The sequence below is a fragment of the Lepus europaeus genome, chromosome 20, assembly GCF_033115175.1.
Source record: "Lepus europaeus isolate LE1 chromosome 20, mLepTim1.pri, whole genome shotgun sequence".
NCBI lineage: Eukaryota > Metazoa > Chordata > Mammalia > Lagomorpha > Leporidae > Lepus > Lepus europaeus.
This window is the reverse complement of record NC_084846.1, coordinates 47395289-47467377: the sequence shown is the minus strand read 5'-3', so window position 1 is coordinate 47467377 and position 72089 is coordinate 47395289.

The window sequence follows — 72089 nt, the reverse complement described above, 5'->3', positions numbered from 1 at the left end:
GGGTTTTTTTTACTGTGCTGTTCTGGTGCAGTTTTGAAGTCTTGACTAGAGATCAGGCAGTTCCCTTTCATGACTAGTTAAATCTACACCCCAGCCACTACCCTTAGCAGGTCCTCACACTTGAGGGCCACTAAGCATGACTTTAACTGCTCCAGGACCAGGCAGCAGACATCTAGGAACAGGATCATTGCTCCAGAGCCCACCAGAATGGCTGAAATTACTCAGTCTTTAAGAAACACCTAAATCTAGCTAACATCATGCTACGTGCCACATAAAAACTGTCTCCAATGGATATAGCTTGTTATACGCTGTCTCTGCATGCAGAGTGTGGCCCTGCATGGCAGCTTTCTCTCCTTTCTGCCTCTCATCTGTCCTAGTCACTGCTTTTTCATCCACTGTCAAACAATCTTGAAATCACATAGAATATCATTTCCCTTATTTCCAACTTATACACACACACACACACAAGTATATATCACGCATTTGTTATATATGTCAGTTTTCCCATATTATATGTGTATATATAAATAATACATTGTTAAAGTTTTTTTAAAATATTATTATCTTTCAATTAGTGGAATAGTTTGAAGGAAAAAGGCAGAAAGACTAGGACAAGGGATTCAAGATAATTACTCTATATCTACTAGTGTGTATTGAGATTTGCATGTGAATCAGCTTATTAATGCTGCAATCCAGTCATAAATATTGGAACTTGAACTATTAGTGATCATGGGATTTAATAATCAGAGTGTGAACCCATTGCTGCTTACATCTTCAGTGGAAGAAGACAGGAGTTACAGTCATAGTAATTTGCTACATTTGAAAGTTATTTAGAAAATACTTCAGAGCCATTATTTTATGATTTGGTCAAAATTTACCTTTATATCTTTTTATTTGTTTTTGTCAGAAATTAACAAAGCTATTCTTTTAGTTTCTATAAATCTTCTGGATTTGGATGAATCATAACCTCTTTAAGTCTGTCTTATAATCTCTAGATTAATAGACATGACATCCAAAGTACTGCTAAGCAATACACTCTTTTATTAAGTTTGATAAAAGCCAAACCTATTAAATCACAGCAACCAACACTATGCTCTGTCACGTTAGTATATAAAAATGCCCTAGATACATGAGCTGATTCCAGGCTAGTAATTTTTAAATTATGCTTTCTCAGATTCTGGTGGTTCCTTTAAGGTCCAATGGGGCTAGTGAAGGAATAGAAGGAATGAATATACAGCACTTGAAGCTCCTGTGTCAGTTATTTATTTCTACAGCACCACTGTGTGACAATCATCCACAAGAGTCAGCGGTATAAAATACTAAGTATTTGCAGCTCATACGTTTGGAGTCAGTTGTAGTCAGGTAGATCTACTCATCAAGGCTGTGCCTGACCTTCTATTTGCAAGTTTACTGCCAACTTGTGTGGACTGGCCTTCAAAGCCTCTGTTGCTTGTATTCCTGTTCTATCTCCAGCTTCTAACAGATAATTTCAGCTATATCTTATTGAATATGATAGTGTACATGTAGGCTGAACACCCAGCCTCAGTACACAAGCTCATTTCAAGCTCCTACTATCAAGTTTCTGCTCCTGTCCCCAACAGTCATCATACTCAAAACAGAAGAACATTGCAGCATTATATGGAAAAAAGTGTGGATAAAGGGAAGATAAACATTCGAGGTCATCATTCCTAGACCACCATTTTTCCTTAATACAAAAGTTTTTCTTTCTTTATTGTGTAAATTGGGCTGCACAACAAAATGGTAATTGAAGTAAGTCATTTTCTTATTGAGAAAGAAAAAAATAAAAAGATTGTAGGCATTTTTACTCCTTGACTAGAAGATTCTCTCTCTCTCTCTCTCTCTCTCTCTCTCTCTCTCTCTCTCTCCCCCTCTCTCCTTCTCCCTCTCCCTCTGTGTCTATGTGTGTGTGTTTGTGTGTGTATGACTCTGACTTGCAAATACATTAATAAATAATACTTTTTAAATGTTTTTGTTTATTTTATTTTTTTCTCACTTGTCTTCTTCAGTCTCCAAATGGCTGCACTTTGATAGACTTTTTAAACCTAAATTTAAAAGACAAACATCCTTTATTTGCACTGGACTAGCCTCAATTCTCTCACAGTAGAGTAAGCAGAAGTGATTATGATACTATGTTCCATTAATTCTGTTCTTGTATTTGTGAACTGATATTTGATTGTGCTAGTTATACCCTTTGCCTTTAAATACTTTGCATCTATTTTACATTCATGGGATAAAGACCTTCTTATAGGGTTTCAATGGTACAACATATTACAAACAACCAGCCACAAAACCCTGTTCTTGAAAAATCACATTTTTTATAACCCACCACTGTGCAAGCATTATTGCTACTCCTTTATAATTTCTTTGATTCATAATTGATCCAGATGTATTCAATAATGATTAATTGAACTAGAGTGAGAAATTCTATCTTGAAGAGATTTTTGAGTACCCCACTTGAATGATATAGAGAACAACAGCAGTTATATTGATTACCTAAAATATGCAACCTTTCAACATCATTTCTCAAGGTGGGTATTTGGCCTAGTGACTCAGTTATTGGTCAAGATGACTACTATTCAGCTAGGTTTGATCATCAGCTCAGGCTCCTGACCAGTGCAGGCCATGGGAGACTGCAGTGATGACTCAAGAAATTGGGTTCCTGCCACCCATGTGAGAGACCTGCCTTTGGCCCAGCCCAGCCATGGAACCATGGACATTTCCAGCTTTGGGGGAATGAAATTGTGGATGGGAACTCTCTCTGTGTGTCTCAAAAATAAAGAAATACGTTAAACAATTTAAAAAGTTAAATGTCATTTCTCTACTCTTATAATATTCTTTCTGCTGTGACAGATGTTACAATGGTGATTTTTAGGGATGAAATAACTGGACCAATGCCACGACAGTTATAAATTTCTGAGACAGAAACAAACATCATCTTGTCTATTTCATCTTTAGTTTTATGACTCAGATTTACAACAAAGTCCTCAAAAATTATCAGTTTCTCCTTGTGTGTCCAAGGACAGATACACAAATAAAGTCAGAAAGATATATCTTTGCTCCAAAAAGCACTACATTTTCTGGATGCTAATTGTGTGCCAGGTATAGGGAGAGATGGAGGAGATGGGAGGGTACTGTGATCCTGTCACCCACAGCGTACGGTACCATATTCACAACAAAGAAGAAAATTTGCAGTTTTACTTTCTAATTTTCAGTATTTACTCATTCCTCCAGCTTGAGATTAGTTTTGTTCTGCTTTACAAAGTGCTCCATGCAAGTCTGATCCTTTCTTCAAATACACAGAGATCTCCCATCTGAAGAGCTGATTCAAAAAGGATGAAACTATTGTTTTAAACAGTTTTCAGGGAGTCTCTGTCCCTGATAATCATATATGTAGTAAACAATTTATATTTGAAAAAATGATTTTCCCCATGATTACACATTATTGATTTTTCTATGATAAACAGCATTTGATTCATTCAAACTAGGATGAATTTGCTTGGTTTTACATAATGATACATAAGTCAATATGTAATAAGATCTCACACCCCTATCTGACCCTACTTGTACACCCACCAGCCAATCAGACTACCTTGACCACTTTCCTTTTGAAGTGAATAAAAGGCTTAGTCCCCCACCTCCAGGCGCATTGCCTTCTGACCACTCACTCTCTGCTTTCCTGCCCACACTATGCTATCTGAGGCTGCTCCTACCTGCACACTTTGCTCCACATGGCTCCCTGCCTGCTCTTTGCCTGGAATGGATCCAATTTATGTTTCTAGACTTCTTTCTCTCCTACATAAAGCCCTCACTTTGCTGTGCATTTCTCTCACTGAACAAATGCTAATAACCTTACCATGTTGCCTGCTTCATTTATAAGCAGCTGATATTTAGAATTCTTATCTAAATATTTGGCAAGAACCCTCAAAAATATTAATCTTAAAATAATTAATAAAATTTTGAATAAAGGCCCCTGATTTCAAGTCTTTTGGGAGGAAATCACACAATAAGAAGAGGAAGGAAAAAAGCAAGTTGCTTTCTATTATAGACTTTAAGCAGCTGATGCCTCCGTTGTCACAACCTAGTCATTTCTTGAGCTGCAGGTGAAATATCCTTATGTAATTCAGGCAATGGCAAATTCTTTTATTACTATTGATGCTACTTTGTAACCTCAAACTCAAACTGATTTTTTACAGTAAGACATTATTTAAATGATTACAGGGTTTTTTTGGAGATAAAGTTCAGAAACAGAGATCCAGACCTTCAGAAGTTGTTTAACAAAAGAAGAGAGGCAGAGTTCCAGAGCACACCCTCTTTAAATTGCACTCCCAGGTACTTCAAAGAAAAGTAAAAGGAGGAAAAACACAAAACATCAAGAGTGAAAGGGGAAGGTCTGTACCCACATCAAATTATGTTCCACTTAAAGTAACTATAGCTACTAACATCTTGACAAGGTACACAATTGTGATGCTAATGAGTGTCTAATTTCGTTTAAAACTGTCCTCAGAAATGTAAAACGTTTTCTTTCAAAGACAGAGGCTTGTAAATTTTAGGAAAGCATTGAAATCAACCCAAAAAGAGTTAAGGAAAACTGATCCATTCCCTATTCTTAGTTTCATTCAGTCATTGTGCAAACACCATTTACTTTGGAAGAAGTCTGGCACTTGTTCCTTATTGAAATAATACATTAATGAGAAGTAAATGATTCAGTGATACATCTCTATAGGTCATTTCCAAAATTCATGGATACCATAAGATTTCATTAATAAAAATTATTCAATTAAACAAATCCCATATATGAAAATTCCAATTTTCATAAGAATAAATTAATGGTGATAATTTGTATTAGAAAAGAACTATTCATTGTACAAAACAAATCCCTACCGAAATCACTTAAATGGAGACTTTTAATAGGTTTTAAAATAAGAATTTAAATAAAATTTTTAAAAAATCATCTTATACTCACTATGACAGAGTATCTTCATCCTATCTGGTGTGGGCAACAAAACTTACCTGCTCATGCCAGCCGGTTTGAATAACTGCATTAAAAGGGACCATTTTCTGAGGTCTTCCTTTGAAGCTTTCTGAAAGAGAGAATCAGATTATTAAAATAGGGGGAGTAGAGAAGCTTTGGGAGGTAATACACAGGATGAGACAGACAGACACTGGAAAGGAAGTGACAGAGAAACAAGTACCTACCAGACAGACTTATTGCAATGAATTGTGTGGTATGTCATGACTTCTGGGTTTTTTTGGTAGAAGATTGGAAATTCTGGCAGCTACAACTAATCTGATTCTACTCTCAACATGGATCCAGGTGAGTCTCCATTATACCCAAGAAGACTCAATGTCCTTAAAACTTAGTACTCTGATCTTTTCTTTTTTTTTTTTTTTTTTTTTTTTGGACAGGCAGAGTGGACAGTGAGAGAGAGAGAGACAGAGAGGAAGGTCTTCCTTTTGCCGTTGGTTCACCCTCCAATGGCCGCCACGGCCGGCGCGGTGCGGCCGGTGCACCTCACTGATCCGAAGCCAGGAGCCAGGTGCTTCTCCTGGTCTCCCATGGGGTGCAGGGCCCAAGCACTTGGGCCATCCTCCACTGCACTCCCGGGCCATAGCAGAGAGCTGGCCTGGAAGAGGGGCAACCGGGACAGAATTCTGCGCCGCAACCGGGACTAGAACCCGGTGTGCTGGCGCCACAGGCGGAGGATTAGCCTGTTGAGCCAAGGCGCCGGCCACCCTGATCAGTTTATAACATACTTGTAAACACCTCCTAATGGCAGCAATACCGAAGTTTCCCCATCCCATGGGCAAATGAAACAGAGTCCCTGCGATTGCAGGAACGATCCTGAGCACAACTGATGGGAGCCAGGCCACACTACCCCACAACACTGTGAGCTAAAGGAATTTGGAAATGCTAAACTAGATGAGGATCTCTCTGCCCTTCACTTGCCCTGTTCCTCTGAATCAGGTCAGAAAAACTAGGAAAAACTGTCTCGGCTTCTGAAACATGTTTTGAAACCCTCATGTAAGGGATGCCCACCATACATCCATGGAAAGGACCATCCTATCTCTGAAGACACAGGGACATGCAGAAAAATCTGAACAAACACACCTTGTTAAGGGTCCTTAATTCATTACCATTAGATCATGTTACCGGAGAAGCAAAGGGTCCTTGTCTTCGCGCAAGGAAGAACTCAGGGGTGAGACAGTGTAGTGGAAAGCAAAATAGCAAGGTTTATTAGGGTAGGGACATCCATAAGAACGGATGGGCACCTCTCCAGACAGAACCTGAGAGAGTGTGTTGTTTACATTTAGGCTGGGGCTTTTAAGGGGATGGATCTTGCCTTCTCACCTTTTCTCTCCCCCTCTCCTTCTTCTCCTCACCAACAAAGGGCTTGTTGGGTGTAAATACAAAAATTCCTTTCTGAGTTTTTCCCCGGAAGTTATCAGACAGGGGAAGCTTGGCTGGCATGGCCAGCCTTAAAGGAGGGATGTTTATCAGGCCAGGTAGAAGGGGCAGGACCCCCTGGAAGGTCAGCAGGATCCGGGCAGAATGAAGTGCAAGATGCTGGGCTTCTGGAGCTTGCGCTGTGGGTGCTGGTCTTCAGGCCTGTTTCACACACACATAGGCTCAATTTCTGACTTCCTACCTAACAATCATACTCCTTATCTTATTGCATTTCTTCATGACTGTCATTCTACATCAACCCAACAGAAAGATGTTTGTTAGTTCTTCCTTTCCTTCTAAAGGCTCCCATAGCACATGAAAATTACATTCATCAAATTGCATGTTTTGGGGTCGGCGCCGTGGCTCACTTGGTTAATCCTCTGCCTACAGCACCAGCATCCCATATGGGCGCCGGGTTCTAGTCCCAGTTGTTCCTCTTCCAGTCCAGCTCTCTGCTGCGGCCTGGGAGGGCAGTGGAGGATGGTTCAAGTGTTTGGGCCCCAGCACCTGCATGGAAGAGCAGGAAGAAGCACCTGGCTCCTGGCTTCGGATCATTGCAGCACGCCGGCTGTAGTGGCCATTTGGGGAGTGAACCAATGGAAGGAAGACCTTTCTCTCTGTCTCTCTCTCTCTCTCACTGTCTATAACTCTACCTGTCAAATAAAAATAAATAAATAAATAAATAAATAAATAAATTGCATGTTTCTTTTCTCAACTGTCTTTTGTTATAGAGATCTCAGCCATAAACCCTGGATGAATAGAAAGAAAACTATTTATCCTCCCCTACCCAGTCACGATCTGACCTAGTTTTGAAGATGGACAAATATATCATACAAATCTCTGGAAAGGTAAAAATCAAGCAACTCAGACTTTCTCAAATGAACAGGAAAACATCACAGGACAAGTTGTAGGAAAGGATCAACTTTTTCTCTAGTACAAGGACCAGGGGAAGTGAGGTTATGAATTAAACTTATGATAAACTGATCAGCAATAGAAAAAACTTTCAAATTTATTAAGCTTGCAGAGGGGCACCACAAGAAATGAATACCAAGGGATGTGGGAACTTGTATATCATTTTAATAGGGGAAAGGAAAGGGATACACAAGGAGTATCTATTTTTAGGCATACAAAGGGAGTTCAGAGAAAGCACCTTCAACATTTCCTGATTGTCAAGTGACTTCAGCTCAGAACAATCCTCAGAACACTGGCACATTCTGTACCCCTTCAAGGTGACATTAATTTTGGCTTTAGGTAGAAAACTGTAAGCAGGGAAAATTAAGGAAATAAAGAGACATATAGGGTCCATGTAGGAGAATTCCAAGGAACGGAATAGATTTAAGTAAGAATAGTGGTGTGAAAAACTAACAATCGGACAATGACAAGTAGTGTGAAAACCTAAAGTACAAAATACAAGCATCAAAATGTCAAGAGATGAAATTAAGTCAAACAGGAATAGAGACACGAAGCTTTTATGCAGTGAGCTACAGTCTGAACTTCATATATAATAATGAAATAAAACGAGTTCTGGGCCATGGGCTAAATCTGTGACCACAAACAGAGGAAGGAATTGAGGAATGCCCATCTGTCAATTCATGGAGAAGAAAGGAGTGGTTCAATGAAGTTTGGAACATGCTATACCAAAGTATCGCATGCAGCCATACTGAATATCTTTAAGTGAAGGAATTTGAGAAAGCAAAATGAGTAGTAAGGTAGCTCTGACCCCAAACTCTCCCCTAAAGCAAGTCATAAAAACCAGGGAGCATTTTCTGATAGTCTCCTAAATCAGGTCATAAGACTTCATATGGTGGGTGCCCATCCTGCTCCTGGTGGAAAAGGACTTCCTTATGTGTGAACACCCAGGGGTACACAACAGAACCTGAACAAAGGGCCCTTGATCAGTTTCCTCAGTTTTACTGCCATTTGGTCATACTCTTTTTCACATATTTCACCATGATTTCCAATCTTCATCGAACCTAGCCTAAAAATACTCAGGTGTAACTGTTTTTACATCTCTTCATTTCGTTATGAAGGCTCTTATAGCATAAAATTTGTATTAAATAAATGTGTATGCATTTCCCTTTTAACCTGTCTTTTCTTTTGGGAGCATCAGATAAGAATCTAAGATGAAGTAGAGGAAACTATTTTTTTCTTCCCTACAGTTTTCTCACATTCACAACTCAGTGGTGTCCTGAAATTAGAAGAGTTGCCTATCATTCATCAAAATCCACATTAAAATAGCTGTGCAGGTGTGTGACTACATACATGTTCACAGTGTAATGAGTCCCATTAGGAAAAGGACAGGCCGTGGCAGTTCAGTGTCAGAGAAGGAGTACTGTTAACTGGGAAGTTACTCCAAGATACCTCAACATCTCCACCATTTCTTCTGGATACTTATTTTTTATCTTCAAAGACCCAGATTAGGATGTTTATTTTTAAGTTATTCCTATTATTATCTTGAGACAGAACTCCTGTAATATAAAGGCAGGACCCAGTCTCTCATCTGTTTCCCTTAGCTCAAGGTGTCCTTGCCAGTTCTTTAGCAAAAGAAATTCATGAAAATGAGGGAATGATACAGCTGGCCTGACAAGGTTCTAATGACCAGACTGGGAAGCCACAACAATACAAAAGTTGCACTTTGTAAATACACATTTATGAAATAAAAAATAAAAAATAAAAAAAAGTTATAAAAGAAAAATAAAGTCATTTGCTTCTCATAGATGAAACACTGTTGTCCAGTATTGTCTGGAAAGGTTTGTTAGAATTCCAATGCCAGGGGGCCTGCGCTGTGGCACAGTGGTTAAAACCCCGGCCTGAAGCACTGGCATCCCATACGGGCGCCGGTTCTAGTCCCAGCTGCTCCACTTCCGATCCAGCTCTCTGCTATAGCCTGGGAAAGCAGTAGAAGATGGCCCAAGTTCTTGGGCCCTGCACCCACAAGGGAGACCCAGAAGAGACTTCTGACTCCTGGATTCGGATCAATGCCGTTCAGGCCATTGCAGCCATTTGGGGCGTGAACCAGTGGATAGAAGACCTTTCTCTCTGTCTCTCCCTCTCACTGTCTGTGACTCTACCTCTCAAATGAATAAATAAAATCTTAAAAAAAAAAAAAAAAGAATTCCAATGCCAGTTAGGGAAATTCTAGGTCTGGAGCAGAAGGTAACAATCACTTACATGTGTCATCCTTGGACCAACTGAAGCCCCAGGCCATCATAAATTCCCTGAAGAGCATCACCGGCTGGTGCCACTGCTCATGAGGCTAATCCTCCTGCGGCACCAGCACAATGGGTTCTAGTCCCAGTCGGGCGCTGGATTCTGTCCTGGTCGCTCCTCTTCCAGGCCAGCTCTCTGCTGTGACCCAGGAGTGCAGTGGAGGATGGCCCAAGTGCTTGGGCCCTGCACCTGCTTGGGAGACCAGGAGAAGCACCTGGCTCCTGCCTTCGGATCAGCGCGGTACGCCGGCTGCAGCGCGCCAACTGCATCGGCCATTGGGGAGTGATCCAACGGAAAAAGGAAGACCTTCCTCTCTGTCTTTCTCTCTCTCACTGTCTATTCTGCCTGTCAAAAAAAATAATAAAAAAAAAATTAAATAAAGAGCATCACCAGCCAATCAAAGGCAGGTCATGAGCACTACCGACGAACCAGGAACTTGGACATGAGCTGAGAACGCACCTCTCGATCCCATTCTCAATCTGTAAGAAGCTTTACTCCTAACTTTTTAGGGAACCCAGGAATTAAGCACTAGCTGCCCAGGTCCTTGTTCTAAACTTGCTTTCACTACCCTGATGTCAGTGATTGGCTTTCTGCTTGCTGGTATGGGTTTTCCACAGAAACACCTCCAAATAGTTTGTGGTGTTTTCTGGCAACAATTTTAATGATAAGGCATTGCTAAAGAAAAATTATTCTGATCTTTGTCAACCTAGTATTGATGACTCTATTCAAGACTATTGAAGTAGAGATATGGCAGCAAGGTAGAGAGATCTGGCTCAACCCTGAATACAGCAAGAACAAGGAGCCAAATGAGGTCAGTAGATGGGAAATTACTATGAAGGGTAGGGGAACTCTTGCTAAAGTGAGCAGGATTTGTTCTGATGACAAAGTACTCATACACCAAAGGTGAGGATGAAGAGCTTGTGCAGATATCAAAGGGAAGGCTAAGGGTGAGGGATTCTCTCTAAATGGATGCAGCAGGATTCTTGCTAAAACCGAACCATGTGAGTCTGGCAAGGAGAGGATGGACAGAAACAACCAAGATCAAAGCTTAGAGAGAGAGATCAGAAATGCCTAACTAAATTTTGGTCCAAGAGACAAACATTTTTAGCACTCTAAAAACAAAAACAAAACCCAAAATAATGGGTTAGGGTGAACTACATCTAGCTTTGCTCTGCCTGTCTGTAGACCTGGAACAGACAACAGATAATGTGAGAAGGAATTCATAAATATGCCAAAGTGCATGTGGCCACTCTGGTGATCTGTGCTTCTCTGGAACTGGCTGTCTGTTTCTACCATGTGGACCAGCAGTTTGCCCTGTGAATTCACCTCTAAGATGGTTATAAGAGTTGCTGATTGTTTCAGTTGGTAAATTTTTTTATTTATTTGGACAGAGTGGTGACTTCTAAGCACCTTACATATAAATCAGACTAGAAAACAGAATTCATACTTATTCTCTAAGAGTTTTAGAAATGAAGAATTTAATACTTATTTTATAAAGATAATTTAGAATTAAATATGATCCATCTAAACACAGTGGCAAGTACATACCCTTTTATACATTTATATTTCAATCAACTTTGCTTTATCATTCTATCACAAAAGAATGTAGAAAAATTAAGCCACATCAAATTTTTATTTCAAGTATTAAAAAAATAAACAACATATGGGCCGCACTGTAGCACAGTAAGTTAATCCTCCGCCTGAGGAGCCAGCATCCCATATGGGTGCTGGTTCTAGTCCCAGCTGCTCCTATTCCAATCCAGCTCTCTGCTATGGCCTGGGAAAGCAGTAGAAGATGGCCCAAGTCCTTGGGCCCCTGCACCCACGTGGGAGACCTGGATGAAGCTCCTGGCTCCTGGCTTCAGATCAGTGTAGCTTCAGCCGTTGTGGCCATCTGGGGAGTGAACCAGCAGATGGAAGACCTCTCTGTCTGTCTCTACCTCTCTCTGTAACTCTTTCAAATAAATAAAATAAATCTTAAAAAAAACCACAAAAACAGGAAAATGAAGTATATATATAGATATATAATACATATTTCATATCTTTAAATAATAAAGTGTTACTTTCACTAAAAAATAAAGCTGCTTATACCAGATAAATTGGTAAAAACATAAACTGAACACTAGTAAAAAGGAAAGAAATCTTAAAGATATTCAAGCTAAAAAGCATAAACTTTAAAAGTTACATAACAACTTTTATCTATGCTATGATTAAGTTTCAGAAAAAGAAAACCAGAAATCCCTCTACAGTTGAACATATGATGAAGGGGATACTATAATGCACAACTATTATTTGGAAAGCCATTTATTTGTATCAAAATTCTTAAAATATATACTACCTTTCATTCAACAATTCTAATTTTGGTAATATCTCCTGATTGATCTTATATGAGGTTCTTCAAAAAATTCATGGAAAATTGATTTAAAAGAAAATTTTATTTTGATGCACAAAGTTTTTGAGTCCATGCATATGAGGGAATTTCATGGAAAATATATATTATGAAAAAGTTGGCCGGCGCCGTGGCTCAACAGGCTAATCCTCAGCCTAGTGGCACCAGCACACCGGGTTCTAGTCCCGGTTGGGGCACCGGATTGTGTCCCGGTTGCCCCTCTTCCAGGCCAGCTCTCTGCTATGGCCTGGGAGTGCAGTGGAGGATGGCCCAAGTGCTTGGGCCCTGCACCCCATGGGAGACCAGGAGAGGCACCTGGTTCCTGCCTTCGGATCAGCGCGGTGCGCCAGCTGCAGAGCGCCGGCCGCGGCGGCCATTGGAGGGTGAACCAACGGCAAAGGAAGACCTTTCTCTCTGTCTCTCTCTCTCTCACTTGTCCACTCTGCCTGTCAAAAATTTGAAAAAAAAAAAAAAAAAGCTATGCATGGGTTTAATTTTTTTTTGTCACCAAGATAATCTCATTTTTATATTCCATTTTTCCACAAACTTTACCTCATTGAATCTGCATGTAGCAATAAGAGAGAGATACTATTATAATCTTCACCCTATCAATGATAATATTTAGCCACAGACAATAAGTAACTTATACATGGTCTCAAACTGACTCTTGTCAAGCTATCTATGAAATGCTGGAGGTGTTCAGCTTTCATAGCTTGCAATTCTGCAAGCCTTTTAGACTGCATTTCCTCATAAATGATGTACTAATGATTATCAACATCCTCTTTTGACAGATGAATATTCTTGGACTCATTCCTGCAACGAATGCCAAAAGTAGGACTGGCAACATATTTCCTGACCCTGGTTCTGTACTTCACACCCGAGGCTCTGAGGAAATGCAGTCATTCTCTAGCAGACTAAATTCTGCCACACTGCACAGCTGCTACTTGAAAATGTCACTGTTGATTAGATATTTTTAGTCATTTAATTTTTGCTCTGAAATCGAGATTTCAGCTCTTCATGAATGGGATATATTGTTCCTATTTTTTCTTCTGTCCATACTTTTATTTAGGATATGCATTGTAAGAAATATGATATGCTGCTTGAAATGCTATATCACCTACACAAGGAAAGCAATGAGAATAAAGGTACTCTTTCCTATGAAAAGTACTGCTTGAGCTAACATATACTGAGTTTGTAAAAATATTTCCTACAACTAAGCCGGCGCCGCGGCTCACTAGGCTAATCCTCCGCCTTGCGGCGCCGGCACATCAGGTTCTAGTCCCGGTCGGGGCACCGATCCTGTCCCGGTTGCCCCTCTTCCAGGCCAGCTCTCTGCTGTGGCCAGGGAGTACAGTGGAGGATGGCCCAAGTGCTTGGGCCCTGCACCCCATGGGAGACCAGGAGAAGCACCTGGCTCCTGCCATCGGATCAGCGCGGTGCGCCGGCCGCAGCGCGCCTACTGCGGCAGCCATTGGAGGGTGAACCAACAGCCAAGGAAGACAAAAGAAGACCTTTCTCTCTGTCTCTCTCTGTCTCACTTGTCCACTCTGCCTGTCAAAAAAAAAAAAATTCCTACAACTAAAACAAAAAAAAATTAAATGTGAATTATAAATAACAATGTCCAATGAAAAACTGAAAGCTTAATAATGTAGGAAAGTTTGAAGAAAACCCAGAACAAAGCATACCAGAAAATATTCCATTTTTCAAGAAATATCTAGTACTCTGTGTTAGAGATACCACTGTGAATATCACTTGTGGAGATAAATTTGGCATAAGAGAGCACAATTTGGACTCTTACATATATTTTATTAAAAAGGGAAAATCAGTCATTTTAATTCTATAATTTCAAATTCAATATAAATCAGATTTTGAAGTAGGCATGTAGGCATGACTAAAATAAACTAAATAAGTTTTGTTCTCTTGATTTGAATCCCATTTTGTATTAAACTGAACATTTAAAATGCATTATTTGGTAGAAAATAATGCACGATAATCAGAAGATATTTATGATTGTCTGAAATACCTCCTACTCTAAGTTAATCATTTTAATTCTTTTTTTTTTTTTTTTGACAGGCAGAGTTAGACAGTGAGGGAGAGAGAGAGAGAGAGAGGCAGAGAGAAAAGTCTTCCTTTTTCCATTGGTTCACTCCCCAAGTGGTCAATAAGGCTGGTGCCTTGCGGCTGGCGCACTGCGCCGATCCGAAGCTAGGAGCCAGGTGCTTCCTCCTGGTCTCCCATGCGGGTGCAGGGCCCAAGCACTTGGGCCATCCTCCACTGCCATCCGATGCCACAGCAGAGAGCTGGACAGGAAGAGGAGCAACCAGGACAGAATCCAGCACCCCAACTGGGACTAGAACCCTGGGTGCTGGTGCTGCAGGTGGAGGATTAGCCTAGTGAGCCACGGCGCCAGCATATCATTTTGATTTTTACATGTAATCTTATATTACCATGTAGGATAATAAAATAAATGATCATTGTAAATAAGTCAACCGTGTATAAACAGAATATAAACCTATTAATAACTGGATAGCACAAAACCACCTTATATACTATCATATGTATATGTGTGCTTATCTCCATAAATAAAATGTATAAACAAACATTCTATAACATGACAGGCACTAAACTGAGAATTTATACCCATTGTCTCTTTCAACCTTTCTAAGAATCAGCAAATTATTTAATCTCTTTGTATCTTAGTTTCTTCCTCTGAAGATTGAGGAAAACAATTATTCTTACCTTAGACATAAAGTGAAGGCTACATATCCCAATGGATTAAAATTATTAGAACATTGATTGAAACAGAGTAAGGACTATAAATATTAATGTATATTACATTACCTATGTGATTCCTCAATATAATCTTTCTATTGGAATATATGTATGTGTGTATATATTCATGTTATCATATTTTGTAAAAGAGTTGCACACAGTTCTATTTTTATTTTCTCAATCTGCTTTCCTTGGACATTCTAATTGATTTTCTTTCCTATTGCAAAAGGATACAATAAATTTAATTACAGGTATGTATGTGTTAATACATGTCTTTTTAGAAATAAATGTTTATATTGTATAAACTTCTAAAGTATAATTTCTGAACTAACAACCATGAACACATACATTTTTTTTGACAGATAGAGATAGTGAGAGAGAGAGACAAAGAGAAAGGTCTTCCTTTTTCCGTTGGTTCACCCCCTAAATGGTTACTACTGCCAGCACGCTGCACCGATCTGAAGCCAGGAGCCAGGTGCTTCCTCCTGGTCTCCCACGCAGGTGCAGGCACCCAAGCAGTTGGTCCATCCTCCACTGCCTTCCCAGGCCACAGCAGAGAGCTGGACTGGAAGAGGAACAACCGGGACTAGAACCCGGCACCCACATGGGATGCTGGCACCGCAGGTGGAGGATTAGACAAGTGAGCCACAGCACTGGCCCCAAAAATTTGTTAGATAATGTTATTTGCTGGACTTCCAATATTAATGTTTTCTCCGACAGATAATGTTTATGTCCTCACTATTTCTAGATTTATTCATTCCGCTGTTTATTAACTAAGCAAAATTTATTTGCTAATTATAACTTCCTGGGAACCAGAATTATCTTGTCTCACTTCATGAAACTGAAAATATCCTCGAAAAGTTAAAACATTATATATGTAGTTGGTGCTGGATACATGTCCAGGTAGAAGGATGTCAGGACTTCACAGCAGATGAAAAATATAAGCCATGGAATGTGGCTTATATTTTAAATAAATCACAAAAATATTTCATGAATATAATTACACATTAGTTATAAATTAATTGTACAACCTTATATACATACATATGTATGAGTGTGTATATGTATAAATAAAGGCCAGAGCATCTATAGATTGTGGTCATCCATCATCTCTCTTAGGTCAGATAATAAATTACTTTTACATCAATGAACTTTGTAATACAGATATATGGAGCAGGTAAAAATGAAAAAAATGGTCAACATACATTATGAAATAAAACAAAATTTTGTTGTAGCTCAAGACAATTATTCATCCATGGTTTTCATTTTATCTTCAGTCTTCATTACAACCACAGGCAAAGAGTAAATGAGAGTTCTTGTTTTAGAGCTGGATTTGAGAGTAGTGCAGGGGCCTGACGTGGGGCTTGGACATTCTGACTTTCTCTATGCAGTGTCTCAATATGTGTTTGTATTTATACCCAGTCAGTTCCTTTTCACAGGGAGTATTGTCTGTTCTGTCTCCTATTACCAAAAGACACTTAATACCAAATTAAATATGTGCAAAATCTTCCCTTTTAAACCACACTGAAACCAAGCTGGATTCCATGACCATTTCGCTTTACTCAAGTAATTATATACTTCCATTGCCCTCTGACTCCTGCAGGACTCAGGGCAGTGCAGTGTGGAAATGAACCTCATTAATTCCCATTTCTGCAGTTCAGGCCAACAACTGTGGGGTGGCAACATTTTTTTTCCCTTAACATTAACTAAAGCAAATGCTACAGAGAGTCTGATTTATTTCACTATTTAGATGCTCTGGTACTGCCAAAATAAATCAATTAGAGAAATACTCATCAATTTTAGTCAGCTCCACCACCTAATCTTGATACAATCTCCAATCAAATGCATTCTTGCTCCTTCTGATGGGTAACAGAAAAATCTTCAAAAATTAGTAATATTTCTACTTAGTCATTGTTTTAGTTTCATCCCACACTACACTGAACATTAAATAAATGAGAATAAGTTCACCTTAGCTACTCCTGCCTGGGAAATCTTTAATGATTTTATAAAGGCAATGTTACATTTGGTTCCTTTTATCTCACTGCATTTTATACAGAAAACACTACCCAGAAAACATCTAACGTGATTATGTAATTGTAATTTCCTAGTATTCATGTTATAGCAGAAAAACAGGTGAAATTAATTTTAATCATGTATTTTATTTAAACCACTACATCCAAAATACTAACTGTTCAACCTATAGTCAATACAAAAGTGGTTAATGAGACACTTTTCCATTTTTGTTATACATTTTTGAAATATGATGACAAAGTTACAAAGACAGCACATCTCAATTCAGACAAGCCACATTTCTAATATTCAGCCATATGTGGCTAGGGACTGCCATGTCAGATAATACTAGCTATTAATATATAAAGACATATGAGTTGAATGTTAAAAGAAAAATGAAACAAATATGGACTTATTCTTTCTTGCCAGAGTGGTGAATAAAGTTATTTTATTAACGAGGCCAAGGAGCCAGAGGCCAAGAAAAGGTATGGTTTTGAGAATGCCCTTGGATAATTTTGTCAAAACGTGTTTAGCTCCTGGCCACATCGGTAACCTCCACTCCTTCTACTAAGCAGCATGCGTTTTCCCCACACCCCACCTAAACCAACCGATCAAAGCACAGACACACATTCTGTTGTGGAAGACGCTACCCTTTTCCTATTTCAGCCTCATTTCCAGTAGTTAGCCATACGTGGTTATGGTTTGTTGTGTTACATATTACTTACTAATCACATTAGTCTGTCTGAATGTAATTTATATCTTTATCCTCTCCCATTTGCTGGCTTACTTTTAAAAGCTTTGTAATTTTTAAAAAAGTATAGAGTTAATAGACCTTACTAGCAATTACCTACTCTATTGTTTAACATACTATAATCTGTCACACAAACTGCTGTATTCTGTTGGGTTTTGATGTTTCAAGTAACCAAATTCAGAGCAGTCATTCATCTAGATGCAAATAAAATATTTTATAAGACCACTATTACTTGTGTTGTCATCACTTTTGCAAATTTTTGCTAATGACCAAGGACTTTAGCAGTAGGTAACAGCAACTCAACTCTGTGCCATAAAACCTTACTGATATCTGCTACTTCATCCTCTCTCCTTATTTTTTTAATTTAATTCTTCTACTTTATCATCACCATCTGCTTTTTTTAAGATTTATTTATTTATTTATTTATTTGAGAGGTAGAGTTACAGACAGTGAGAGGAAGAGACAGAGAGAAAGGTCTTCGCTCCTTTGGTTCACTCTCCAAATGGCCACAATGGCCGGAGCTGTGCCGATCCAAAGCCAGGAGCCAAGAGCATCCTCCAGGTTTCCCATACAGGTGCAGGAACCCAAGGACTTGGGTCATCCTCCACTGCCATCCCAGGCCATAGCCAGCGCTAGAACCAGCGCCCATATGGGATGCCAGTGCCACAGGCGGAGGATTAACCTACCATGCCATGGCACCAGCCCCCACCATCTGCTTTTAATATAGAAACTACAGGGAAACAAAGGCCCAATTGAAATTTAAAAAAAGTATGATTTTCTATTCTTCAGGCTGGGTTCTCAGCACTCATTGGCTTTCCCCTCCTCTGGCCATCGTGACAAGACTTCAGATCAGGCAAAGTGTAAGAAACAGATGGATTTCAGGGTGATCTGGCTGAGATTTAGAGCACATGAGAGTTGGTTAAAAATTTGAGCCTTCATCTAGAAAGGGATAGCAGCACTAAGGATCCTCTTGCATTTCTTTGCCCTCCTAGAAAGACCATGTTGATTTTATCAAAGGCATACCTGTTACAAAGAAACATAAACTGAATCTGTGAGGTTGAGAGATAATTTTAGGGTAGATGAAGAGATTGAGGATATGCCAGAAACCAAATTCCAGAAATTAATCATCAGATTACTTAGAAGCCACCAGAAGCAAATTCACCATCTAAATGAAAAGTGCTCCCAAGAAATTGAGATGTTAAAGACAAGTCAGAATGAAATACTAGAAATGAAGAATGCAATAGATCAAATAAAAATGCAATGGAAAGCTTTAACAACAGTATAGGTGAGATAGAAGAACGAATATCAGAACTAGAAGACAAATTTCTGAAAATATTACAGTTAGACCAAATAACAGAAGAAGAAATTGGAAAACTAAAATACACAGTTGGATATCTAGAAGATTCTATCAAATGACCCAATATACGGATACTAAACATTCCAGAAGGTGTGGAAAGAAAGGATTAGAAGGCCTTCTTAATGAAATAATAAGAGAAAAGTTCCACAATCTGGAGAAGGAGAGAGACATCCAAGTACAGGAAGTACACAGAACTTCCAATAGACATGACCAGAAAAGGTCTTCACTATGACACAATGTATTAAAACTCTCCCCAGTAAAACATAAAGAAAAGATCTTAAAATATGCATGAAAGAAATGCCAAATCACATTCAGATGAAATCCAGTTAGACTCACTGCAGACCTTTGATCAGAAACTCTACAGGCAAGTAGAGAATAGTGAGATATATTCAAAGTCCTTAAGAGGAAAAAAACTGTCGACCCAGAATACCGTATGCTGCAAAGCTCTCATTTATGAATGAAGGAGAAATAAAGTTTTCCACAGCCAACAAAAATTGGAAGAATTTGTAACTACTCACCTGGCCCACAAAAGATGCTCAAGGGTATACTATTCACAGAAACAGGAATATCAATATGAAAGAAGATGAATGTAACAAATGACCCAGCAAAAGTACAAAGAAAGCCCAAAATACAACATTAGGACTAGTTATAGAAACACGGCAGGGCAAAGTCAGTACTTAACAATAGTAACCCTGAATGTAAATGGTCTCAATTCTCCAGTTAAATGACACAGTCAGGATGAATGGATTAAAAAAGAAAACACATCTATTTGCTACCTACAAGAAACATATTTCACTAACAAAGATGCACACAGACTAAAAGTAAAGTATGGAAAAAGATATTCCATGCTAACAGAAACCAAAAAAGAGCTGGTGTGACCATCCTCATATCATACCAAATAGACTTTAATTCAAAACTTATTAAAAGAAACAAAAAAAGACATTACATAATGATTAAAGGATCAATTCAACAGGAAGACATGAGTATTATAAATGTATTTGCACCTAACTGCAAGGCATCTGGCAATTTAAAAGAAATGTTAATGGATTTAAAGGGAGATATAGACTCAGATATAATAGTAATGGGGGCTGTCAATACCCCACTTGCAACATGGACAGATCAACCAGACAGAAAATCAACAAGGAAACAACAATTAATTAACACCATAGTCCAAAGAGACCTAGCAGATATCTACAGAGCCTTCCACTCTATAGCCACAGAATAGACATTTTTCTCACCAGTACATGGAACTTTCCTAGCACTGACTACATGCTAGGCAATAAAGAAAGCCTCATCAAATTCAAAAAAATCGAAATCATACCATGCATCTTCCCAGACTACAATGCAATGAAGCTGGAAATCAACAACTCAGGAATCTCCAGATCATACAGAAATACATGGAGACTGAACAACATGCACCTGAATGAACAGTGTGTCATAGAAGAAATCAAAATAGAAATCAAAAAATTTCTGGAAATAAATGAAGATGACAATATAACATAACAAACTTATGAGATACCAAAAAAGAGTATTAAAAGGAAAGTTTATGCCAATTGGTGCCTACATCAAGAAATTGGAAAAGCACCCAATAAATAAACTATCAATGCACCTCAAGGATCTAGAAAAACAATAGCAAACCAGAGACAAACTAGTAGAAGAAAAGAAATAATTAAAATTAGAGAAGAAATAAAAAAAATTGAAACAAAAAAATACAAAAGATTAGCATAATGAAGGGCTGGTTTTTTGAAAAAAATAAACAAAATTGAAAAACCATTGGCCCAACTAACCAAAAAAGAAGAGGGAACATCCAAATTAACAAAATTAGAAATGAGAAAGGAAATATAACAATAGACACCAAAGAAATAAAAAGAATCATCAGAAATTACTACAGAGAGTGGTATGTCAACAAACTGGGAAGCCAAGAAGAAAAGGATAGATTACTAGGCACATACAACCTACATAAATTGAGCCATGAAGACATAGAAAACTTAAGCAGAACCATAACCAAGACTGAAATTGAATCAGTAACAAAGACCCTCCCAACAAAGAAAAGCCCAGGTCCGGAAAAATTGCCTGCTGAATTCTACAGGGCATTTAAAGAAGAACTAGCTCAAATATTCCCAAGTTATTAAAAATATTTGAAAGGGAGGGATCCCTCCAAATTCTATTTATGAAGCCAGCATCACCTTAATTCTTAAACCCAGAAAAGACACAACGGAGAAAGAGAACTACAGACCAATTTCCCTGCTGAACATAGACACAAAAATCCACAACAAAATTCTGGCCAATCAAATCCAACAACACATCAGAAAGATCATTCACCTGAACCAAGTGGGATTTATCCCTGGTATGCAGAGATGGTTCAACATTCACAAGTCAATTAATGTATTATAACACATAAACAAATTGGAGCACAAAAGATGTATGATTATGTCAATAGATGCAGAGAAAGCATTTGATAAAATATATCACCCTTTCATGATGAAAACTCTAAGAAAATTGGGTTTAGAAGGAACATTCCTCAACACAAACAAGGCAATTTATGATACACCCACAGCCAGCGTCCTATTGAATGGGGAAAAGTTGGAAGCATTCCCACAGAGATGCAGAGTCAGACAACGATGCCCACTCTCACCATTGCTATTCAATATAGTCCTGGATGTTTTAGCCAAAGCCATTAGGCAAGGAAAAGAAATCAAAGGGATTCAGATTGGAAAAGAAGAAGTCTAACTATCCCTGTTTGCAGATGACATGATTCTATATATAGGGGATGCAAAAGACTCCACCAAGAGACAAATGGAACTCATAGGAGAGTTTGGTAAGATAGCAAGATATAAAATCAACACACAAATATCAACAGCCTTTGTATACACAGACAATGCCATATATGAGAAAGAACCTTTGTAGAAAGCTTTTGTTTAATAAATATAAATTTCATAGGTACAGCTTTAGGAATATAGCAGTTCTTCCCCCCCATACCCACTCTCCCACGCCCATACCCATCTCATCTCCTAATCCCTCTCCCATGCCATTGTCATTAAGATTCATTTTTAATTATTTTTATATACAGAATACCAACTCTATAATAAGTAAATATTTCAACAATTTGCACCCACACAAATACAAAGTATAAAGTACTGTTTGAAGACAAGTTTTACCATTATATCTCATAGTACAACTCATTAAGGACAGAGATCCTACATGGGGAGTAAGTACACAGTGACTCCTTTTGTTGATTTAACAATTGACACTCTTATTTATGACATCTGTGATCACCCGAGGCTCTTGTCATGTGCTGCCAAGGCAACGGAAGCCTTCTGAGTCCATAAACTCCGTTAGTATTTAGACAGGGCCATAAGCAAAGTGGAAGTTCTCTCCTCCCTTCAGTGAAAAGTACCTCTTTCTTTGATGGCCCTTTCTTTCCACTGGGAACTCACTCGCAGAGATCCTTCATGTAAGTCATTTTTGGCCACTGTGTCTTGGTGTTCCATGCCTGAAATGCTCTTATGGGCTTTTTAGCCAGATCTGAATGCCTTAAGGGCTGATTCCGAGGTCAGAGTGTCATTTACAGCACTTGTCATTCTATGAGTCTGCTGTGTTGCCTGCTTCCCATGTTGGATCATTCTCTCCTTTTTAATTCTATCTACTGTTATTAGCAGACACTTGGTCTTATTTATGTGATCCCTTTGACACTTATTCCTACCTGTATGATTAGTTACACACTTAAAATGACTACTGAGAATGAATTAAGATCAACCCCATTCACAGTAACTAAAAAAAGCAAATATCTTGGAATAAATTTAACCAATAAGTCAAAGATCTCTATGATGAGAATTATAAAACATTAAACAAAGAAATAGAAGATGAAACAAAAGATGGAAAAAAGCTTAACATGCTCATGGATTGGAAGAATCAATATCACCAAAATGTCCATTCTTCCAAAAGCAATTTACAGATTCACTGCAAAACTAATCTAAATACCAACGACATTCTTCTCAGATCTAGAAACAATGATGCTGAAATTCTTTTGGAAACACCGAAGACCTCAAAAGACTAAAGCAATCTTATACAACAAAAACAAAGCTGGCAACATCATAATACCAGATTTCAAGACATACTAAATGGCAGTTATAATTAAAACAGCCTAGTATTGGTACAAAAACAGATTGACATATCAGTAGAACATATTAGAAATGACAAAAATCAATCTAGGGGCTGGTGCTGTGGCATAGTGGGTTAATGCCCTGGCCTGAAGAGCTGGTATCCCATATGGGCACCAGTTTAAGACCTGGCTGCTCCACTTCTGATCCAGCTCTGTGTTATGGCCTGGGAAAGCAGGAGAAGATGGCCCAAGTCCTTGGGCCCCTACACCCACATGGAAGACCTAGAAGAAGATCCTGGCTCCTGGCTTCAGATCAGCTCAGCTCCAGCTATTGTGGCCAATTGGGGAGTGAACCAGTGGATGGAAGACCACTCTTTCTCTGCCTCTCCTCTTGCTGTAAACTCTGACTTTCAAATAAATAAATAAATAAATCTTTAAAAAAATCATTCCAAGCATCTATAACCAACTTGTATTTGATCAAAAAGAGTGAATACAAACCCCTGGAGCAAGGAGAGCCTCTTTAAAAAATGGTGCTGGGAAAACTGAATTTCCACATGTGTATGAAGCAGGATCCCTATCTTGTGGTGTGTGTGTATATGAGTGGACATGGATGTGTTTGTGTGTGTGTGTATGTGTGCAGAGGAGTGAGGATGGCATTACAAACTTCTAGAGTTGTCATCTAACGACCTATTTCTTAACTGAGCTTTTACCATATCAATGACTCCAAGCCCAGGCCTGCTTTAAAATTTTGTGGGCAAATTCTTCACTGATTTTGTTGTAGTTCCCTTAATAAATCCCACTAACTCTCCACATATTTATCTTCAACTCATACCCTAACACTTTATATCTCCTAAATTATTGTAGACATATTTAAGTCTTTTGTGATTTCCCTTTCACTCTACCCCAGAATTAGTTTCTTACTTTTTGTACTTTTTACTTTATCCCAATTTTAACACAATAAGTACATAAAGCAACTTCAAGACTGTGGACTGAACTAGGTAACACATGAGTCATGTAGTTTTACTCTTTATCAGTGATTGATCAGCAGAACTAGAAGCGACTTTCTCATATGAGGTGTATTTATTCATTCTGTTGGTACTGAGTATCTCATAGAATTTGGTAGAGAAAGCACAACCAGTGTAGAAAGAGAACCAGGAGGAAGCTATGTCAGTTTTATCAATGTAAGAAACAGTTTTCAAAGTGACTGCAGGTTAAAAATACCCATTGCTGCAAACGTGCACCCTAAGGATGCTAATGTGAGCCTGCACTTGTGATTTAATCTGAGGAATCTTCACCAGCCTGTATGAATCTATGCTTGTTCACATTTCTACCACATCTTTATCAAATCAAACTCAACCTTTCTCACTAGGATGCCACAATTCTAGCACTGTCTTGGATCATTAAAAAAAAAAAAATCCCAACTATCTGAACCTTTCAAACCCAAAGTACTTGTCAACATTCACATCTTCCAACACTTTCAATCTTCTCTATTTCGCTTTTTCAGATGTACCTCCTTTAAAATGCTTAGGCTATAAAATACCTATGAAACTCAAATTCAATGACTCAGTAATAAATTACAGCTTTTACACTGACTTCACTATGCTTTCAGGTATAAAAAGATGAATAAGATCTGGCTTCTTCTAGTCAAGATTTTTATGATGACGCAGTGAAGCATCTGTGGTCATTTAACCGCTTTCATCCTACACTTTTAGGACAGTCAATGCCTTTTGCTGAGTCCTGAATCTCAATTCCTCTCCAGTTATAAGATAATAACTAAGAAGTTACACTAATACTATTAAAACTTCTACTGAACTGGACATAATAGAATATAATTTTCTTCCAAATCTCAATTATAAATCCCAAATTATCCTCAATGATCAGCTCAAATTAAGATAAGGAAATTCTAAGAACATTCATCTCGTAAATTTGAGCTTCAGAGGGTTATCTTGAACTCTTTCACTGTCACAGAGGTATCTAAGCAAAGGTCAGGCTCTCATTAAAGCTTATCTGAAGTCAGAGTTATATGCTATGGTTTATTGCCTCAAGTACCAATTAATATGAAATTAAAGAAATGAAAAACCAGTGATTCATACCTTTGCAGGCAAATCTTCATACTTCAGCATAATCCTAAAATATTAATTATCATTTTAGTCATGTAATTTTTTATTAGGTACTTAACGCTGTAGGTTTTATCAAAAGATATATAACATTCATTTCTAACAAAATGCAGAGAAGATTTGGGGAACATTTACTCAAAAGCTAATAAAGTAAAATCTTGGAGGTATTTTCTAACTAGTGACTTAAATGTGGACATCAATTATTAATGAAGCTGAAATGCTTAATAATAAAGGACTAGAAATAGGCTATACAGAATTGCTGAAATATCACCATCAAACCAAGAGTGACTCTCTTCTTAGGAGACATAAAAAAAAAAAAGGCATGGTTACACAATACAGCACTAATGAATTTTGCCTACAAGACTGCTGATGAAGGGAGAGAGGAATAGGGATGCTTAAGGATTTGGGGAAGGGTATCTAGAGGTTACTCAGCTCATTGCTAGTGTCTGTGTAGCCTGGAAGCATTCTCATCCTCCTTGTAGAGAAATGTCAATCTAATATCACCAATAATTTCTTTCCAACACACTTAAGCAAGTTTTGCATGTATATTAGTTTCATGACCAGAAAATGCTCCATCCTACCAGGAGTTCTGAACCCCATGCCCTCCAGCAGGCTAAAGTCCTTACATCATGGTTCCTGGAGATTCCTAAATTCTACATCCTACTCTCATCATTATCTGTCAAATCTGCCTCTAGGAAATGAAAGCCATCCTTCCAAATGTTTAACGGCATTGTAGCAACTGAGTCTGCAGGTGAACTTCAAGGTAAAGCTAAAAGAAAATTTCCTGTGAACAGCAAGCAAACAAGGTTTTAAGAAGAAAATTATCCTCGATAAATTGAGTCTCCTTGGGTTGTGCACAGATAAAAATGGGTTCTTATGTTATTACTGTTATTTAAGGAGCAGCTGAAGCCGTAAGCTTCTTAGGACGTTTTGTGAATGAGACATCATGGCCTGTTTTTGGAAATCCTGCTTTTTAAAGACCTTTACACCTATACTAGCTTAAAATCTAGTGTTCTTTTTCTGTTCTAAAAAGGAACACATAGTTAAAATTTGATGTCTTCTGCTCACTATTTAACCTAAAAGAAACATTTTGCCACGACAATTCATTTATTTGTGTGACTGGACTGCTCAGCTTTCCTTACTCTACATCTTGTCTTCCCTATCATCCTTCTTGCAGGCAAACACAATGCCTGTATCCTGGGCTAACATGAGATTAAAAGATTACCCAAAAAGTATCTAATATCTTTTCTGTGGGGATTAACAGACTCATTTCTGTGGTGCCCACACCACATATTTACCCTAAACTCTGGGGCCTTAGTGCAGCTGTTACACATTTCATGTATCTATGTAGTAAAAAAAAAATCAAAATATTAGAAACATATAATAATCAAAACCTATTGAAATATGCAAATAAAATATTACATATAAACAGCTGGATATATACTCAGTGATCCTGTAATTAAAAGATATAATACATAATCAGTGTCCTCTAAATTCTGAGGATATGTCTCCCTACTTTGAAAAGGCTGATTCGTGCCCACCGACTTCTGATTCACTGATGAGTGAAAAAGCACCTTAGCTCAAATGCCAGACTATGTTGTAAATATAAGTAATGTAAAATACACTACATCTTTATGCAAAAACCTATATTAATGTGCTGACATTTGGCAATTATCAGTTCTAGGTCCAATGGTCTCACTTGTGTTTTTCTTTTGTCTGTGAAACAGAAATGATAATGTTTGCCAACATAGCAGATATACTGGCATCATATGAACGCTTTCTAAAAGGTACAGGATGATGAAGATGAGATATGATGATGGAGAAGATGGTGGTGATTAGATCTATTGTGTCATTGCCTGGATACAGTCCTGGCTTAATATGTTTTGTTGTTGTTGTCATTGCTGTTTTCCACCCTAATTTTTATTACAGAAAAACAATTTTTTCAGGAACAAGATGAATAGACTTGATTGGATTAATCTTTTAACATGTAACATGCTGCCATCAAGGCCTTATCCTACATTGTGGTTTTGTTAATACCATGATTCTATCCTCGCTCCTTCTCTAATTTATAAGTTGAAAATCTGTTTTAATTATAATTTTCTTTTCTTCAAGTTCATTGTCACCTTCTATCTCACAAAACTTGTTGTGGACCTCTTTAAAACATCCTGTGCCTTGGAATTCCAAGCTGCTCCCCATTCTCTGGATCACTCACACCTACATATCTGATAAACACTACCTTCCCCCATGTGACATGCTACCTTAGTCAGTCCCCCTTCCTAAAACTTACTGACTTCCCTTTTTCCCTTAAGCCTTTGGCTAACCACTGCTTGAGAAGTTTCACAAAGGTGCTGACTATCACATATAGGTTCTCCAGATTCCTCTCTGTCTTTGAAGTTGTTGACAACAATTTCTGGCTAGTTTCTATGAGCCACCACATTTGTTCAGCACAGAACTTATTCTAAGCATTTGCCATTCTCTTAAGCCTCCTTTGATGAAGGTCAGCATATAGCTGCTCCTTGAATTGTGATGGAGTTAAGTTCCCCAAAGCCCATCATAAAGTGAAAATATTTTAAGTCAGAAATGCACTTAATACTTATACCTAAAATAATGAAAATCTTACCCTAGCACAGTTTTCTGTGAAGTATCAATTGTTGTCTTTGATAATCATATGGTTGACTGGAACTGAATCATGAAAAAGTATCAAGAATCACACACCTTGGAAAACATCAAAATTGAAAATCAAACTATAGTATATACTAAAATAGTATTGCTTTTGCATTAATGGTAAAGTAAAAAATTCCTATCAAAAGTCAGATAATATCTGCATTGCTTTGATCAAATGCCCTCACTTTTTATTACATCATGAAAATTTAGGCAAATAGAAACATTCTCCAATTTCCTCCCCTTCCATTGTTGATAAAAAGTTGTCAGACTCTTCATTCTAACTTCAGAGTTAGAAATAGCAGACTGTTTAAAATATTGGCCCATAGGGCAGATGGTTAGCCTAGTGATTATGGCATCCATTAGAAATCTCACATCCCATATCAGAGTACCTGAGTTCAATTTCTGACTCTTGGTCCCAGTTTCAGTTTTCTGCTGTTGCAGACCTTTGGAAGCAGCAGGTTATGGCCCAGATGGAAGACCTGGATTAAGTTCCAGGCTTCCAGTGAAGGCCTTTGCTTTGCCATGCCATTTCAGACATTTAGGGATTGGACCAATGGATGGCAGTGTGTGCACTTGCTCTCTCTGATTCTCAAATAAATAAGACTTAAGCAGAAGAGACATAAGCAAAAAAGATTTAAGCAAAAACGACTTAAGCCAAAAAGCTTTTCAGCCATGTTAAGATAATTCTTTCTCCACTCTTTAGTTCTTTGACCTGTCAAGTTTTTCTGTTCTTGTATCTTTAACTTCTTTATCTTCATTGGTTTCTTCTTTTCAGCTAAAAAAAATACTCAAGTAACTAAACCTTGCCTCCCATCAGTTTCCTTAACAATTGGAGAGAATCTATTGGAAATGAAAATTTGGGAGTTATCGATAGATATTATGTTACTTTTAATAGAGGCTTATTATCCACCCTTGTCTCTGTAACATATACTATTCAGCCAATACTCACATAGCCTTGTTTATAAAACTTATACACAATTGTTTTAATCTCTTGGCAGTGTTAATATCAGTTATGAATTTCTACTGACTTTTTTTTTAAAGACTCATTTATTTATTTAAAAGGTATACTGACAGAATAAAAAAGGAGAAAAGGAGATCTTCCATTCGCTGGCTCATTCCCCAAATGGCCATAATAGAACATTCAGGGCTGGACCAGCCAAAGCCAGTAACCAGGAATTCCATCTGGGTCTCCCACATGGATGGCAGGGACTCAAGTACTTTGGGCCATCATCTGATGCCTTCCTAGGCACATTAACAGGAAGCTGGATCCAAAGCATAGCATCCAGGACTCCCACCAAATTGGATATGGGATGTCAGCTTTGCAAGAAACCATTTATTCTGCTCTGCCACAATACTGGCCCCTCTGCTTAATCTCTCTGTGTGTGTGTGTGTGTGTCTGTGAGAGAGAGAGAGAGAGAGAGAGAGAGAGAGAATTTCCATGAATATTTCAAATTCAGAATGTACACAGTAAAACTTTGGATTCTCACTCCCTCTTTAGAAGGAGAGAGGGAGTGAGCAAAAGGAGTGCTTCCCCATCTGTCGATATAATCCCCAATGATGAGTGGCTAGAGCTAGGAGCTAGGAACAATATGTAGGTCTCCCACATGGATGGCAGGGGCCCAAACACTGAGCCATCACTGCTGACTCACAGGATTTGTACTGGCAAAAGACTAGATTTGGGAGTTGGAATGAATACCAAACCCAAGTATTCTGATGTGGGCTGCAAGCATCTTACCTGGTAAGCCAAGTGCCCACTCCTGGATGCTCTCTGTTGAATCCACTATTGCCAGATCATTTTGTTTCCCACTGTTCTAAAGTAGGCTCCTTCCTTATCTGTCTGAGCCCTCACACTGCTTAACTCCTAAAAATCCTTCAAGATTCAGTTCTGCACTTCCTTGTTAATCAGATAATTCATTCATCATTATATTCTGTTAGTTATGAAACTGTCACAATGAACTTCTAACATGAATTTACTATTATTATTAGAAACGCTATCATAATTCAAGTAGGTACATTTTCTTGGCTACATGGAGCTTTGGTGAAATCATTCTTGACCCTTCATTTTTAGAAACTTTGGGAAATGTTGTACCATCTCTTATTATAAAAATTATAAAGAATAAAAATTTTATCTATATGGTAAAAATATTTGTAAAAAATTTATAAAAAATAAAAACTTTGTCCATATGGTTGTTTTTATGGCTTTCACTTATCGGCTTGTCTCTTGGAAGAAAAGAACTGGTTTCTTTTTTTAAACTAGAAACCTTTTAGTTAAAGTATAAACTTCATGTATTTCATATATACAAATTTGGGAACACATATATTCAAATTTGGGGACACCCTTCCTTCCCCCTCTCCTGTCTGCACCCTTACCCTCTGCCAAGGACTGTTTTCATACAAGTGTAGTGTGTATAAGAGTGCAGAATTGTTACTTTCATTTTCCCCCAAATACATTGAACATCATGGTTATTTCATTAATGTGCATTATTGCCTGAGTGAAGTAAACATGCAGCTCAAGAAGGCAACATAATATTATGAATTCAAAATTTACACAGCTGGCTCTGAAAAGTGTTTAAAGGTGTGCCTTTATGAGTTGGTTCTCCTTGTAAGTCACTTTGAATTGACATATCTAATTCATAATTCTGATAAATATAAAAGGACTAGAATAGAGGAAAAGAAAATAAATAATTTTCACTGACTTAACATGAATAAATTACAAGTTTTTGGGTAAAGTATTGTGACATAAAATTCTTATCATTTGATTTATCCTATAGATTAATTTTTTATGGTTTCTTTGGAGGGCACAATCAGAGAAAAATAGAACTGTTTAGTTCAACTCTAGAGTACAATTAACAGAATTAGCTTTGGGCTGTAGAGACACAATAGCAGCTGAGATTGCCTTGGATCAATACTAAAGTTATGATTGGGGGCATCTCCAACACTGTGATTTTGAGAACAGGCAGATATGAAGACAATGATAGAACTTGTCAGTGATAGTTACTGAAGAAAATGTCAACAACATATACCTATTACATTGACAGATGCTAAGTGCATTTGTAAGTTACCCAATTTTGCTGTTATAGGTGCAGCTCACTTATTTACTACTAGCCTGTTTATCTAACACTTCTTGATGATAATAAAATGTATATTAAATTTTTAATGATTTAATCATTCTTATATGCTTTCTACTCTTTCTATGAGAGTAGGAACCAAGACTGTAGTTTAAGATCTTTATAGAAGCTTTTTTTCAAAATTCTGATACCAAAATAGCAATACTTTTAAGTATCAAATTACAATGAAATCCTAACTAAGCAATTGAATTTTTGAATTACATCTACCACTTCTCAGTTGAATAAATATCCATATTTTGCCATCAAATGATTCTCTAAAATACAGACTAGGTACCACTAAATAATCTGTTTATATGACTATAATGATACATTTTTAATAGAATTTAAAGAAAAAATGAAAAACAGTAATAGTAAAAAATCGGATTTTTCTTATTAATTTTTTTCATTCTGTTTTCTTGACTTTGAACTATTTAATCCACAGCAAACAAGACAGAACTTCAATAGTAGCAAATGTGTATCCAAGGGGTGGTAGGTGCACATTGTATAAGTAGACTATATTATGCCTAGCCCATCTATCTTGGTTTTCTTTGCAAAATCCAAAATTAGAGCATTCTTCCTCTCTCTCTACATAACAAAAGAAAACAAAGAGAATTTTAAAAGAGGAAACAGAATAGGAAGGCTTAGTGTCTCATCCAAATAACAGTCCTCCAAGATTTTACAGCCTCTTACATCATTATTTTTCTAATTTTCTTTACCTTTTCTTCATTCTAGCTCTTTTCATATTTTCTTTAAAAAATATTTATTTATTTACTTGAAAGGCATAGTTACAGAGAGACTTAGAGAGAGACAGAGAGAGAGGCCTTCCATCCACCGATTCACATTCCAAATGGCTGCAATGACCAGAACTAGGCTGGTCCAAAGCCAGGATCCAGGAGCTTCTTCCAGGTCTACAGGGACCCAAGCACTTGGGCCATACTCTGTTGCTTTCTCAGGCCATTAGCAGGCAGCTAGATCAAAGGTGGAGCAGCTGGGACATGAACTGGTGCCCATATGGGATGCTACTACCAGTCGGAGGCTTTATCTGCTACGCCCCAGCACCAACCTCTCTTTTCATATTTTTTTGAAGTTACTCCAAAAGTTCACACTCCTCTTAAAGCAAAGTGCTCATTACTAAACAAAATATTCAAAGAATGAATTTCTCTCTTTGAAATTCCAAATCCTCTTTATTCTCTCCTTTTAAAACTTTTTTCAGCGTTGGAATTCTTTTAGGTCTTGACCTTGGTCTCTTTCATAATACAGAAATCTTGGAAGGAAATCACATCCATTTTCATGATTACATTTGTTATGGTAAATCCAAAATCTATATCAATTATAAAGTTACTACCCTTCTGTTCAAGACTTTGAGGTTATTTGATACTCAAAATACTAACAGTAAACTGAACATGTTTCATACCTTCAAAGTATTTGCTTTGTCCTTGATACCAGTTTTTCACAATCTAATTATAATCAATATCTTAGGCTCTTTTTACTTTTTATAGTCAAGTACAGTAGCCAATAATTTCTTTTTTAAAAAAGGTTATTTATTTATTTGATAGAGATAGAGAGCAAGAAGGGGAGGGAAGGGGGGAGGGTGGAAGAGAGAGAGAGAGAGAGAGAGAGAGAGAGAGAGATTCTTCCATCCCCTGGTTCACTCCCCAAATGGCTGTAATAGCCACAGCTGGGCCAGGTGCATGCCAGGAGCCAGGAGCTTCCTCCATGTCCCCCCACATGGGTGCAGAGGCCCAAGTACTTGTGTCATCTTCTGCTGCTTTCCCAGGATATTAGCAGGGAGCTGTATCAGAAGTAGAGCAGCCGCCAGCGCCGTGGCTCACTTGGTTAATCCTCCACCTGCAGCGCTGGCATCCCATATGGGCACTGGGTTCTAGTACAGGTTACTCCTCTTCCAGTGCAGCTCTCTGCTGTGGCCCATGAAGGCAGTGGAGGATGGCCCGGGTCCTTGGGCCCCTGCACCCACATGGGAGACTGGAAGGAGGCACCTGGCTCCTGGCTTCAGATCGGCGTAGCTCTGGCTCTAGCAGCCATTTGGGGGCTGAACCAATGGAAGGAAGATCTTTCTCAATGTCTCTCTCTCTCTCTCACTGTCTAACTCTATCTGTCAAAAAAAAAAAAAAAAAAAAAAAAAAAAGAAGTAGAGCAACCAGGACTTGAACCAGTGCCCATGTGCCACAGTGCTGGCCCCAGGAGCCAGTAATTTCTAACTCAGGGCTGTAATTTTTTTTTTCATTCATTCATTCTCAGTCTATTGAGGCATCCAACTAACTGGTGTCCATATCCTGACAACAACCTTCATACATTTGAGTCAGTCTTCTAAAGCTGCTTGTATAATATCACTGGCCTCTCAAAACAAATTTCCCAAGTAACAATCAACCTAAGCAAGGTTAGCATAGCTTTCAATTATTTTTGTAACATTTGGTCACAATATAAGGCTCTAACTTCATCTTGGAAATTTATAATGCTCCCAACTTTATCTAGACTTTATGTTATTCATAACTCAGGTGATGATGATGATGAAGATGATGATGATAGAGTAGCAGCTACCATTTATCGACTCTCAGGCCCAGTATCAGACTCTTTCATACATATCATTACAGTACAGTCCTTGAATCTTTTTTAACAAACCTATTATTTTTTTATTTTCATTTGAGATTTTTAACAGTTGAGTTATGGAGAGGCCAAAAGATGCCCCATAGGTGAGAGGAAGACACTGAATATGAACCAAGGTTCTGAAATCTATAACCATTGTATTTTACTTATGTTGCCTCCCTAAATGCGTTTTAACCACTCAAAGTATTGTGCTCCAATTCAGAATTCAGGGACATTAACTTCATAAGTTCAATATTTTCACTGCAAACTTGTTTTATCTATGTAGTCCATAATATAGCCTTGTAGACTACAGTATAAGTTTTGAAACCGCACTCCCTTTGCTCATTATTTCTCTGTGTGAAAATTTTGATCACTATTTCAGGCTTACCTCAAATTTCAATTCCTTCATAAAACCTTCCAAAATTACGCTAGCTAAGATTAACATTCTTAATCTATTGCATAGCACTTGGATCCCTACTATTGAAGAAAATGCATTGTACCTTACAATATACTACTTGTTGTATGCCTAACAAAGCACAAATCCTTCATCCTTCTAACCTCCAAAAAATATTCTTTGTGACATAACATATACACCACAGATACCTACTGAATGAACGTGAAATAATTGTATTTAGAATTGCATTCAGGTATACACCAGGACAATGCATGTTTAAGGCAGGAATATTAGATGACTTTTTTTATTATTCAATACATATAGTGTAGTTTAGACTTATGAAAGCAAAATGGAATTCTCTAGCAAATTTAGATTACTTTAAAATGCAACCATGAGGGCTGGTGCCATGGTGTAGTAAAGCCACCGTCTGTGGTGCTGGCATCCCATATGGGTGCCAGTTTGAGTCCCAGCTGCTCTACTTCCAATCCAGCTCCCTGTTAATTCACCTGAGAAAGAATTGGAAGATGGTGCAAGTTCTGGGCCCCTGCACCCATGTGGGAGAACAAGAAGCTACTCCTGGCTCCTAGCTTAGGATTGGCTCAGCTCTGACTGTTAACAGCCATTTGGGAAGTGAACCAGTAGATGGAAGATTTTCTCTCTCTCTTTCTCTCTCTCTCTAACTCTTTTGAATAAATAAATAAATCTTTAAAAACAAACATCCCTCATATACATGCATTGCAAATATTTGTACAAAATTTAAAAAAAAAAAGCAACTTGAAGTATTTTTCTTTTCCTTCTCCTTTGTTAATCTTAAGAACTCTAAATAATCATGTGACAGATGGTTTTTATCAAGGACAAATTTCACTAATTCTGTTACTGAGAAGTATATTACCAGGGCCCAGAAGTTAACAATCTTTTGGAATCCATACATTTAAATATCTGTAATACAGGAACAAAACCTTAGAAATGTTGACTACCCAGAGCAAACTGGATTTACCATGTACAGTATAGATATTGCATCAAAATAAATTTCACAAATTTTTGGGAAAAATAAGCAAGATAATTTAAAATGTAAAATTCTACTGATAAATTCAAACATTATAACATCATTTATTTAAGCATCTGTTTTTGCTCCCATCACTAAGGCAGCAGCACAAGGTTTACATTGATAGATAAAATTTTGGAAACTGAAAGTCACAACTACAGCAATAAGTGAAAGGCAACTTTCTACCTAAACAGTACAACTGAACTGACAAATGATATTATCATAGGAAACTTTTTTTTTTCATGAAGTTTGGCTAATTATTGCTCATTATTTTATTATGATGTGAAATAACCTAAAAATCTTTCCCTTTCAATAGGAAATAAGAGGGCAAATTTAAGACTTACTAAGGGAATTTCTATTTCTTTTTTCTTCAACAGGAAGAGCGCCACACATAACCCCATGCCAAGTCTTGCACTCCATGAGCTACTGCAGTCAAGGTTGGCAAATCAGGGTTCCCCAAAAAACAGAAGCGCAGCTGCAAGGACTGAGTCTGGCCAAGCCTTCTTTTCTGTTGCTTCAGTTTCCTTCTGAATAGTGCGGATGAATTAGTAGGAGAGAGCACATGATGCATTTTGGGCAAGTGCCTCCAGGCTAACAGCCACAGCCTTCAAGAGTCTTGCTGTGTGGGCCATTAAACAAATGACAAAGAAAAAAGAAAACAGTCCTTCTTAGCATAAATATCCAATGATTGATGATAGTCTTCTTTATTTATTTATTCCTGTCCAGAGTGCTTGCAAGTCTCCTCAAAGTATCAAATCCTGGCTATCACAGTAATTACTAGAAAAACTTCATATTTCACAGAACAGTTGAGTCATTTCTCTATATTTTTTTCTGTCTGGTGCACAAAACAGTAACATCATTGCCACTCTCTTTGCTTATTTTTGATGCTTCTGTTGATTTTAACTATTAATCTACAGTCTTCCACCTCATTCTTATTTTTCTAAAAGTTTAATAGATTTAATGAGTGACAGGGTTGAGTTCTGCAAAGAAAGATGTATCAATTCAACCTTCAGTAACAAAAATCCTAATTTGGAGGGTTTGGGGGGTGGTAAACCATGGAGTTTAAATTCATAAAGAACTGCAGGCAGCTTACTATGCTTGGGATACCTTGCTTCCTCAAAAAAACAGGAGGCCGCTCAGCAACCGTGGTGTATATGGTGCAGAAGGGGCCCCCGCACAAGGCAGCAGCCACAGAAGTGTGTTCCTCTGCCCTCATTCTCTAATTCCTAGCACATCCCGTGGATTACATTCTGTGTATGCCTCCTGCAGCCTGCTTGAGCTCTGTTTCTTCACAGTACTTACTCCTGCTGCTAACGGGAAAACAGGCTCTGACAATCCTCTTTGGCCACCAGAGCTGCTGCTCCTGAATGAACACATTCTGCTTCCAGGAGTGAAGCTGATCCCTGTGATCCCTGAATCCAACAGGAGTTAAAAAGAATTCTGCGTGGCTCAAAGGGCAAAAATCGCTATTCGTTTAGGATTTATCAAGGAACCAGAGTCTTGACATGAAAGAGCTGATGCTCTCCTGCCTCCTGATTCCGGGGCTGATGCTGAACCAGCTCAAAGTGCAGATGAACCGGAAGGCCCCAATCTGCTGCTGCCTCTGGCTTTCCTTCTGCGTGATACAGTTCAGTTCAGACTCCATAATGAGGCCATTGAATTCGCCTCTGCAGCTGGGAATCCACTGTTAATGCTACAGTGAAGTCGTTGAAATGACTGTGTCAGGGGGCTTGCAAATGAATTACGTTGCCATTCCAACATAACCCAATTTACCCTGTGTTCATAGTGAGTGGCTTTGGACTCTTTAAAGCCTTACTAGGATGCGTTGCAAAACACCTTTAGAACACCTTTCCTGGAGGAGAACTGACAACTAAGATGATGGCTCATGAAAGGATAAAATAATCATGATGGTATAATGTATCTGAGGACAGTTTTCCTAGAAAGGTGTAGAAATGCTAAGAAGCGAATGATAGCTAGGTGACAAATATTCCACAAGTTAAAATAGTAATGGAATAATTACCACAGTGCATTTATTCAATCATTCTCATGTTAAATTGTAGAGGACAAAAAAAAGTTCTATGGAGTAAATGACACATTTCAAAATCAGTTTTTTTAGGGGCCGGCTCCGTGGCGCAGTAGGTTAATCCTCCGCCTGCGGCGTTAGCATCTCATATGGGTGCCGGTTCTAGTCCTGGCTGCCCCTCTTCCAATCCAGCTCTCTGCTGTGGCCTGGGAAAGCAGTAGAGGATGGCCCAAGTCCTTGGGCCTCTGCACCTGCATAGGAGACCTGGAGGAGGTACCTGGCTCCTGGCTCCCGGCTCCTAGCTTTGGATCAGCCCAGCTCTGGCCGTTGCGGCCATCTGGGGAGTGAACCAAAGGAAGGAAGACCTTTCTCTCTGTCTCTACCTCTCACTGTCTGTAACTCTGCCTCTCAAATAAATAAACAAAATCTTTAAAAAATTAGTGTTTTAAAATTTATAAATCTGTGGACAAACAAGCACCACTGGAGGACTAGGGATCAAACTCAATGCAGCATATTAAAATACCCTGAGTAAATGCAAAAGCCCCATTAATACTGTTTAATCTATATATTTTGAGACATTAAAATTTTTTTAAAAAAGATTTATTGATTTATTTTAGAGGCAGAGCTACAGAGAGAGAAAGGAAGAGACAGAGAGAGAAGTCTTCCATCCTCTGGTACACTCTGCAAATGGCCTCACTGGCTGAAGCTGGGCTGATCTGATGCCAGGAGCCAGAAGATTCTTCTGGATCTCCCATATGGGTGCAGGGGACAAACACTTGGGCCATTTCCCATTGCTTTCCCAAGCCATAAGCAGAGAGTTGGATCAGAAGAGGAGCAGCCGGACATGAACGGGTGCCTCATATGAGATGCCACAGGCAGAAACTTAATTTACTATGCCACAGCGCCTGCTCCATGCAACATTAAAAAAATTTTAGGAACATATATGTCTTAGTTGAGGTAGCTGGCTACAAATGTCTTCATGTGGCCTGGACTCTCTCACAGCATGCCTAGGTTCCAAGAGTGAGCATTCTGAGAGAGAGAAAGGAAAATTGTTACCTTTCTTGACCTCCCTTTGGAATTATACAGGACTATTTCTAGCAATTCTATTTGTCATGAAAGTCACAAACGCCTAAGTTCAAGGAGAACATAGAATCTCTCTACCTTCTTTCTTAATGAGAGTGGAAAAGTTCTTGATTATATGTATGTAATATGCAGTGGGAAAAAAAAATAGGCATTTATTCTAGCAGTTAAGATATCATTTAGAGTACCTGGGTTCAAAACCTGGCTCTAGCTCTTGACTCCAGCTTCATGCAAATCTAGATCACTGGAGGTAGGGGTGATGACACAAGTAATTGGGTTCAGCCACCCACATGGGAGATTGGATTGAATTCCTGGCTCCCAGCTTTGGCTTGAACCAGCCCTGATCATGATGCGCATTTGGGAAGGAAACCAACAGATGGCAGTTTGCGCGTGCGCTCTCTCTCTCTCTCTCTCTCAAAATTTTCTTAAACTTTATTTAACAGAGAAAAGAAAAAAGTAGTCATTTTTGGAAAATGCCAATACCCAATAGTATACAGTAACACGTTTAGTATAATAATGCTCAATGTTAAATAAACATGGCAAAAATACACTAGGTCTTTATTATTTAAAGATGAGTGCACTATTGATCCCTATTCATTGACATTAAATATATTCAGATATTCCTTTTGGTAGCAATCAAAAATTGGGAAAAACAAAAAACCTTGTAAATTCTATAGCCCTAGCTCTCTTCTAGCCCTTAAATATTTTTTGCATAAAAAACAAGACTATTCAAATAGTTTGTTTCTCACTTAGCTCTCTACATTATTGAATTGCACTAAAAAACAATAAAGGATGGAATAAAAGGGATAACACTGGGTTAACACACATTTTGATCCTTAAAACATTTGACACTGATCACAAGAAATAATATAGGATTGAACTCAAAAGAAAAAAATTAGAGTAAAAGGTTTTTAATTTCCTGGGCAGAGATGTTGCTAGTGGTGGCGACTGGGAAACAGAAAGAAACATTGAAAATTCCCATTATTCTAAATTAAGAAATCTGATTTTTTTTCCTTTGAAACAGAGCTGATGACAAATTTAGAATCTTCTGAGTGCACATTAAACTGGCATAGCTGGCATTTTAGGGATGAGAAGGACCTGCACGTGACCCATGCACTCAGATGGTTTTTCACACAAATGAATCTGAGCAGATATTTTCATTGTTAAAGAACTTTTCTTCTTTTCTCAGTCATATATCATTTAATACATTCTACATGACACCATTGTAAAAAGAGCACTGATGTTAGAAAACAAGTTAGAGATAAATAAGATTTCTGCAAATACATCTCAGAAATAATCCTAACAAGACCATAAACGGTATTTATATAGTCAAAATTCTTCGATAGCACACATGAAAATCTGTGATATCTCAAAAACAAGAGAATTTTATGATTATATTCCTTTTTTTATTTTATAGGGTTTAAGAATAAGAACTGGCACTGTGGTATAGTGGGTAAAGCCACCGCCTGCAGTGCTGGCATCCCATATGGGCGCCGGTTCAAGTCCTGTCTGCTCCACTTCTGGTCCAGCTCTCTGCTATGGCCTGGGAAAGCAGGAGAAGATCGCCCAAGTCCTTGGCTCCTATACCCACTTGGGAGACCCAAAAGAAGCTCCTGGCTCCTCCTCGCTTTGGAGCAATGGCTGTTGCGTCCATCTGCAGAGTGAACCAGCAGATAGAGGATCTCTCTCTGCCTCTCTGTAATTCTGCCTTTCAAATAAATAAATACATAAATCTTTAAAAGACTAATCATATTCTATTATTTGAGAAATGCTTACAAACAACTAAATCATTCACATTCCTCACCTAAAAACAAAACATAAAAATCGTAAAAATTATTTTGGAGCAAAATATTAGAATACTAAAATAAGATCTGAAAATTAGTACATATTTTATTTTGAAATAGTTACATTTCAAACTATATTAATTACCATATTAAAACTGAGATAAAATAAAATAGTTTTTATATTTATAAATCAGATTTTAAATAAAGCATTTTTGTCACCTATTTAATGTGAGAATAGTTAGAATAACATGCATTTATTATTAAAGATTTAATTAAATTTATGTATAACGATAATAAAACTAAATCTCTCATTGTTTCCAATGATTTCTTTTTATTCACTTTATTTAGCACCTATAAAAATTAGAAGATTATTATATTTTTTCAAATTTCTAAAAGGAATTGCCAAAGTTATATGTTTGGTGTTAAAGGAGTTCCAATAAAATTTTGGAAACCACAAGAACAAGTACTAGAAATCATTTGATTCAAAGAAAGGAATATTTCTATAAATGCATCAATATATTCATTTAGTCAATGTTTGCAAACCTTATTCATGAGAAAATTCCATCTTTCTGTCAGTTTAAATGTAAAAGGCAACCATTCCTTTCAGGTCATATTTGCCCAGGGATTCAGTTATTCACATTAGGTCATTGTTACTTAAGAGGGCCCTGTCCAATCCCCCAGGAGAAATTTTGGAGACTTCTGTGGCTTCATTTTGTTTTAGTAGACACAACAACTGGAGGGCACTATTGTTATCTAGTTGATTGGGGCATCGTTTGTGCACATCCAGGGATGTTAGACATCCTCTAGAGGGAAGGAAAGTCTTTGAGCACAAATAATTTTTTCTAGATGTTATTTGCCCACCTACATTCTCCCAGAAAACATACGCTTATAGCAGTGAATTAACAACCCATTGACTCTGCGCTGAGCCTCCTAAGACCTTACTTACTTGCTGTGATATCTAGACAGTTGTTTCTGCATGGTTTTAATTACATTTATCCAGGTAAATGTACCAGCACATACATTTTGTAAATGTGTCTAGTTTTGCTCAACATTTTAGCAGCTATTCTCCACAATGTCGAAAAGCACATTGCTGAGTACAAGGCTCACTGTGCCATCAAAGGGGTCAGTCTCCAGAGCTTTCCCAAGCATGGTGTATCTCTAGAGGTGTTCACCTGCCGTCTTTATTCTTTTTTCTAATATAGTCGTGACCGAACGCTTACCTTACCATTCTTTAACTCCTCTTCATAGAATAGAGTGGGTATTTTTAATTCGGGTCATGCATCAATTCTATTATTCTGAAATTTCATTTCACTTTAGGAAAATCTGTATTATAACACAGGCGATAGGAGTGGGCATTGAGGGCTCAATCCCATTGCTGCTAATAAATCCCAAGCCTATCTGGGAATACACTATGGTCCTATCTGGGCCTCAGAACAGCCTAGCACTCCCAGAAGACTTCAAGATGAAAGACTTGGGAAAGCTAGGCATTTTAGGCAAGGGATTGCAAACAGAACGCTTAAAGGGTTAGACAGTTATCATCAATTACTGAAATAAGTCACTTATAAAATAGTAAGGAGTAGAGAGAATGACAGCAAATTTCATAGCATATTCTATCGTAAAAGAGGCAAACAATTTTTGGGCTTAGCCAACTTTGCCTTCAGGAAAGTCAGTCCAATGTTATCATTTATTTTTCCAGTAATACAGAATATATCTGAATAAATGAGTAAATTTTCCTAATTTTTAACACATTATACATGACAAACACAAAATTTGTCATAAACTGTCCATAGGATACTCCTTTGCAACCTCCAAATTTTTAATGGAAACAAATACTATCTGCCTTGAAATTTTCTTTTCAGTTAGCCATGTCTTCCACTTAGAACTAAAGCAAATGGTCATTGCACGGGTATAAAGAGAAAAGGATAACTGTATTATCTGTGGTATGATAATGGCTCACATATTATCTGACCAGTGTTATTGGCAAAACCTTGGCAAAACAAGGATTTTTGTGGGGTTTAAAGCACTGTGATCTTAAAACTCTTTTTCAATTCACTCTGTGTCCATTCATTTTACTTCTTGTCACTATAAATTTGAGAATCAATTGACTCACATATAGTCTGTACATAATGAACTATCCCAAAGGGATTTTTGTCTTATTATTCAAAGTAAGAGGCTTTATATGATTTCCTTTCTGTAATGTGAATGTGTGTACTTTATACATTTGAAAAATCATTAAAAGAAAGTAACTTACTTATAACATTCTATAGGAGCTTTGATGCAAGAAAAGAGGATATACATTTTCAACTGCTTTGTTCATTTTTTCCACCTTCCTTTTAGAAATTGTTTCTGTCAATTTTAATTTTCCCTGAGTTGATTGGGAAGGAGTACATGGAGACAGTTTCCTCTAACTGCAAATAGCAATCAAAGACTAGTAAATGTTTTCAACAGTTCCAGGTTCCACTGAGTTTGTCTAAAATGGTATGTGGCCAAATAAAGCACGCATTTCTGGAAAAGCAATAAGAGACACTGCGTTGTTTTTAATGTAGGATTTGAAAATTAATTCAGAAAAGATGCAAAGATTATAGCAGAGAGAGGTATAAAGGAATTGCTATAAATAAGAAGAATCTAAATCCCTGCCTGGAATTAAGATTTAAGGAAATAGTCACTTTCATTAAAAGAGTAAAGTTAGCAGTATATAGGTCAAATATAGGACAAGTGTATTTTAATAGTTGTCTTTGTAAGGCATACACAAGTAGGAACATTGTAAATATTTCTCCAAATTTCCTGTATCTTCAGTAATTTTGAGCAAATCATTAATAAATTCAAAACATCTGTTTTTGCTTTAGAAGTTACATTCTACAGCTAAAAATAGAGCAAAACAAAACAATGACATTACCAAGGAATCAGAGCTTTTAAAATGTAATTTCTAAAAACACCAAATGTAGAAATGATAGGGAATAAGAAGAAACTATTCAATAAAATATTAATGTTATATGTGCTAAATTAACAAAATACATACAATTTTTAAGAGAATTCAATGTAGTCTGTCAATTTCCTTTAACTTTCTCAAACTTCGGCACATCTTGGTTTCACACGTGTTAAAGACATCCAATGGTAGTTGTACACACATTGTGTCTAGAGAGATTTAAAGAACACTGAAGGTGGCCAGTGCTGTGTCGTAGTAGGCTAAGTCCCCAACTGCAGCACCAGCATCCCATTCAGGCGCTGATTCATGTTCTGGTTGCCCCTCTTCTGATCCAGCTCTCTACTATGGCCTGGGAAAGCAGTAGAAGATGGCCTAAGCACTTGAGCCCCTAAATCTGCCTGGGAGACCTGGAAGAAGCTCCTGGTTCCTGGCTTTGGATCGGCTCAGCTCTGGCCATTGCAGCCATCTGGGGAGTGAACCAGTGTATGGAAGAGCTTTCTCTCTGTTTCTCCCTCTCTTTGTCTGTAACTCTGCCTCTTAAATAAACAAATACACCCTTATATAAAAAAAAAAAAACACTTAAGACATGAGTTTTGGAAATCCTATACCATGGGTGATTTGTAGCAGAACTGAAGATTTGCTATATTCAAGTCTCAGGGAAGCTCAATTCTTTGCTGAGAGGAAGCAACCCTAAACTCGGTGCCAGTGAGGCCTCTTGGTGGGTGAATGTGTAAGCATCACCAATGAATTTTGTTTTATTCTCAGAAATATGAGTATATTCACCAACTACAGGTTAATTGATTCTAGAAATTTGATGTCCCCAAAGATAAAAATGTATTTTTGATTGAAAAAATTCTACTGTCCAAAAAAAAACCACAGTCAATAAAATATGTCTGGGTAAATTGGTGAGAAAATTTAGTAAAAGTGACATATCTGTTATAGAAATGAAAATGATCTCTTGCTGTTTCAATGGCATGCAACAAATGTATGAATTTGAAAATGCTGTCTGTAGCGGGAAAATCCCAGCAATAGGAAACTTTTGTGCTTTTCTATATTTACAGGTAGGACAACTCTTTCTAGACAAAAACTTTATAGGCATCAACAGAATGAGACTTTTAAATTATTGTTTAAAATAAATTTCAGAGGCAGAGATAAAAAGAGCTTCAGCGCGCCCATCTGCTAGTTCACTCTCCAGATGTCCACAATGCCCGGGACTGGGCCAGGACTCCAGCCAGGAGTCAAATCTGCAATCTGTTTCCCACAAGGGAAATATGAATCCAGTTACTTGTGTTATCACTGCTGGCCCCTAGGACCTGCATATGCTAGAAGTGGAGTCAGGAGACAGAGCTGGGAACTGACCCACAGGCTCTTGAAAAGCTGCAATGCAGGATTCCCAACCAAGGCTAAATGTCCACTGCCAGATAGGGACTATTTTGAATTTTGATTATATAGTGAGTATTCAGTAGGGATGTAAGTAAGATCCAAAACCCAAACAAGAAACAATGACAAAAATGGGTTGGTTGAGTAAAAACAGATTTTGCAAGAGGCCTGAGTATAGGATACAGTTTTTCAGCCATACTGATAAGCACCCTTGTTGAAGTTGTTTTGAGAATTAAAATGCATGTGTGCATATATGTATTAAAACAGAGAAAGGAAAATCAATTATGCTTCTGAATTTACTTAAAGTGGTTGCTCTACTGAGTTCAATATAGACAAAATTTAGTTCAAACATAAATATACTTTAAAAATACTATTCATGTTTATATTTTAAAATTAAGAAAACATGACAAAAGTTTATGCTTCCCAAAAATACCAACTTGAAAAGGAAATTAAACTTCTATTTAAAAGTTTTATTTAAAAAATGTTAGTGGCACTCAGATAAATTTTTGAAAGGCTGCATTTACTTATTCAAACCAATCAGTATGTCCACACAAGCCCTCTCATATTTTCCTTTTTCTCTCATGATAAATATGATATTCATATTACAAAGTCTATATTTAATTTCAGAAAATATATTCTATTTTGTTACACATAAAACTTCTAGATGACTTAAAACTTGGTTTGAAACAAAACCTCAAACATTAATAGGAAAAATCATAAAGCCAAATGTTTTCTTAGTTGAAAACCAAACTAAAATATTTTCATTTGGATTTACCATAAATTATGCAAGAGCTGTAGAACAAAGGTAGTTAAGGACTTTTTTTTTTAAAGAAACAAACCTCCTGACATTTGGAAAAAAACATCTGAGATACTCAATAAACCCAAAACATGGCCAAGTTCATTCATCCTTAAAAATAATTAAGAGATAGCTTTAATCCTTTGATTTGAATTAATAACCTCTAGAGCATGAGCTTTATTTCCCTTCCTTCCCTACCAAAAAAAAAAAAAAAAGATGATATAAAATCCTCATGACTGCAAATGAAACATGGATCATTCTACGTTTCTCCTTGTATCCCTCTCATTGGCTTTGGATTCCAATTCTGAGGGTATCCAATTGTTGGTCTAGCAATAGTCTCATCTCCATGAGTTCACTTAGTCTACCAGAATACTGATTTTTAAACAGGTGGCCATAAAGAAAATAATCCAATAGCCTATTAAACAATGGAGACTGGCAACCAAACGGCTAAGAGGAAGTCCTTTACTCCATTTGAATGTATGTTCACGAGGGAAATTTTCTGTTTGTTTATCTCCTGTTAGAATGGATGCCTGAGGTAGAATTTAAGGGGTGAACTACCAAGGATATCCTGTATTTCTGGGGAAATGGAAGGAAAGGCAGAAAAGGAAATTAAAAGAGGATTAATGACCCAAAAGAAAAAATAGTTCTGTGGCAACTGGAATGTCACTGTTTCTGTTGCTTTCAATTCAAACTCTTGGTGGGTTTAGGAGGAATCAGTCCTCAACCATTCATGCAGCCTCTGTCTGAAACTCACTCCATGAATGTGAATTCCTCAACTCTGGCAACTTAAAAAAACAACTTTTCTTACTTATCTCTAAACGTGTGCTTTTTAATTGAATCCTGAGGGAATGATGAATGGTGCAGCTATTCCCTGCAATCTTCATGTTATTTCATCTCAGATGCAGGAAATGGGAAATGAAAGTTAATCAGGCAAAAATTTATAAAGCATAAAATGGCCCAAGATTTAGAAAATAAATGGAGGCCAGCGCCGTGGCTCAACAGGCTAATCCTCCGCCTGGTGCCGGCACACCAGGTTCTAGTCCCGGTCGGGGCACCGGATTCTGTCCCGGCTGCCCCTCTTCCAGGCCAGCTCTCTGCTGTGGCCAGGGAGTGCAGTGGAGGATGGCCCAAGTGCTTGGGCCCTGCACCCCATGGGAGACCAGGAGAAGCACCAGGCTCTTGCCTTCGGATCAGTGCGGTGCGCCGGCCGCAACACGCTGGCCGCGGTGGCCATTGGAAGGTGAACCAATGGCAAAAGAAAGACCTTTCTCTCTGTCTCTCTCTCTCTCACACTGTCCACTCTGCCTGTCAAGAAAAAAAAAAGAAAGAAAATAAATGGAGTGGGTTTTTAAATCACAAATATGTCTTTGCAAACAAAAACAGAATGTATGGATAGCATAATAAGCAAGGAATGAGCTAAGACAATGCTATTCAGAGTACCTTTAAAGTCCCATAGAAAAGCCAAGATATTTAGTGACAAAAGAATAACCTTTATATGCAACATCAACTTGAAACCCAAATCTTTTTTTTTAAATTTCAAAAAATTGGTGAGCTCAGAAGGTAGGGAGGGGGCCAAGGCCAGTGTATATATATATATTTTTTAAGATTTATTGATTTACTTGAAAGTCAGAGAGAAGGAGAGGCAGAGAGAGAGAGGTCTTCCATCTGCTGGTTCACTCCCCAGATGGCCGCAATGGTGGGAGCTGCGCCAATCGGAAGCCAGGAGCTTCTTCTGGGTCTTCCATGCGGGTGCAGAGGCCCAAGGACTTGGGTCGTCTTCTACTGCTTTCCCAGGCCACAGCAAAGAGCTGCATCGGAAGTGGAGCAGCCAGGACTGGAACCAGCTCCCATATGGGATGCTGGTGCTTCAGGCTGTGGATTTACCTGCCAGGCCACAGAGTGGGTCCCAAGGCCAGTGTTTTGATGAACTGGGTTAAGCTGATGCTTGCAATCCCAGTATCTCATATCAAGACAACAGTTTGAGTGCCAGCTGCCCCACTTCTGATCCAGCTTCCTGCTAATGCACCTAGGAAAGAAACAGAAGGTGGTAAAAGTACTTGGGCCCCTGCCACTGCTTTGGAAGACCTGGGTGGAGTTCCTGCTCCAGACTTCTGTTTTTGCCAGAAAAATATGGGTGGAAATGTAGGTTTAACCACCATATAGTCTATTATCTTTTGCGTTTTCCTATGGGAATAAACCTACCAAAATAACAACTACTTCAATTGTGTTTATCAGCTAAGTTACCTTAGAAATAGTAAATACCTGAAAGCAGGCAGCCACCTCCAGACTGACTGTTGGTCACCTAGTGTTGAAATCAGTAAATTTAATGATTATATTTAGAGTGAAATTAAAAGTAGATTAAATGATGCAGGAATGAAGAAAGCTTAAGGAAATATCACTTAATCTTTTTACACTTAATTTCTCATTTGTTAAAAATTATGGTATTGCACTGCGAAGCCTGAAGCCACTCCTAGATTCATTAAACTATTCTGATATTCTAGGCAGGTACTCCTTTCCAACAAACTTTGACTATCACCTGCCAAAATCCTACACAGTGGTTCTCTCTCTCTCTTTCTCTCTCTCTCTCTCTCACTTCTCTCTCTCTCTCTCTCTCTCTCTCTCTCTCTCTCTGTTAGCTCAACTTACATTTAATAGACAAGTCCTATTTTGGCCACAAAATTTGTAAAACTCAATCTTTTAAGTCTCAGCTCCTCATATATAAAATTTGGGGAAAAATAGTACTTTCCAACAGAGCTAATATTCAGGTGATGTCTACCTTTTCAGCAGTCAAAATAATATATGGTTAGTTAGTACCTAACCTGTGCCTGGTGCTAAGTATCTTGGATATTAATTATTAGAATAATACTAATATTGTTTGACAAAAGTTCATTCTTAACAAGCTATAGTAGCTGTAGTAATAGCTGAATTTTTTACTGAGTCAGTAAAAAAAAAATTTCTGTGCTTACTTCAGCACCTTCAACTTTGATAACAAACCTAGTATCCTTCACAATTAATAATTAACAAAATCACAAATTAATTTTAGGATTCTTATATAATATATTCTTTTAAATAGAGTCAATACATTTTATGATGTATCATGGTCAAGGGAACAGCATTCTTTGTAGTAATCCTAACTCAGTATTTGTCTTAAAATATTATTTATTATTTCTTACTCTTATAAACTCTGCAAAAATATAGATTCCAACTCCCTCTCTAAAGGGAAATTAGGAGACATCAAAGAATGATATTAGCATGCAAGGGAAGGCTATTTGTATATATACAATAAATTAAACTTGAATTTTATATTTCCTTTATAACCAACACCTAAAAAAGTCCTAGATGACAAGAAACCCAAACCCACTGCCATAAAAAGATAACAATGACTAATAAATAATTATTTACCTGATAGAATCCCTGGATTAGTCTCAGATCCCATTGAGAATTTCCAGTTAAGAACATTGTCTGACCTGGCAGACATAATGATATCATGGCAAAAATATTCTCACATTGCAGGTCTTGGCTGGCATAACAAAACTGGAGGGGTGACATCATGAAACAAGTAGTAGGAACTCCTTATGTTACACAAACTTTAACCCATAGTTACAGATGTGATAGCTACTTTGAGATAGATATCACCTCAAATCTCCCTTCCAAATTTAATATGCTCTTCTCATTTCAGATAACTCAGAATTTGCTAACAGTCTACTTCCAAATGCTTCTCTCCAACAGGTGCAGGTTCTTATCACAAAGTGAACTTATTTGCACCTGCTTAAGGCTCTGCTAGGCATACAGTAACTGTCAGCAGTGCTTTAGCTTATCAAGTTTACATTTCAAAGTGGCTAAATTGTTTTGAAAGTGTATCACAGTGTGGAGTCTTGCAATCTCCACTTGATGTTTAAAATGCCTGGTATTTATCAGAAAAAAGGAGAGAGATGGAGAAAGGAGTATGTATCTTAACATTCAGGCAAACACAAAGGAAGAATAACATTGCTCCCAAGTAGGATAAATTCACAAGGAGTTCTTTCTACAGATACATATGGCTTATATTACCATTAATGTTTAGAATGCGATAGAATTGAATATTAGCTGCTGAAGACATTTTAGATAGCATCTATTGATTGCAACCCCCTCATTTCATCAATGGAAAAAAAAAAAACAGAAATCTAGAGTTTTGGCATGAGTAAAATAGTTTTGGAGTCAGATGTTGCTAATTCGGTCAGAACCCAGATTCTGTCACTGGAACTTTTGGAAATGCTAAGCATCAATTTCTTTATCTGATAAAAAAAATCCAATAAAATAACTTAAACAGTTGAATAAAGAGATTCCAGAGAAAAGGACATGAATCCACCTATTTCTGGCTGGGATGCTGACTGGTAGGTTGTCCTTTTAGTGCTAATATGAACTTTTTAAAAAGTTTTATCAAAATATCTCATTTGTAATCTGCTATTACAATATATTATACTAGAAAACATACATCATCTTTAGTTAAGTGAAACATTTGCAAGTTCTAAGTAAATCTACAAGAACAAAGCAAAAATTGTTGATTGGATTCAATATTTGATTTAATATTTAACTCTCCAGAGTGTCAAGCAAGATTGATCCCAGTATGGAAAATCAGAGACATTTTCAATTTTCCACATTGGAAAATACCATGGGATGCATGATATAAACAGTTTTAGTAGATAATATTGGAAGGAATAGCTACTATACATGAATTAATGCTAGGCTTCTCTTAAATATGAAAAGATGAAAAGGGCTAAAATTTAAAAACACGATTTAGTGAAAATAAATATTTCAGGGAGTGAAAAAATACTATTTGGAAAATATCCATCGTTTCAGACTTAATTTAGCAGTACTTTCTGTGTAACATAATGTTGTTGCTGTAGTCCACCCCAGGTTCAAAATAAGCTTACCAAATAGTGGTTTATCTAAAAATAAACAGAATTGTGGAGTGCCTGACTTGGATCTTACTTAAAAGAGCATATTCATTGCTTACTGTCACATTTGGACAGGAAATACTGAAAATGAGAAAAAATAAGCAATAAAGGAATTGTATCAATAAATGACTGGAAGTATTGGGTGATCCCACAAAGTTTGCATAATGAAATCTTGACCTGCAACACGATGTTGTTGGGAGGTGAGGCCCCTGGGAAGTGATGAGGTCATGAGGGCAGAGGCTTCAGGAAAGGGACTGGTGCTCTTATAAAATATGATCAGAGTTGCTGCACAACTTCTACCTTACGACAAAGCAGTGAGATTTCGGTCTATGAGCCAGGAAACAGCCCTCATCAGAGCCCTCCTGTGTTGATACCTTGATTTTTGACTTTCAATCTTTTGAACTGGGAGAAATAAATTCCTATTGTTTATAAGCAACCCAGTCCATGGTAATATTTGATAGCAACTGAAAAAGTCCAAAACAAGTGCTTTGTATTATTAAGCCAGTGTCAAACTACAAAACTTATTAACTAGAATGTAGATTTAGAGGGCGGTTTATTGCGAGACAAAAATGGACGGGGGTTGTTCTATGTTGTTCCAAAGAACTAGGACTGATGGGTAGAATTATAGAGTTCAATTTAAGCTTAGTGTAGTAAAACAGAAATTACAGATACTTAAAAATGTAACTTCCTCTCCCAAAATAACCACAGAATGATCACAGTATGAGGAAAAAGAAATCCATGATCTGGAAAAGACTCTGGAGTATGGTTCTGCAGTTATGGGTCTTCTGGGGACCAGATCTGTCAGGAGAAGTATCAGTTCTATGCCCAGTTATGAACTTTATTCTTATTCTCCAGGGAGGGGCTTGAGGTACTTTTGGATGTGCACTTTATTTTCTTCTTAGCTGGCTATATAATACTGCATATCTAAGTTTGCCACATACTTAATATTTTTCCGGATCTATAATATTCACATCTCTCCTCTACCCTGTGCAATTTATTCACTTCTATCATATATTTGTATTTAATCACTGCATTCAACTGGTAAGTAAAACCCTGCTCTTTTGATAACAAATACATGCCTATGTAACTTGATTTGAAAAAATGAAATTAAGCCTTTAAACCTTTAAAAGAATACTCTATAGTATTCTTTTCAAACGTGACTCTCTTTTTTTCAGAAACAGTTCAACATTTTGTCAAGCTTTCTAAATGTGTCAAAGATATATTTTCATGAGCTTATTATGAAAATTCTATACAGTTAAGATCAATATAAAATGATAATAATATAATTTCATATAATGTTTTCTGAAAAGTGAATGTCTTTCACCCAACAGTAGCATCCAGGGAGTTTGACCCCAAAGTTGGCCTCTGTTCAGTTAAAGAGCTCTCCTAACATATCCAGTCTAGCACAGCTACCCTGTCTTTATGCCAGCAATTTCTCCCACATGCTATTAATGGATACGCTCTAGACTAGTAAAAGACCACTGTTTACCTGTTCATTTATTCTAACAGAGAGCTGACGGAAAATTAAGATCACTATTATAGTAAGGATTAAGATCAATATTTAAATTCTTATATGAACCAAATTTTCTGTATAATTTGTTAATATTTGACTTCATGGAGGCCAGAAAGACTATGGAATAAAAGGAAATGTATAACTGAGAACAATATGTTTTTCCCATTACCTACATATCTCTCTTTACATACTCTAGCAGTGTTAACCCTATACTTCTAACGATGGATTGATGGTCTTGTCCTCTGAAAACTAACGCTGAAGCCCTATTTCTCAATGTGACAGTATCTGGAGGTGGGTTCCCTGGGGGACAATTCAGTTTGGATGAGATTCCAAGGGTGTGGCTCCCAGATGGAGTTACTATGCTCATAAGAAGAGGAAAAGGCCCTGGAGTTCCCTGGCTTTCAATGGGCTCACAATGCACAAAGGCCATATAAGCACTGAAGGAGAGAACAGTATTGGCAAGCCAGAAGGAGGGTCCCCACCAACAACCAGGTCAGCCGTTCCTCAGTCTCAGGCTTCCTAGGTCTCCAGAAAGGTGAAAAAATTCTCTGGCCAAACATTAGCCAGGCTTCTGAAACTCTCTGGGGCCTAAAATGCAGCTTCATCAAAAAGATCTTTGGGAAGTCAGTTTAGCCAGAAGCCCTGAAGCTCAAAATCTGATGGTTCTCAATGTCAGATCTGTTCATGGAAGGAGTGAGGTTTTCAGAATCAAAATGGGGTTGGTTGTGTCAACCCTAGCAAAAACAGATACATAAAGCTTGGAGGTTATGACGGAAGAGTTCTTGTGAACAACTGTCTGAGAGTAACTATCATAGAAGACTCTACCAGAACCACAACACTAAGCAGAGACCACCACAACCTTATATCAAAGATCTTCTCAAAGACTTGTGACTAGCAAGTCTCTGCTCAGTCCTGGACTGACATCAATAACTGTGCTCTAAGATTATGGTTGCATGATATCTGATGTATTACTCCAAATTTTGTCTTTAAAAATTTCTTCTTGGCCGGCGCCGTGGCACACTTGGCTGGCTAATCCTCCGCCTGTAGCGCCGGCACACCGGGTTCTAGTCCAGGTTGTGGCGCTGGATTCTGTCCTGGTTGCTCCTCTTCCAGGCCAGCTCTCTGCTGTGGCCCGGGAAGGCAGTGGAGGATGGCCTAAGTGCTTGGGCCCTGCACCCACATGGGAGACCAGGAGGAAGCACCTGGCTCCTGGCTTAGGATCAGCACAGCATGCCGGCCATGGCAGCCATTTGGGGGGTGAACCAATGGAAAAAGGAAGACCTATATCTCTGTCTCTCTCACTGTCTAACTCTGCCTGTCAAAAAAAAAAAAATGCTTCTTGATGTAACCTCTTTGAATGTGCTCATATTTTACTATGCCCTGTGTATTTTATTCCCACATAATTATTCTTCAGGAAGTTTAATTTTTCCATCCTGCCCTATTGTTGTTTGTTGATATTTAAATTGACAATCATTGCATCCTTTAAGATTTCCTGGTGAAGCCTAGTCACCCTGTACCCTGTCCTATCTTCAACAAGAGTCCTGCTAGGTCTGTTTAGCCAGAAACCCCCTGAACCCTATATTCCTTCTTAGTAACTTTCCATTCACTGACACGCTACAGTGCTCCTCGGCTAACACGCTCACTTACCCACGTTGTATTGAGTAGAATCTAACCTCTCCCCAGCACTGTGAGACAGCTTGCTCTGCCTCTATACCTATCACAGTGATCCTGAACGCAGGCTGCCGTACTGCGTTTTATCAAGTCTCACGGAACAGTATTTTTTCTTCAACAGCTGCCCAGTCTGTGATGTTTTGTTTTAGTGGCCCAAGGTGATTAAGATACTGCTAACTCAGAATCTAACTTAGGCAACTACCATTAATCAATTGATGAAAGTTACAAAATAAAAAGATGGAAGAGATCTATCACAGTGCATTAGGATGAATTTCATTTTAATAAAATAAAGAGGTGGTTTATATGCTTCTTAGGGCTTTAGATCCACATGAATTTCTCAAAATCTGTATTCTTTTGAAAAAGGCATACATTCAGAAACAAACGAAAACTGAACAGCATATTTTGCTCATTGTCAAATGGATCACGGATCTCTTGGAGTTAAACAATTAAATTTAATTAAATTTACATTAAAAAGAAAAAGTCACTGGAAAAGTATTTTAAACCACAAGGAAGTTAAATCACTAGAAAAAATATAGTAGCTTAGCTACTCATTTAGCTATACAAACTATGTTACTATCCCATAATAAAAATATTAAACATCAAGCAGAACCAGAGAGAATGCAAAGATATAAATAAATTTGGGAACAATGACCTTGTTGATATCTAATTCCTTTTTCTTGTGGATTATAAATCTTTGGGTCTGAGGATTTTCATTTTTCAAAGTCCAAGGCTGAACTAAGGTTAATGACCAGGTCAGGTGAGTTTTGACTCTAAAAATAATGAAATACAGTACTAGTTGTGTTTTCAATTCATTAACAGTGCTCAAGTAATGTGACATTTTAACTTCCTTAGAGAGGCTCTAGGCTTTCTCTTCTAACCATCTGAACTAACCAGACACAGATTTTTATGAATTTACATGCTTTTTTTTTTTCCAAATTTGGTTAATAGCATTCAAGTTCATTGTGAGACATATTTTATCTAAAGACCAATTTTTATGGCAGCTAGAATCTTTCTATATATCTGCAAATTGAGCATTAAAATTTTTTTCATACACAGATAATTGAAATTCATAAAGAGTAAAGCACGGATATTGGGAATGTTTTGTGAAGAGTGATAAGCAAGCAATGTGCTACATTAATTTTTAAGTCTCTGCATATTAATTTCTTCAAACAATTGCATCTCTCGTGGTTGCCTTAGTTTTGTACACGTGTTGATAAAGCATCTTTATTTAATAATATTTGATCATGCAAAATTAAACACAGTTAGCTTTTAATTTTTCTAGTGATAAACTAATGCCCACTTAAGATTTTTTTGAAATTCAAGACAGTTTCAAAAGCCCATCGGGCCTAGATTCCTGTATACTTATTAAAAAACTACAACCCAGAGGGAAATCTCCTAAATATTGCAGAATCTAGTTACTTTCTCAATTTGAAACTCTATTGATCGATTCAGGGACGCTTTCTTATGGCTTCTATGAGACATCTGAGCAGAAGTAATAGTCACCAAATCATATTCTTGGTCACACAGAACTACTTAAAACTGAAAAATGGGGTTTATTTCAGTTTATTAAAGAAAGATGATTGTCTTCAAAATAAAAAGATAGACATAAATATATATATATATAGAAACAAAAGTGTCAGCTAATATGTTATTACAATCCTTATTTTCTTCCAATTTGAGTAAATTATATAAACTCTTTCTTATTGCTGATCTACTTCATCTTCCTTGCTATCATCAGCTTCTAGAACTATGAAATTGCTTCCATTTCTTTAAAATAGTATTCCATTTTGTTCATGGATTTTATTAGCTCTATCTTTTAGTCACTAGACTCTCCTTCCAACAGAAGACTGTCTGTGGTTTATCAACACCATGTACCGTAGGTAGGCTTGGTGTAGAGGCTGAATGAGTAAGTTTGTGAATAAGCAAATGAAGAAACAGGGTAACAAACTTTGGTAACTCTATGCACTGCTACATGACCTAGTAAAACTCCAGAGAATACATGCATGAGTACTTTTTAAAGTTCATAGAAAAATGGAATAAAAGGTAAGTGTATTTTGTCACAATTTTTAAAAAAAGAATGCATATTCTGCATTATGACACATATTATGCGTCAGAATGTGCATTCCCACAAACTTCATAAAGTTTGTATATAGCAACCTAAACAGAAGATCTTTAAGCAAGTAATCAAATCATCCAATGCATTTGGCTGATATGATTGCCATCATATGACAGACCAATCTTTTTGGTTATTTTAATGACCAAATCAGTTTGATCACAAATTTAGTTACCACACACTCCAGATATTGCTCTGCATTCAAAACTGAAATTGCCCTAAATATGCTACATTAAAGACATCTGTGAAGTGTGACCAACAGTTTCCTATTCTCAGCAATAAAATGTGTAGCTTTAGGTCAGATGGAAGTGTCTTCAGTTCATTTATCCCCTATATGTGTAACCTTGATACCTCTTTTAGCTATCTATTTTTATTTCTGAAAGAGAAGTATTAATATTGACCCTATGAGTGGTTGTAGGGGAATGGCATGAGACTGATGAGATAACAAATGGAAAATGCCTAGTTCAGTGTCTGATACTTAGCAATTCATCCACATTAGTTGATTACTTTTACGACCACTTTTTCTTAACTCCTAATTGATCCTTGCCTTGCCTTGTACCATCTTTCTTAAATTTTTGAATAAAGCAAAGCACAATAATGACAGGGCAGGGCAATTCCCTACATCTCACCTTCCTCCTTTCCTTCCTCCCTCTCCCTCCCTCCACTCCCTTCTTCCTCTCTGCCACCCTCCCTCCTTCCCTCCCTTCCTTTCTCTTCTTTTTCTCCTTTCTCTTTCATTCCTTCTTTCTTGTTTTTTTCTTTTCTCTCATCTTCCTCTTTGCTTTCTTTTTTCATTATCCCTCCTCTTTTTTTGTTATGAATATAAGCAACTCCAAGAAATATTGAAATTTAGTGTGTTCATTCTTTTAAGAATCTTATCAATGAATATCTGGTCTCATTTCATCTGAATGTAATCTTTATTTCCCAGATTTTCCAGAGTAATTTTTCTCAGTTTCATGAAACAGTTCATAACAAAATTACAACCGCATGCTTCTTAAAATATTTTTTGCTCTCCTCAAAAATGTATTTAAGTCAGCATCTTTACAAATCTGCTGCCTTTCAGTTAGCTTAGTAAAAAAAAAAAAAAAATAGTGCTCAGAAAAGGTTAAATGGCCACAAGCAGAAGAAATCATTCTACACATAGGGTCAGAAGTGTATTGTGAAAATAAGCTTTCCTCTTATTTAATAACAATATTTTGTTTAACTTTGTGTAAATAAAACAACGAGTTTATTGATGAATCATTCGTTTTTCAGCTCATTGGTTGACATTATGTAGCCAGATAAGAAGTTATTCCACTGTAACTGGCAGAATAGGGAGGCATTTTCTTCTATGGGCAGAGATTATAGCTACTGAAATAGACTTTTAAGGTATTAGTAGAGTATTTGCTAAGAATGGTTAATAAACACTAATTAAGTCAGCTACAAATAAAACCCTCAGGGGAAAATCAATATTATTAAGTGTCTAAACTAGCTTTTCACATCTACTGAATCTATAAGCAATTGGGCAAGCTGCAATGCCTCCTTCCCTTTCTTGCTTTCTCCTCCCCTTTCATTTCACATAAATGTTGGCTTGAAAGCCAAATGCTTAATCATCTCTTGCTCTCCAATGGAACACATTTAAATTTACTATATGTACTCTATATTATGTAACTTTGCCTAACTCTGAGCTACTGAACTTTGTTAGTATGTATTTGAACAAAGCATAATAATAATAATAATAAACAATTATGTCCTCACTTGTTTCTTCCAAGGTTAATAAAAGAAGCAAAACCATACATAACTGGTAGAGGAAATAAGAATCCTAATCAATTACTGCCACAATGTATTGCTTGGTAATGGTTAAATGGCTCCAAGCCCCAGAAATCATCCAATACATAGGATCTGAAGTGTATTGTGAATATAAGCTACCTCCTGGTTTAACTGAATCATAAAAGCAGCATGAGTGGAACAGGCAGGTACAATACTAAGTGATCTATATTTCAGGTTGTGGTTAATGTATGCAGTAGGCACTATTATGTGTAATCTGGAGGGACAAAGAGATTAGATAATTGCCAAAACTATGAGATGAAAGAGTTGGAACTGAACTCAGGCAATGAAGTTCCTGAGTACATGCTCAAAGACAATTTTCCACTTTGCTCAAGGTACCAAATTCCAATCTGGAACTGCAGACTAGGTGGAGAGGCTATTAGCAATATTTTAGGCACACTTGATGGTATATGAGCTAATAATTTGAACTAATATTTGAATTAATTGTATAGGAAAAATTCACCACATATCTACTTATCAGGACAAAACCTAGAAACAAAGGAAAAATAAAGTAAATTGTTGAGAGAAGACACACTTGGGGGTTAGGATCTCAGAAATCTCTATAAGAACATCCACCATTTTAGGAGATATTCATATTCTAACTTTACTTTTTCACCATCCAGCTACCTACAGCAGCATCTGCAAAGGTCTTCATTATTTTCAACAATATGCTAATGCCATAAATGCCAAGATCCTATATTTACCTAATGTTTACTGTGTGCCAGTCCTTGAAAAAGTCATTATCTATATTATTTCATTTGTTACTTTCAACTTTGTGAAAAAAAAAAAAAACATTGTTACTTTAAAATTGAGCACACTACAACTTAGGAAGCTTACTACATAAATTAAGGACATAATTAAGGAAAGCAATTAAAATGCAAACTCAATAATGAGGTGTCAATTTAGAAACATCACTGGAAAAATGTATAATTTTGATGACTAGTCAGAACTATAACTGATCCCCTTCATGCACTGCTAATGACAGAATTAACTGGGCTATTCAAGGATGTATGCCATAATCCTTATAGACAGAATTCCCAATACCATGATCTTGAATGCTGAATTCTAAAAGATCAAAATCCTAAAAGATACTATTCTGTAACAAATGTTCAAAAACATTTACTTATATTTTTAAAATGTATATATTGAGAAACATTAAAATATGAAAGAACACTTTGCAGGCTGCTTTATACAACGAAACAGGCAAAAATAACTAAGTATTTTCGCAAGTATAAACATGTAGGTATACTGATGTCAGTTATGGGGCATAAGAGTTCTGAGAAGATAAACTATGTTAATAAATAAATAGGTGAAAAAATGAAATGTGTGAATGTATACCACTGTAGTTGGTATTGTATGCACCTAGCTTTATAACTTCAGTCATCTCAAATACCTTGAAAGACAGTCTTTGGACAAGTTGAATGAACAACCACGTGAGTCACCATCACATGAGGTTGTCCAGATAGCCCAGTTCCTAAGAAGTTTTATCTTTTACAGAGACACACAAAAAGGACATCTCTCTATTACTGATGAAGTCAACTTTTTTTTTTTTTTTTGCACAGGCAGAGTGGACAGTGAGAGAGAGAAACGGAGAGAAAGGTCTTCCTTTTCCGTTGGTTCACCCTCCAATGGCTGCTGCGGCCGGTGCGCTGTGGCTGGCGCACCGCGCTGATCCGAAGCCAAGAGCCAGGTGCTTCTCCTGGTCTCCCATGCGGGTGCAGGGTCCAAGCACCTGGGCCATCCTCCACTGCCTTCCCAGGCCACAGCAGAGAGCTGGAGTGGAAGAGGAGCAACCGGGACAAAATCTGGTACCCCGACCGGGACTAGAACCCGGTGTGCCAGCGCCGCAGGCAGAGGATTAGCCTATTGAGCCACGGCACTGGCCAAAGTTAACATTTTGATACTGGACTGTTACAGGGTTAATGCTGCATAAGCACTGCATGAAACAAAACTCTAAAACTCTTGACATAATCTACAGATCCAGAACTGGAACTGTGTAAAGATGAAACAGATATAAGTTTGTATCGCCTCCCTAACAAAGACAAATAAAAGCTTCCAGACTTGGATTTGCTTATATAGACTTGTAAAGATTGGAAGGTATTAGAAGAATATAGGGTTAGTTAAAATTTAAACACCTACGAATAATTGTGTGTTAATTATAGAGTTCAACCACTAGTACTAGAACTACAACAACAACAAAATACTAAAAAGGATAAAATATTACATTGTACATCAACAGTCAGGACAAGAGCTGATCAGGTCATTGTTTCTTATAGTGTCCATTTCACTTCAACAGGTTTCCCCTTTGGTGCTCAGTTAGTTGTCACCGATCAGGGAAAACAAATGACATTTGTCTCTTTGGGACTGGCTTAATTCACTCAGCATGTTTTCCAGATTCCTCCATCTTGTTGCAAATGACCGGGTTTCATTGTTTTTTACTTCTGTATAGTATTCTATAGATCCCTGTTAAATATGAGAGTGGGAAAAAGAGAGGGAGGAGATGTACAATTTGGGACATGCTCAATCGGACTTGCCCCAAATGGTGGAGTTAGAAACGTGCCAGGGGATTCCAATACAATCCCATCAAGGTGGCATGTACCAATGCCATCTCACTCGTCCAAGTGATCAATTTCAGTTCACAATTGATCACTCTGATAGGTCTAAGAGTCAAAGGGGTCACACAAACAAGACTAGAGTCTGCTAATAATAACTGATAGAATAAAAAAGGGAAAAAACGATCCAACATGGGAAGCGGGAGACACAGCAGACTCATAGAATGGCAGATGTCCTAAACAACACTCTGGCCTCAGAATGAGCCCTTAAGGCATTCGGATCTTGCTGAAGAGTCCATGAGAGTATTTTAGGCATGGAAAGCCAAGACACTCTGGAAAAAAAATAAAGAAAGAAAGAAAAGAAGACCTAAATGAAAGATCTCTGTGAGTGAGATCCCAGTGGAAAGAACGGGGCCATCAAAGAAGGAGGTACCTTTCTCTGAAGGGAGGAGAGAACTTCCACTTTGACTATGACAATGTCGAATAAGATCAAAGTCGCCGAACCCTAAAGGCTTCCATAGCCTTGGCAACTCATGACTAGAGCCTAGGGAGATTACTGACACCATAAACAAGAGTGTCAAGTTGTTAAATCAACAACAGGAGTCACTGTGTACTTATGTTTCATGTGGGATCTGTCCTTAATGGGTTGTCCAATGTGAAGTGATGCTATAACTAGTACTAAAACAGTGTTTTTACACTTTGTGTGTCTGTGTGGTGCAAACTGATGAAATCGTTATTTAGTATATACTGAATTGATCTTCTGTATATAAAGATAATTGAAAATGAAAAAAAAAAACCTGGTGTTAAATTGGAAATTGCATACAAAATTAATCAATTTTTAAAAAATATCATGTAGGATCCATCTTTAATGTGCTGTACACTGTTATTTAATGCTATAACTAGTACTCCAACAGTATTTTTTCACTTTGTGTTGCTATGTGGGGGCAAACTGTTGAAATCTTTACTTAATATATACTAAACTGATCTTCTGTATATAAAGAGAATTGAAAATGAATCTTGAAGTGAATGGGAGGGGAGAGGGAGCGGGAAAGGGGAGGGTTGCAGGTGGGAGGGAAGTTATGGGGGGGGGAAGCCATTGTAATCCATAAGCTGTACTTTGGAAACTTATATTCATTAAATAAAAGTTTAAAAAAGAAGAATATAGGGTTGGAAAATAAAAAACAGTTTACAAAAAGAAAAGTTCTTAAAAATTTATCTTCTGCTTTTCCAGATAAAATATAAATAGCCTACAAAAGAAAAAGTTCTTTGGTTAATTGTGGAAGCAAAGCTTTTCTTCTTCACTTCAAACAAAGCTACCAACAAATAATAGATATTCAATCTATAACTGAAGAAATACATACTAAAGAATGGGGAAGGAGGAAAGAAAAAAATGTAAGACAGAAAAAGAAAAGCAAAAGAAGACAGATTATCAAAGAGGAAAACATGAAACCAGTAATGTGATCTCTTGAGTTACTAACCCCTTAATCACTTTATGGACACATTTGAAAACAGCCTAAAGATTTAGGTCTACAAATTTATGTTTGCAAAGTTTCTTAAATATTATTCAATGCCCTATAGATATAAGGCATTAGAAACTAAATCTGAAACCAGAATAATTTTTACCTTCAATTCTAGTTATTGAATTGTCTTTTGAATTTGTCCCACACTAATCTATTCCACTGTAAATTTAAAAATTGTGGAATACTTCTGGGATTTGCAATGGCTCAGAGTAAATTCTAATAAAATTCTGTGAAGAGTGAGTCATTCTAGTACTAAGAGACACTTGTATTTTTTTCTTTCACAGAGCCAACTAATGTCCTAACTGGAAACAAAAGATTTACTAGATAGCATGAATGTTTAATATTCTAAACATACATTAAAGTAAGCAAATTATGATTGCCAAAATGGTCATTTGATTTTAAGATCACTTAGAAGTCTCTATTTTATACACACACACAATATACATATATGTGTGTGTATACGTTTTATCTGTTCAACAATCTGAGATGAGAATTAATATGCTCATTTGATAGATGAAAAGACTGGCTTTCAGAAATGTTACAATACCTGGCCATCCAAAACTTGGGGGATGCAGGATCTGAATATAGATCTAACTCCAAAGACACTGTCTTTCCTATATGTTGTGTTATTTTCCACTATTCATGTACCTATCCATTTATTTCTTCTTCCATTCTAGCACTAGAAGCTACATAACAAAGTGAATGAGGTAGGCTTGGCACCAATCATCATAGCCTAGAGAAAAGACTAACAATTCCAAAAACATTTAGCTAATGGGTAAGTACTGTGACTGAATAAGTCCAGGGCATAGATCTGAATCCACAGTCAGTTCAGCCAATACTGGCAGAGCAAGCACAAAGGATCTGAGGTATGTCAATAAGGAAATGCTAAGAAGTTGCACTTGATGGGCTTCAATGTTTCAATTACAAATCCTGAAAGTCTTAGTTCGAGGAATATACTCTCATCGCCCTATCATGAAGTCATGTAAGATTCAAACTAAAAAAAAAAAAATGGATTTTATATGGTATTTTTTATACTCACCTAGAAATTAAGTTGGGGTTGGAAAGCAACTGCATTAAAATTCAAGTATGTCAATAAACCCAAGTCATCTTAATATTTACATTATTCCTAAGCTAAATGAATTACAAAAGGGCATGACTTTTGAGTGTCTTAAAAATTACTTTTTTTATCAATAAACTAAGTACATAAAGAATTCATTATCTCCTTCAAGCTAGATTAGAAATCACTGTAGCAAGAGTATATTACATGAAATCACACTGAATCAGTAAAACACATGTGGATCCTAGAAAACTGAAATTGTGGATAACTGATAATAATGTTTCCATTCATTTATATTAACTTTTAATATACAGGATTTTAGTTAATCAAGAAATGCTTCATTGATAAACATTCAGGGAGGATAAAATTGCAGAAATAGATGCCTATTAGATGAAGGTTTATATAGAAATATAGATGAACAGCAAGGAGGTACAGTAGGGATCTATTTGACCTGATAGACAATATACCAGAAAGCAGCATAATTTCCCCATATGTAATAGTTTGCCAGGGTTGCTTTAACAGGGTTGCACCAACTGGGGGTGAAACAACACAAATTTATTGTCTCACAAGTCTGGAGAATGGAACTGGAATCAGGGTAGTGGCAGGGTTTTTTCCTTTTGGTAGCTGTGAGATGGAATCTGTCCCATGCTTCCTTCCTTGTTTCTGGTGGTTTGCTGGTGATTTGTGTATTTTCTTGGCTTGTAGACATTTAGCCTAATCCCTGTCTCTATTTTACCTGTGTCTCTCTTCCAGGGTCCAAAGTCTTCCCCCTATTTAAAGACAAATTTATACCAGAAAAGAGACCCCACGAATGGCTTCTTCTTTACTTGATCATTTGAGAAGACCCAATTTCCACCTAAGGTCAAATTCAGTGGTGTTGGGGGTTAGAATATTAATATCTTTTGGAGGAGGATTCAGCCAATAACACTACATAAAAATGTTGAAATACAGACAGTATTGGCACAGCAGTTAACACACTTCTTGGGTCACCAGCATCCCATGTAGGGGTGCCTGGTTTGAGTCTCAGCCCACTTCCTATCTACCTTCCTGCTAATGCACACTATGGGAGATAGCAGATGTTTCCTTGATTCCCTGCCACACAGGTAAGAGAAAAAGAATGCCTGCCCGGATCCTGGTTTCAGCCTAGTCCAGACCTATCTTCCGTGGGCATTTGGAAGTGAATCAGAGGATGGAAGATTCTCTCTCTCTCTCATTCTTTTTCTCTCTCTCACTCTCTCAATTTAAAAGAAATGTGCCAGGAGATTCCAATTCAATCCCATCAAGGTGGCATGTACCAATGCCATTTCACTCGTCCAAGTAATCAACTTCAGTTCACAATTGATCATAATGATAGGACCAAGAGTCAAAGGGATCACATAAACAAGACTAGTGTCTGCTAATACTAACTAGTAGAACCAAAAAGGAAGAGAATGATCCAACATGGGAAGCGGGATACACAGCAGACTCATAGAATGGCAGACGTTCTAAATAGCACTCTGGCCTCAGAATGAGCCCTTAAGGCATTCGGATCTTGCTGAAGAGTCCATGAGAGTATTTTAGGCATGGAAAGCCAAGACACTCTGGCACAAAAAAAAAAAAAAAAAAAAAAAAAAAAAAGGACCTAAATGAAAGATCTCTGTGAGTGAGATCCCAGTGGAAATAATGGGGCCATCAAAGAAGGAGGTACCCTTCTCTGAAGGGAGAAGTGAACCTCCACTTTGACTATGACCTTGTCTAAATAAGATCAAAGTTGGTGAACTCAAAAGGCTTCCATAGCCTTGGCAACTCATGACAAGAGCCTAGGGAGATTACTGACGCCATAAGCAAGAGTGTCAATTTGTTAAGTCAACAACAGGAGTCACTGTGCACTTACTCCTCATGTAGGATCTCTGTCCTTAATGTGTTGTTCACTGTGAATTAATGCTATAACTAGTACTCAAACAGTATTTTTCACTTTGTGTTTCTGTGTGGGTGCAAACTGTTGAAATCTTTACTTAACATATACTAAATTGATCTTCTGTATATAAAGAGAATTGAAAATGAATTTTTTTTTTTGACAGAGTGGCCAGTGAGAGAGAGAGAGACAGAGAGAAAGGTCTTCCTGTGCCGTTGGTTCACCCTCCAATGCCCGCCACGGCTGGCGCACTGCACTGATCCGAAGCCAGGAGCCAGGTGCTTCTCCTGGTCTCCCATGGGGTGCAGGGCCCAAGCACTTGGGCCATCCTCCTCTGCACTCCTGGGCCATAGCAGAGAGCTGGCCTGGAAGAGGGGCAACCGGGACTAGAACCCGGTGTGCTGGCGCCGCAAGGCAGAGGATTAGCCTATTGAGCCACGGCGCTGGCCTGAAAATGAATCTTGATGTGAATGGAAGGTGAGAGGGAGTGGGAGATGGGAGGGTTGCGGGTGGGAGGGAAGTTATGGGGGTAAAAAGCCATTGTAATCCATAAACTGTACTTTGGAAATTTATATTTACTAAATAAAAGTTTAAAAAAGTTTTAAAAATGTTAAATTAACATAATTTTGTGGAATAACCTGTATGTGACCATTTTGAAAAGCACATATGTATAAAGCAGTATCTATTAAAATTTCCATCAATATACTTAAGAATCTACATATTTATAATTTTGATTTATTATTCTAACAGATCCTATGTTTGAAGATAGAATTACAAATGGAAAAATAAGAAAAATTGAAAAACTGCAATGAATTACATTTTCACTTAGCACAGCTGTGATATGCATTTTCCTTTTACTCTTTTTACTCTGTCATTAAATTAACATAGCTTCATAGGAGATGTCACATTAATTGGGAGATCTCCGAATCTGGTGTAGAAAAGGTCACACATAATCAGAGCAGACCAGATTACTCAACAAAAGTTTTTTTTCCTGGCTATATCTGAACATCATAGGTTTCATATTGAATCTATGTTGGATATACATTGTATAAGTTAAACTTAATTTGTTTAAAGGCTACATGATTTCTGAACATACATCTCAGAAGCTGGAAATTTCTTTTTTTTAACTTTTATTTAATGAATATAAATTTCCAATGTTCAGCTTATGGATTACAATGGCTTCCCCCTCCCATAACTTCCCTCCCACCCGCAACCCTCCCCTCTCCCGCTCCCTCTCCCCTTCCATTCACATCAAGATTCATTTTCAATTCTCTTTATATACAGAAGATCAATTTAGTATATATTAAGTAAAGATTTCAACAGTTTGCACCCACATAGAAACACAAAGTGAGACATACTGTTTGAGTACTAGTTATAACATTAAATCACAATGTACAGCACAAGAAGGACAGAGATCCCACATGAGGAGCAAGTGCACAGTGACTCCTGTTGTTGACCCAACAAATTGACACTCTAGTTTATGGTGCCAGTAACCACCCTAGGCTCTCGTCATGAGTTGCCAAGGCTATGGAAGCCTTCCAAGTTCGCCGACTCTGATCATATTTAGACAAGGTCATAAAAGACAGGGTGAGGATAGTAACCAATGATCCTAAGAGTGGCATTAACCAGGTCTGAACAATTATACAGCATTAAGTGGGGAAGAGGACCATCACTACACCCAGGTTGGGAGTAGAGCCATTGGTGGTAGAGTAGAGGTTATGATTACAAAGGAATGAGGCCCAAGTGCGCTAGACAGGGTCTAAAACAAAGGACAGAGTCATTATTAGAGGAGCTAAGAAAGGTGCTGACTAAGCTACAAGTAATTTTTCTGATTGAGAGGCAAATAGAACCTGACAGAAGGGGCTTGATAATAATCTGTTGGGCTTTAGGCCTTGCAAGTTAAGAGGCCCACACCTATCTATCTCTTCACATGGGGTATATCCTAAGGGACGTGTGAACCTCCTAGGGGAAGGCACTCTGTTGACTTTCGTTACTTAGCTGGCCAGGTAAAGGCAGATGGCATCTCTAACTAGAAATTTACAGTTCTGCCTGCAATGTTGCTGACCCTACTTGGCCGTCCCCTCAGCTGCAGTGGTCACTTTGGAAGTTGGGCTGAGTGAAGGGCTTTTCAGCTTAGAGCCAATAAGATCTGTGGCTCTGACCTGGGCATCCTTCGACTCCAGGGCAGGTCCATTTCCAGTGATCCAACTCTTGGCAGAGCTGCCAGGGCTCTTCACAAGCTGACTTCTGCTGAAGCCCAGGCTTACCACATTGAAAGCCACTGCAGTAGACTGGCCTGTCGGGTCTCCTTGAGGGCAGATCACTGTACAGATCAGCCATTAATAGGCCTGCCACCCATTGAGAAGCTGGAAATTTCATGGGAAGTATCTCTTGTATCTGTACATACATACTCAAAGTCTGAAACAATAAATAGCTTCATAGTCTTAAATGTTTAAAATTTTTAAAAACATCTTCATTATCATTAAGAAGAATAGAAAAATATCAAATTAAACTGGTTAATATAGTGAAATAATTTTATATCTTTATATAGAAGAATGACTTGAGTTAATTGGAATAGAATAATTTCCCCAAATGTATCAGGCTTTAGATGAGAATTAATCATAAAAGCAGCAAGAAAACAGATTTATGAAGACTCTATTGGTATTAATTCCATAAGATTTAACTTCATCATCCTTCTTATTTAATGTTCTTGAAATACCAGAGAAGTGATTCCTTCTAATATGATAATGTGAATGATCAGCTCAGTATCTTCCTGCAGTCTTGGCCCTTGTATGATACAGGGCAACATACTTATTTATTACAAAGAAGTTGAAGTAATCAGTGTCCTACTGATTAAGCTAGTATTTGAAGAAGCAACTCTAGAGAAAGGAATTGATTGCAAAGGTGATGAATGTGAATGAAAAGCTAAAGGAGAGGGTGAGAAACAGAAAGATTTACCATGATAAAAAAAAAAAAGACTGCTGTGACCCCAAGACTGTATGGACAAAAGCAGAAGCTTGTACTGACAGAGCCCAGAGACCGTCATCACCCAGTTGGAATCATTGTGGGTCTCTCAGTTTTAAGCTAGGGCCAGGAGGAAAAAGCACATGTAGCTGGATGTTGAGAAATAGAAAGAGAGAGAGAGAAATGGAACAATTCCTTAACTTCGCTTTTCCTCAATGCCTACAATATCCTGCCTCCTACTGACTGAAAGTGGTTATAACTGAACAGAGGGTGATTTCATACAAAGAATTGGTTACACCATCAATAAGAAAACAGAAAGAGAGAACAGGCATTTAGCCTAGTGTTCTGATGCTCACATCCTATACCAGAGTGCCTGGGTGTGATGGATGGTCAGCTCTGACTCCTGACTCATCTTCCTGCTCATGCAGACCCTGGGAGGCAGTAATAATGCTCAAGTAATTGGGTTTCTGCCATCCAAAAGGGAGACTTGAGTTGAGTTCCCAGCCCTGGCCATTACAGGCATTTGAGGAGTGAACCAGCAGATGACTGCTCTCTCTCACAAATAAGTGTTGAAAAAAAAACTCTCTACATCTCTAAAATTTTAAAAATGTAAATTTAAAACCATAATTAGGTGGTAAAACCAAAACAGTAAGTCTCTGCCATTGAAAGGGCTACAGAACCCCAGGAAGATAGGATTTTAGCAGAGCCCAGAAGGTGAGACCTGAGGCGGAAGTAGGAACCACAGGAAGCATTGTCCAGTAAAAGTCAGTGGAGGAGACACAGCCTGTTGGTTATTTGGTGGTGGTAGTGGGGTAGGAGGGATCTTTGCTTTCCCTTAATTCCCTCCAAACATAAGCTGATACTATTAGATCTCATTTCTGTCTGTGGTTTTCTCCCACTTGCTAATATCTAGGGGTTCATGAGAATAACTTGTAACTCACTTTTGTTTTACATATTGCTTTTGCGTTTCTGGTTTTGCTTTTTTAAAGATTTATTTATGTATTTGAAAGTCAGAGTGAAAGAGAGAGATCTTCCATCTGCTGGTTCATTCCCCAAAAGACGGCAATGGCTTGGGTTGGGCCAGGCTGAAGCCAGTAGCCAAGAGTTTCTTTCAGGTCTCCCCTGTGGGTAGCAGTGGCCAAAGCAAGCACTTGGGCCATCTTCAGCTGCTTATCCTAGGTGCCTGAGCAGGGATCTGGATCATAAGTTAAGCAGTCGAGACTCAAACCAGTGTTCATATGGGATGCTGGTAGCATAGGTGGCAGCTACAACTCTGGCCACTGGTTTTGAGATCTTAGCAAATATTTTATGAAGAGATTCATAGAAAATTTAACAACAACAAAACTATACTCTTGCTTTTACAAATCTCTCTTAAATACTTTCATTTCTCTCTCTCTTTTTTTTTAATATCATAAGTCACTTTGAGTGCATCTATTTAATTGGTAATTTAGTTTCATTTTATACCATAGCTCTATCCCTGGTCATGCTGACTCTTACTTACTGGGGAATTTTCTTTGTGATTTTAATCATTTTTTTCTGTGTGGTGGGATCCTTAATAAACTGCTGAGTTCCAGTCTCTCTACAGCAGGATAGTGAGTGCTCAGGTTGAGCATAAGTCTGGGAGATCTTTTTATATGTTCTTGACTTGTGGTTTCTAGCCCAAAGAGCAACTTCAAAAATCAAGCTTCATATCACCTTGAAGGACAATAATTCTAGGGAAATTATTTTTCCATCTTTGGCTGAGGCAGAAACAAAAAAAAAAATTCCCTTGTTGATTACCCATACTGGAGGCTCATAAAGTCTCAGGTTTATTTGCGGAATTTGGGGACACCACTAATAATTCCTTTCTCACATAAGGTCAGAGTCTCACTTCTTCCCCTCAGCACAGTACCAAATTCCAATCAGTACTTCAGGGTCTTGCTTTGGTTTTTGAATTTTTATTTGTGATCCATTAGAAGATATTTAGTGGCTGGTTCTGTGGCGTAGCTGGGTGCCTCCTTGGGTGCCAGCATCTCATGTGAGCACCAGTTCAAGTTTTGGCTGCTCCACATCCAACCCAGCTCTGTACTAATGCATCTGGGGAAGCAGTGGAAGATGGCCCAAGTGCTTGGGTTCATGCACCCATGTGGGAGACCTGGAAGAAGCTCCTGGCTCCTAGCTTTGGATCTACCCAGCTCTGTCCATTGCAGCCATTTGGGGAATGAAACAATGGATAGAAGATTTTGATCTCTCTCTCTCTCAATCTGTCTCTCTGTCTCTCTGCCAGGGCATTAACCTGCTGCACCACAGCATCATCCCCAGCTACCCCTTTTTCTTACATTAACACAGAAAGACTTTATTTTTGGTAACCATTTGCCACGTGTAGTGCATTTCCTTGGGTACAGAAACTCGATCTGCCAAATGAAGGGTCGATGAAATCTGAAGTCAGTGAATCCAAAAACAGGTAATACATCCTTCACCAAGACAGATGCTTCCTAATTTTTGCTTGGATCAACAAAACTGAAGATGAATCTAATTGACTTATTAGTTCAGAAAAATAAAGTTTGACAGAAAGTCAGAATATTGCTTTCAGTATGAAATCTGCAAAGATTTAAAAGAATTAAACAACAATGCCATAAAAAATTCTCTCTTCCTATACTACTTTTACAAATATTATTTCCGAATGGTGACTTATAAACATACACATATAAAATGAGACTAATATTGAAATGCTCATCAACATACATATTAACCAATTGTGCTAACTATTGAGCTTCTATCCATGCCAGAAAGAGATAAATTTTGCCTTTTAAGATTATTTTCAAGGTTTATAATATATATTTTGATAATTATATTCTAGAAATAATTTCAACAACAATTTAATTAAGGATGGCTTTGACTTTAAAAACTATGATCCCAAGAAATTTCAAAATAAATTAGGTTTATTTTTAATTTTTATAGAAGCTATATATGTATATAAGTATATTTTTGCAGTATTCTATTTTAACTATAAAATGCTTTCAAAGTGAAATATGTTAGGGTTTCTATGGGGAAGTGGAAAAATGTATGGGTTTTAGGAGAAAAACGCTATGATTTAAAATTTCCAAATAAGAGATGAATGCTTTGTATTTTTAAGTGGATTATGATGCCTAGCAAATTGCTATGGCCTTCAGAATTCATTTAATACATTATAAAAAGATTTTATTTATTCTATTTGAAAGGCAGAATTACAGAGAGAGGAGAGAAACAGAGAGATTTTCAATCTCTGGTTAAACCTTAAATGGCTGTAAAGGCCCGAGCTGGGTCAGACTGAAGCCAGGAGCCAAGAGTTTCTTCCAGGTCTCATTTGTGGGTGCAAGGGACCAAGCTCTTGGCCATGTTCTGCTGCTTTCCCAAGCGCATTAGGAGGGAGCTGGATCAGTAGTGGAGCAGTTGGGAATCAAGCTGGGGCCCATAAGGGATGCCAGCACCACAGGCAGCAGCTTTTTAAAAATTAATTAATTAATTAATTAACTTTTTAAGGAATATAAATTTCAGCTTTAGGAATATAGTTGTTCTTCCCACCATACTTGCCTTCCCTCCCACTTTCCCTCCTCCTCCTCCCTCTCCCATTCCCAGTACATATTCCATTAAGATTCATTTTCAATTAACTTTGTACACAGAAGACCAACTTTATGCTAAGTAACGATTTCAACAATTTGCACCAACACAAACACACATACACACACACAAAAAAAACTATTTAAGAGCAAGTTTTACAGTTAACTCTCATTATACAGATCATTGAGGACAGAGGTTCTACATGGGCACTTTGTGTACAGTGACTCTTGTTGTTAATTTAATAATTAACACTCTTATATACGATGTCAGTGACCACCCAAGGCTCTTGACATGAGCTGCTTAGGCTATGGAAGCCTTTTGAATCCACAGACTCTGTCATATTTAGACAGGGTCAAAACCAAAGTGGAAGTTCTTTCTCCCCTTCAGAAAAAAGTCCATCCTTCATTGATGGCCATTTCTTTCCACTTGGGTCTCACTAACAGGGATCCATCATGTACAAAATTTTTTGCCACAGGGTCTTGGCTTTCCATGCCTAAAATGCTCTCAAAGGCTTTTCAGTCAGAACAGGAAGCCTTAAGGGCTGACTCTGAGGTCAGAGTGTTACTTTAAGTGATTGCCATTCTATGAGTCTGCTGTGTGGACTGTTTCCCATGTTGGAACATTCTCTCCTTTTTGATTCTATTATTATTATTATTATTATTATTATTACCAGACACTTGATCCTCAGGCAGCAGCTTAGCCTGCTATGCCACAGTATTGCTCCCTTTAAGGAGTGAAACTATTTCATTTAGCAATGCAATGCTTTACCATACACTGGAAATTATATTCTTTGCAGGAACAATTTCAACAAAATACAGTAAAACTGAAATAGCAACAACAATGTGGAAAAGGGTTCACAGGGAGATTTATTTTGCAGAAGAGTGACTAAAATGTGTACATGTCATTAATCTTATCTGCCATACTTGACAGATAGCATACATTTCTTAAATTCATTACAATCAGAGATAAACCAATATTCAAAAGTATGCATTGGCTAAGTGTTTCAGTCAGATAGAATGATATTGCCTATTTTTCTTTTCAGAAATATCCTACATATGCTTAGTGCTTTCATAAACATTATCCTATTATCACCATAAATTAATAATTACTTATTTTTCCTTAATAGCTGAAACTCAAAAAGCCACTTAAGTTTGTTATCCAATATAAAATGACTGAATCTCTTTGGATTTATTCATTGATATATGCTATTAAGTCTGATATGTAGGAATAAAGAAGAAAAAGTGATTCAAACTTGATGAAAAATCTTTGGAAAATGTCATAGGAAGTGCGAGTGTGTAGTTGAGTCTAATTTGAAGGAAGAGACTTACAAACTTTTCCTATGCAAAATGTGAGCACTTAATAAAATAAAAAGATTTAATATTTCAATCATTCATTTACTCTGTCAACAGTCATATTGAATGCAATATATTTTAGGCAGTGAAGTAAGCACTGGGGAAGATGAATACGATAAGCACTTTGACTACACAAATCTCACAGTTCAATACT